This window comes from Melopsittacus undulatus, unplaced genomic scaffold (assembly GCF_012275295.1).
Source record: "Melopsittacus undulatus isolate bMelUnd1 unplaced genomic scaffold, bMelUnd1.mat.Z mat_scaffold_151_arrow_ctg1, whole genome shotgun sequence".
Lineage (NCBI taxonomy): Eukaryota > Metazoa > Chordata > Aves > Psittaciformes > Psittaculidae > Melopsittacus > Melopsittacus undulatus.
Genome location: NW_022994115.1, coordinates 1 through 69,247, shown reverse-complemented (window position 1 = coordinate 69,247; position 69,247 = coordinate 1). Strand labels below are relative to the sequence as shown.

Genomic DNA, 69,247 nt, shown 5'->3' with positions numbered 1-69,247 from the left:
GGGAAGCCCTCCTGCCTGCACCCCCCAGTGTACCCCCAACCCTGTACCCCCTCATACACCTCCCCATGAACCCCCAGGACACCGGCACCAATAAAGCTCATCCCCAGCACCAGCACCACCTGTTCTTCTCCCACCACACGAGTGGGCACCAGCGGTGCCACCACCACAACCCGTTTCCCATGGATGGGGACAAAGTGGGGCTATGGGGACACCCCTGCCATGGAGGGGCTCCTGCTGCCATGGGGACACCTCCAGGACACAGCAGAGAACACACGGGGCCAGGGGTGCTCGGGGGGACTTTATTGTAGGGAGGTACATGGAGGTCTGGGGGTGATGGAGATGATGGGGGGTGATGGGGGGCACAGGTCTGTGGGTGCCCTCCTTAGGCAGCGTATTTGCAGATGAAGGGTTTCCTCTCGCTGCAGGACTCGATGTCCCAGGACATGAAACCTGCAGGAGATGCACCATAACTGCCCCCAACTGCCCCCCAACTGCCCCCCAACCACCCCCACCTGCCCCACATCACCCCCAACTGTTCCCAACCACCAACTGACCCCAACTACCTCCCAGCTGCCCCACATCACCCCCAACCACCCTCCATCACCCTCCACCACCCCCCATCCCCCTCCATCCCCCGCATCCCCCATGATCCCTGTAGGATCTCACCAGCCGCATCCTCCAGCGCAGCACAGTGCGGCCCCGCAGCACCATCGTCCCCATCCCAGGCTGAGTAGCGCCGCCGGGACCCATCCACCCAGGACCAGGCCTGGCCCTGAGCACCACCATGGGTCAGTGACAGGGGTGGGGATGGGGACAAGGATGGGCAGGGACAGGGACAGGGATAGGAACCAGCAAGGATGGGGATGGGAGCAGGGATGGGAAGGGATGGGCAGTGACAGGGACAAGGATGGGGACAGGGATGGGCAAGGAGGGACATGGACAGGGACAGGGATAGGGTTAGGGTGGATGGATGAATGGATGGATGGATGGATGATGGATGATGGATGGATGGATGCATGGATGGATGGATGGATGGATGGATGATGGATGGATGGATGATGGATGGATGGATGGTGGATGGATGATGGATGGATGGATGCATGGATGGATGGATGATGGATGGATGGATGATGGATGGATGGATGCATGGATGGATGGATGATGGATGGATGGATGATGGATGATGGATGGATGGATGGATGATAGATGGATGGATGATGGATGGATGATGGATGGATGATGGATGGATGATGGATGGATGCATGGATGGATGATGGATGGATGCATGGATGGATGATGGATGATGGATGGATGATGGATGGATGGATGGATGGATGATGGATGGATGCATGGATGGATGGATGGATGGATGATGGATGATGGATGATGGATGATGGATGGATGGATGGATGCACTACAGACAGCACTGGGGGCATCGCAAGGGGCACTCACCCTCCGGTAGAGGCCAATCCAGACGTTGTCATCATCATCCTCCTCCTCGCGCTGTGGGCGCTGGTGCCAGCGCCGCTGCTGCCGCTGGCTCTGGCTGATGAACGCGGCCAGCGCCCGGTGCTCCTCGGGGGTGTGCAGAGAGGCCAAGTGCCCCCCCCCACGGGCAGCCTTGCACCAGGCCTGGGGGTACAGGCAGGTTGGGGGGTACCACAGCCATGGGGCACACACACACACACACATACACATACATACACACACACACATACACACACACACACACACACACACATACACACATACACACACACACACACATACACACACACATACACACACACACACACATACACATACATACACACACACACATACACACACACACACACACATACACACACACACACATACACACATACACACACACACACACATACACACACACATACACACACACACACACACACACACACACACACCCGGACCTACCTCTGCCCGGCGCCAGCTCAGCTCCTGCCCGAAGTACCCATAGCAGTGCCCCCCCAGCGACAGCCACTCACGGGGGCACGGACCCGCCTGCACCCCTGCAATGGGGGCTGGGGTCAGCACCGGGACCCCCATAGCCCTGCCCATAGCCCCGCTTAGGGGGCTGACCCTGAACCAGCCCGGTTCGAGGGGCTGGGGAAGGCAGAGCGGAGGCAGGGGGTGCTGCAGGGTGCAGGCAGGGGGTGCCGCAGGGGACAGGCAGGGGGTGCTGCAGGCTGCAGGCAGGGGGTGCTGCAGGGGGCAGACAGGGGGTGCTGCAGGCTGCAGGCAGGGTTCAGGGTGCTGCAGGGGACAGGCAGGGGGTGCTGCAGGGTGCAGGCAGGGGGTGCTGCAGGGTGCAGGCAGGGGGTGCTGCAGGGGACAGGCAGGGGGTGCTGCAGGGGACAGGCAGGGGGTGCTGCAGGGGACAGGCAGGGGGTGTTGCAGGGGACAGGCAGGGGGTGCTGCAGGGCGCAGGCAGGGGGTGCTGTAGGGGACAGGCAGGGGGTGCTGTAGGGGACAGGCAGGGGGTGTTGCAGGGGACAGGCAGGGGGTGCTGCAGGGTGCAGGCAGGGTTCGGGGTACTGGGGTCTCACCTCGCAGCCGGGGGCTCAGCACCAGGCAGCCGATCAGGCAGAGCCTCAGGAGAGCCGCGGGTCCCATCCTGACCTGCGCTGAACAGGGAGGCTGGAGCAGGCACTGCACCACTGACGGCCCCTGCACCCACCGACCCCCCGGCACCCACAGACCCCCCAGCACCCACCGACCCCCCCCAGCACCCACAGACCCATTTCCTGCCCCACTGCACCCACCCAGAACCCCCCAGCACCTGCGGGACGGATGTGGTCGGGTCAGGCTGGAGCAGCCGCAGCCGCCCCGAGGCCTTTATAGGGACGATGGGAGGGGGGGAGGGAACAAGAGATGGGACACGGGTGATGGGACATGGACTGAACCGCACAGTGTGACCTATGGGAGCGCCCACAGCACCAGTGCAAACACCCAGTGCACCCAGTGGCACCCACACAACAGCACTGGGCGCGCTGCCCAGCCGGGATCAGATAAGGAGCAGGACCCAGCGGCTCCAGACGGACACGCGTGATGGCTCCGGACACATTCCCAATGGACACGCGTCACGGATCCAGACACGAGCCCAATGCACGGGCGTCACTGACCTGGATGTGCTCCAGTCAGACCTGTGTGATGGTTCTGGACACACATCACAGCTACAGACAGCCCCTGTGTGATGGTTCTGGACACACATCACAGCTCCAGTCAGACCTGTGTGATGGTTCTGGACACACATCACAGCTCCAGTCAGACCTGTGTGATGGTTCTGGACACACATCACAGCTCCAGACAGACCTGTGTGATGGTTCTGGACACACATCACAGCTCCAACAGGCTCCCAGTGACACATGGTGGCTCCTGACATGCTCCAGCAGGTTGCTGTCCCCACCAGGACCCAGCCTGGATTCACCCATCTGCAGCTTGTGGGTCCCCAGTGCAGATGTGGGTGCAGGATGGGGCCCTGATGTGAGATGGGCTCAGCACTGGGCAGGTCTCCCCAGCCCACTCTGCAGTGACACCCACAATCCTGGCTGAGCGTTGGGAGCCCCCAGCCCCATAGGATCTGGGACACAGCTGTGGGGCTGGGGACGGTGGTGGTGAAGGTGGCCCCATGCTGGTGGGTACAGAGGGGACCTGGCTGCAGGGACACCCCTGTGACACCTCCCTCTCACCTCCACACCGTGTCCCAACACCGGGATGCTGCTCTGGCACAGGGAGCAGGCAGGGGTGTGCAGGGATGTGAATGGATATGCAGGCAGGGAGCAGGCAGGGGTGTGCAGGGATGTGAATGGATATGCAGGCAGGGTGCAGGCAGGGTGCAGTGAAGCACTGGGGGATGCTGAACCCCCCCCCCCCAGCTCCAGCCCAGCCCCAATGGACGCACCAGCCACGGTAGGATGGTGCCACTGGGGCACTGTGCCCCACTGCACACCCCACGTAACAGGCACCAGCACAACGTGTATCACCAGTCACCGGCTGCACCCTTCATCTGCTGCCCATGGGACGGTGCTGGGCACTGCAGGACCCCCACGGTGCCATGCTGGCTACAGGGGATCCATCCACATCACACCAACAACCTTTATTGGAAGGATGATCAGAGCAGAGCCCCTGGGAACCCACCAGCACCCCCAGCACCCCCTCTGGGACCCAGGCTTGTGCAGCCCCCCCCCAGCCCCATGCCCCCTGCCCAGGGCTTGGCTCCAGCATCACTTGGGCTTGTCAAAGAGCTCCGCGACGTCCAGCATGGCCTGACGGATGTGTCTGCCGAAGCGCTTGGAGTCCTGTGGGGCAGCACCGTGACCCACAGCCCCCAGTGCCACAGAGCCATGAACTGGGTTGTGTGGGAGGGACCTTAAAGCTCCTCCAGCTCCAACCCCTTCCACTGGAGCAGCTGCTCCAAGCCCCTGTGTCCAACCTGGCCTTGAGCACTACCAGGGATGGGGCAGCCACAGCTTCTCTGGGCACCCTGTGCCAGCGCCTCAGCACCCTCACAGGGAACAGCTTCTGCCTCAGAGCTCAGCTCAGTCTCCCCTCTCTTGGGCAGGTTCAAGCCATTCCCCTTGGCCTGTCCCTACATCCCTTGTCCCAAGCCCCTCTCCAGCTTTCCTGCAGCCCCTTTAGGCACTGGAGCTGCTCTCAGCTCTCCCCTTCTCTTGTCCAGGCTGCCCCAGCCCAGCTCTCAGCCTGGCTCCAGAGCAGCCCAAGTGTCTCCATCCCATTCCCATCCCATTACCATCATTCCCAGCCCCACTCTCACCGTCTCAGGACTCGAGAACTTGCTGGACACATGGAAATTGATCAGGTTTTCCCCAGCGATGATGTAGGAGACACCATATCCATCATCCGCCACCTGCGGGCAAAGGGGAAGGTGGGACCCAGTGTGTCATGGGGCTGGGGCACTGCCTGCAGCCTGTCCCTGCCCAGGGCCATGGCGGGTATGGGGCATCAGCTTCCCCTGGAACCCCACGATACCCCCATGATTCCCCCATTATCCCCCAGGACCCCCCCAGTACCCCAGCACTCGCCTGCACCCCCAGGACCCCCCCAGTACCCCCTCATTCCCAGTACTCACAGGCCCGAAGCCACCACCAGTGGAGACGTGATCAGGGAACTTGTTGAGGTCAAACATGTTGAGCTGCTGCTGTGGGGTCTGGCTGGTGGAGAGACGCCACGGCTCCGACAGCACCTGCAGCGTGGCCAGGGCACCAGTACAGACCAGTACAGCCCAGTGTGCACCCCAGTACAGCCCAGAGCAGCCACTGCACCCTAGTGACACCCTGCAATGGCAGCTGGGCACAAGTGCACGCTGTAGTGTGTGCAGCCCTTGCACATGCATGTGCTGTGACACGTGAGGGTGGTGGCTTTCACCTGCACACCCATGCAGTGTCCTGTGTGCCCATGCTGTGTCCTGTGTGCCCATGCAGTGTCCTGTGTGCCCATGCAGTGTCCTGTGTGCCCATGCTGTGTCCTGTGTGCCCATGCTGTGTCCTGGGTGCCTATGCTGTGTCCTGGGTGCCCATGCTGTGTCCTGTGTGCCCATGCTGTGTCCTGGGTGCCTATGCTGTGTCCTGTGTGCCCATGCTGTGTCCTGGGTGCCATGTGTGCCTATGTGGTGTCCCGTGTGCCCTGCATGCTGCTGTGTCCATGTGCTATCTGTGCCCATGCTGTGTCCCATGTGCTGTGTGAGCCCATGCCCACCCCATCTGCTATGTGTGTCCATGCCCATCCCATGTGCTATATGAGCCCACCCCATGTCCCCTGCCCCACGAGGCGCTGACCTGGGCGAGGAAGGGTGACTGCAGCCCCAGGTACCGTGACATCAGGTACAGGCAGAAGAGGTGTCGGTCGATGCCAGCGCCGGTCATGGCCAAGCGGTACATGAGCTGGTGCTTCTCTGCTGCCAACCGGAACAGCCGCTGCCGCTCTGCACGCTGTGGGCACCAACACACACCGGGGACACTGTGTCATGTATGGCACAGACACCGGGAAAGCCCCAGACACGGGACCCAGCCATGGGCACCTCAGGAGAGATGGGATGCCCCAAAGGACAGGGACCACCATGAGGGACACAGGTCCTCCTAAGGGATGGGGGCACCTCCAAGGAGCAGGGACATTGCCAGAGATAAGGACCTCCATGAGGGATGAGGGGTTTGGAGCACAGGGATCTGGATGTCAGTGAGGGATGGAGACCCCAATGGGGGATGTGACCTCCTGCAGAGAGGGGCACTACCCCAGGGCTGTCATTGCCCAGGAGCAGGAGCCCCACAAGGACACCCTATGGGATGTGACACATGCAGCCCCGGTGCTCACGCTCTGTGCAGGGTCAGCCATGCTGCGCACAAAGGCTGTGGATTCGGTGGTACAGGAACGCACGGTCTCGGTGCGGCCGTCGCGGAACAGCCGCGTCATGGATGCCTCGTACGTCAGGCAGAACTGGCCCTTGTCCTGCCCGACCGGCACAGAGCCTCACATTCCATCCCAACACATCCCACATCATCCCATCACACCTCATCCCAGCACATATTCCATCCCAACACATCCCACCTCATCCCACCCCATCACACCTCATCCCAACACATCATATCCCACCTCATCCCATCCCACCACACCACATCCCATCACATCCCAATGTATCCCCATGTCATCCATCCCATCACATCCCAACACATTCCATTGCATCCCCTCTCCTTCCAATGCAACTCATCCCACCCCATCCCATCCCACCTTATCCCACCTTCATCCCACCACATCCCATCCCATCCCAATCCCATTCCCATTCCCCCATTGCTCACGCGGAAGTGTGCGAGCTGGAGGCTGATCTGGATGAAGGCATCGGGGCTGGTCCTGCAGCGCTTGATGAGCCCCTTCCCGAACTCCGAGAAGTGGAACACATGGAAGTCCACGTCCTCGGCCAGCGTCCGTGCCAGGAGGTATGAGCGCTCAATGGCTGCACAGCACTGCAGGGACACGGACACAGCATCCATAGGGACACAGCATCCATAGGGACACAGCATCCATAGGGACACAGCACCCATAGGGACACGGCATCCATAGGGACACAGCACCCATAGGGACACAGCATCCATAGGGACACAGAACTTGCCCCACATCACCCACCCTGGGTACCACCATGCACTGGGACACCAGAGGGACAACACTACCTCGTGTGCTGGTGCCATGGGGCAGAGAGCACCCCCGGATGTGGGGCAGGGGTTGGGGGTTCATACACACCTCCTTTGGGATGTCCCACTGCAGGCGCTGCGGGGGGGGCAGCATCGTGTTGGGCTCCCCTTTGCAGTGCCCATCCTCCGTGTAGCCCAGCTCGAACTGGTCTGTGGCCAGCATGAACTGGGAGGGGAGAGAGGTGGGTGTGGGGCAATGGCTCCTGAGACCCCCAACACCCTCCAGACCCCCTACCCCTGATCCCCCCCCAGCACTGCCCCATTCCCCCCAATCCAACCTCCACTGCCCCAGTGTGAGCCCCCCAAGTCTTCCCAGCCCCACACCTGCCCCCCAGGAGAGGGGTCCCTGACTGGGGGTGTCCAATGCAGGTTCCCAGCCTGGGGGTACTCAGTCTATTGTACACTATAAAAGTTCCCAACTGGGGGTGCCCAATGGGGTCTCTAACCCTGGGGTGCACCACAGGGGTCCCCAACCGGATACACTCCATTGAGGGTGTCCAATGAGGGTCCCGAACTGTGTGATGCTCAAGTAGGGGCACCCAATGGAGGTCCCAAGCGCTGGGATACCCAATGAAGGTGTCCAATGGGATTCCCTATGGGGTGCCCATCACTGGGGTTCCCAAAGGGGTGTCCAATGGGATTCCCAAAGGGGTGTCTAATGGGGTTCCCTATGGGGTGTCCAATGGGGTTCCCAAAGGGGTGTCCAATGGGGTTCCCAAAGGGGTGTCCATGGGGTCCCTATGGGGTGCCCATGGGCAGCCCCATCCCCAGTGCTCCCAGTGGGGGTCCCAAAGGGGTGTCCAATGGGGTTCCCAAAGGGATGTCCAATGGGGTCCCTATGGGGTGTCCAGGAGCAGCCCCATCCCCATGGTTCCCAGTGGGGCTCCCAAAGGGGTGTCTAATGGGGTTCCCTATGGGGTGTCCAATGGGGTTCCCAAAGGGGTGTCCATGGGGTTCCCTATGGGGTGCCCACGGGCAGCCCCATCCCCAGTGTTCCCAGTGGGGCTCCCAAAGGGGTGTCCATGGGGTCCCTATGGGGTGTCCACGGGCATCCCCACCCCAGTGCTCCCAGTGGGGGTGTCCATGGGGTTCTCTATGGGGTGCCCATGTGCATCCCCATCCCAGTGCTCCCAGTGCTCCCAGTACCTCCCAGAGGTGCCCTACGATGGGTGCATCAGCCCACGAGTGCTCCGCATTGGCCCCGATCTTGCCGTTGCTGTAGACCACGAGCGTGAAGGACTTGTCGAACCAGCGGTCGCAGCAGTGCCCGTGCAGCAGGGACTTGGCGTACGCGTCCATGCAGCCCTCCCGCCGCGGGGCGGCGCCATGAGCCTCCGTGTCCAGCGACACGAAGAACGCGGCGCGTTCGATGGCGTCCAGGGAGGCTTTGTTGGGGCCGCGGCTGAAGAACCGGGTGCGAGCATCGGCCCACGGCACCCTGCGGGCGGGACACGGGCTGGGACACACTGACACCCATAGGGACAGTGTGTGCCCCACTGAGACCCATAGGGACAGCGAGTGTCCCACTGAGACCCATAGGGACAGCACATGTCCCACTGAGACCCATAGGGACAGCGTGTGCCCCACTGAGACCCATAGGGACAGCGAGTGTCCCACTGAGACCCATAGGGACAGCGTGTGCCCCACTGAGACCCATAGGGACAGCGAGTGTCCCACTGAGACCCATAGGGACAGCACGTGTCCCACTGAGACCCATAGGGACTGCGTGTGTCCCACTGAGACCCATAGAGACAGTGCGTGCCCCACTGAGACCCATAGGGACAGTGAGTGTCCCACTGAGACCCATAGGGACAGCACGTGTCCCACTGAGACCCATAGGGACTGCGTGTGTCCCACTGAGACCCATAGGGACAGTGTGTGTCCCACTGAGACCCATAGGGACAGCACGTGTCCCACTGAGACCCATAGGGACAGCACGTGTCCCACTGAGACCCATAGGGACTGCGTGTGTCCCACTGAGACCCATAGGGACAGCACGTGTCCCACACTGACCCATAGTGAGTCCCCACCCATGGGAGACCCCAGGGCCCCATCCCCTGTGCCTGCTGCTTGGCAGCACACGCACAGCACCCACTGCATGTAAAGCACCTACAGCACCCACAGCAACACAGCACAGTGTGCATGGTGTGCACAGCACCCACAGCATGTGCCACATGCACAGCACCGGCTGCATGCACAGTATCCACACACTTGCTGTACACCCCATAGCCCCACATCCCAGCCCCACACCTCTCCCCCGCGGTGAGCACCACCAGCCCCATAGCCCCACATCCAGCCCCACATCCCAGCCCCACACCTCTCCCCCGCTGTGAGCGCCGCCAGCCGCTCCTCTCCCGGCTGCGGTTCCGAGGGGTCATCCAGGATGCGCTGGAACTGGAGCTGTAGGTCACAGGGCCGCAGCAGTTGTGCCCCTTGGTACAGCCAGAGCCGGTAGAACCGCCCGCGGTGGTACACAGCCACGTGCCGGCTGTCCCCGAGGTGCAACAGCTGGTCTGTAGCGGGGACATGGACAGGGTGTGCGGTGGGACATGGGTGTCACAGGCACCCCACAGACAGGGACACCCTGACACAACCTGCAAGGGTTGGGGTCCCCCTGTGACCCCACAGTCCCATGTGCCCCATACCGGTCTCCCTGCCCGGAATGCGGGTGGTGTTGAACATTCTCTCTGACTGGGATGAGCACATGGGGACGATGCCCAGAGCCATCAGCTGTGGGGCAGAGGTGAGGGGGGCTGTGAGCTGCACCCCAACAACCCAGACCCACAGATAGATACCCCTGCACACCCAACCTGCACCCCAACAACCAGACCCACAGATACCCCTGCACACCCAACCTGCACCCCCCAACCCAGACCCACAGATACCCCCGCACACCCAACCTGCACCCCAACAACCCAGACCCACAGATACCTCTGCACCCCCAACCTGCACCCCAACAACCCAGACCCACAGATACCCCTGCACCCCCAACCTGCACCCCAACAACCCAGACCCACAGATACCCCCGCACCCCCAACCTGCACCCCAACAACCCAGACCCACAGATACCCCCGCACCCCCAACCTGCACCCCAACAACCCAGACCCACAGATACCCCCGCACCCCCAACCTGCACCCCAACAACCCAGACCCACAGATACCCCTGCACCCCCAACCTGCACCCCAACAACCCAGACCCACAGATACCCCTGCACCCCCAACCTGCACCCCAACAACCAGACCCACAGATACCCCTGCACACCCAACCTGCACCCCCCAACCCAGACCCACAGATACCCCCGCACCCCCAACCTGCACCCCAACAACCCAGACCCACAGATACCTCTGCACCCCCAACCTGCACCCCAACAACCCAGACCCACAGATACCCCTGCACCCCCAACCTGCACCCCAACAACCCAGACCCACAGATACCCCGGCACCCCCAACCTGCACCCCCCAACCCCGACCCACAGATACCCCTGCACCCCCAACCTGCATCCCCCAACCCAGACCCACAGATTCCCTGGGACCCCATAATCCAGCCCCACAGACCTCAGGGCCCTGCACCAGCCCCACAGTGCCTCCCCCTGCCCCACTCTGTTTCCCCAGCCCAGGACCCCATCAGCCCCACAGATCCCTACAGGAGGCAGCTCTCCGCGGTCCAGCTTGCGGCGGTACAGGATCATGGCATGAACAGCATTCCCTGCGCGCGCAGCCTGGATGGGGCTGGGGATGGCATACAGGAAATCCTGTGGGGCACAACACCCCATGAGGATGTGGGGCAGTCCGGGGGTCACACAGCACTGGGAACACCCAGACCCATACCATGGCGTAGTAGTTGCTGTTGACCATGATGGGGCCGCGGCCGCGCAGGTAGATGTATTCCTCCCACCAGTCACTGACCTGTGGGGATGGGGTGGGAGGAGATGGGGATGGAGGTGGGATAGAGATAACATGGGATGGAGATGGGATGGGATGGAGATGGGATAGAGATAACATGGGATGAGGATGGGATAGAGATAACATGGGATGGAGATGGGATGGAGATGGGATAGAGATAACATGGGATGGAGATGGGAGAGAGATAACATGGGATAGAGATAACATGGGATGGAGATGGGATGGAGATGGGATGGAGATAGAGATGGGATGCAGATGGAGATGGGATTGGGATGAAGTTGGAGATGGGGGACAGGACCCCCCAACCCAACAGGGCCACTTGGGATGCCCCAAATCCCCCTTCCCATGATGAGGAATGGGCAGGAGGACTTTGGGCCTGAGCTGGGGACACCATCCATGGTGCTGGATAGGGGGAACCATCACCACGTGTCAATGAGTCCATCTCACGGGGTGAAGGTCCCCCCACATCCGTCATCTGGAGCTGATGACTCACATAGTTGGTTGTCCACCAGGACTTGAGGATCAGGTACTTCTGCAGCCGTGGTGCGATTGTCTCCTTGAACTCCTTGGCCAACACCTCCATCTTGTTGTACTTCTCATCATCCATCAGTGGCCGCACTGACTCCAGGTACTGCAGAAGGGGTTTGGGTAACCCCAAACACATCCCATGCCCATCCCATGCCATCCACCCCATCTCCATCCATCCCATCCCATCCCCATCCCATTCTATCCCATGCCATCATAGACCCACCACGGACCCCCCCAACCCATCACAGATCCCACATCCCATCATAGACCCTCCATCCCCATCCCATCATAGACTCTCCCATCCCACCCTATCCCACTATCAACCCCCATCCCATCCCCATCTCATTCCATCCCTTGTCATCACAGACCCAGCATCCCACTCCAGACACCCCATCCCATTCCATCCCATCCCTCACACGGGTGATGGTGGCCTGCACAGGCGGAACAGGCAGTTTGGGCAGTGAGGTCTGGAAGCTGTAGAGCAGCGGCTTGCGGAAGGACAACACCTTCATCATCACCTGAGGGGACACGGAGCCATGGAAGGAACATGGAGTGGCCATGAAGCACACATCCCATCCCATGACATCTGCATCCCATCCCATTACATCTGCATCCCATCCCATTACATCTGCATCCCTTCCCATTACATCTGCATCCCATCCCATTACATCTGCATCCCTTCCCATTACATCTGCATCCCATCCCATTACATCTGCATCCCTTCCCATTACATCTGCATCCCTTCCCATTATATCTGCATCCCTTCCCATTACATCTGCATCCCATCCCATTACATCTGCATCCCTTCCCATCACATCTGCATCCCTTCCCATTACATCTGCATCCCTTCCCATTACATCTGCATCCCTTCCCATCACATCTGCATCCCTTCCCATTACATCTGCATCCCTTCCCATCACATCTGCATCCCTTCCCATTACATCTGCATCCCTTCCCATCACATCTGCATCCCTTCCCATTACATCTGCATCCCTTCCCATCACATCTGCATCCCTTCCCATTACATCTGCATCCCTTCCCATCACATCTGCATCCCTTCCCATCACATCTCCATCCCTTCCCATCACACCCAATCCCCACCCCATCGCACACCCACAGGCACTGACCATCCAGACGCGTGTTCTGCGGCTGACGCGGCCGTGGGGCTCGAACATCCACCCATGGTAGGTGAGGAGCAGGCGCAGGGTGCGGCGGAACAACAACACCGTACCCAGCCACACACCGGTACCGAACAGCACCGCGCTCAGCATCGTGCGCCCATTGGGGCTCAGGACAGGGCTGCAGGGACATGGCACATGGGGACCCATGTGGGGCTGAGCTGGGAGGGGGGATGCTGAGTGCACCCATGTGGGGCTGAGCTGCAGGGTGTTATGGGGGTGGGATGTATGGGGTTGGCTCCCAGGGCAATGTCATAGCCCCTGTGACCGTGTAGGGTGTTGGAGACACACACGTGGGTCCATTGTGCCCATGTGCTGGGACATGGGGGTGGGCTGCACCATGGGCTGCAGCACTGTGACATGGAGGTGGTGGCCTCATCCCATGGCTCTCTATGTCCCCTATGTCCTTGTGTGCCCATATCCCCCTTGTCCCTGGTATCCCCCATGTCCTCATGTTCCCCCTGTGTTACCCCATGCCCCCGTGTCCCCATGTCCCAGTGTCACCTCTGGGGCAGGTAGTGCTGGATGCGGGTGATGAGCCCCCGGGAAGGGTCAACCTGGCAGTAGACGGAGCCAGCAGTGGCCATGACCACGAGCGCCCAGCTGGATGGGGAGGCCGGGTACACCCCACTGAGGAAGGTGTTCTGTGGGCAGAGGACAGCAGTGAGCGGGGTGACAGTGGGGTGACAATGGGGGTGATGGGGTAATGGTGATGGGATGATGGGGATGGGGTGTCAGGATGATGGGGTGACAGGGTGTTGAGGTGACAGGGCATCAGGGGTGTCACAGTGATGGAGTGACAATGAGGGTGACGGGGTGATGGGGTGACAATGAGGGTGACGGGGTGATGGGGTGACAATGAGGGTGAGGGGGTGATGGGGTGACAATGAGGGTGAGGGGGGTGATGGAGTGACAATGAGGGTGACAATGAGGGTGACAATGAGGGTGACAATGAGGGTGACGGGGTGACAATGAGGGTGATGGGGTGACAATGAGGGTGACAATGAGGGTGACGGGGTGATGGGGTGACGGTGACTGTTGGGGTGACAACAGGTGATGGGGGTGTTGGGTGCACACCTTGGCCTGCACCAGGCGCTTCTTCCACGCGTGTGCAGCAGCGAGGCACAGCTGGCGCACAGCCTCATGGCTCAGCCGCAGGTCAACACCCTCCGGTGTGACGGTGAACTGGAACGCGACCGCCTGGTGGGCTTCCGCCATGGTGCCTGCAGCAAAGAGCACCGTGGGCACCGGGATGCACACACAGACACACACATGTGGGTCTGCACACAGCCCACCCAACACACCCCAGCCCCATGGGCACAGCCTCACTTGGGGATGGCTCTAACGGTCCCACCCCACACATCCCAACCCCATGGGCATAGCCTCACTTGTGATCCCACCCCACACATCCCAGTCCCAGACATCCCCCCCCAACACACTGCAGCCCTATGGGCATAGTCCCACACTCTCCCACCCCAGACCATGAGCCCGGCCCCACATGGGGACACCCCCAGGTCCCCCCCCGGCGCAGGCCCCACATGGGACACCCCCGGGTCCCCCCCCCCACAGGCCCCACATGGGACACCCCCGGGTCCCCCCCGGCACAGGCCATGGTTGGCTCTGGTGCCGGTGCTGTGGTCACACGGCCTTGGCCAAGGGCCCACTGAGGGAAGGGTCAGAGGCAGCAGCGACTGCGGCACATACACATGGGCAGGGAGGAACATGGACACACACAGGGACACACACACACATACAGGGACACAGGCACAGTGATACGCACAGGGACACACACACCCCCCAACACCCCTCACTTGCAGGCAGCTGCCTGGGCCCTGCCCACAGCCAAGGACAAGGCAGCGGCAGCCCCAGTGTCAGCAGCCTCACACAGCACATGGTACATGGCACACACTGTCCCCTGCATCGGGGGGTCCCCTGCACACAACTGTCCCCTGCACTGGGATGTGGCACACAGCACATGGCACACATTGTCCCCTGTAGGGGACCATGAAGCCGGGGGGCCACTGCACTGCATGGTTACACTGTACTGCGCTGCTTGCGCTGCATGGACTCCACTGAGCAGCTACAGCAGCCTGCACTGAACCACACTGCACTGAACCACACTGCACAGCTGCACCACGCTGCACAGCCACACTGCACGGCGTGCATTGCACTGCACAGAGCTACTACCTGTTAACTGGTAACCACTACTGCTCTGCACCCCACTGTGTTACACTGCACTGAACCAGATCACCCTGCCCTCAAGTGCAGTGCACTGAGCGGCACTACCCTGGCTACACTGCATGGCTCAGCACTGCAACCTGCTGCGTGCAATCATAGAATCATAGAACAGTCAGGGTTGGAAAGGACCTCAAGATCATCCAGTTCCAACCCCCCTGCCATGGGCAGGGACACCTCACACTAAACCATATCATCCTGCACTGCAGGACAGTGCAGACAGCGCAGGACAGTGCAGGACAGTGTGGCATGGCACTGCACAGCACGGCACTGCACAGCACTGCACGGCACTGCACAGCACAGCACTACACAGCACAACACTGCACAGCACAACACTGCACAGCACAGCACTGCACAGCACAGCACTGCACTGCACAGCACAGCACAGGACTGCACAACACTGCACAGCACAGCACTGCACTGCCCAGCACAGCACAGCACCGCACTACACAGCACCACACTGCACAGCACAGCACTACACTGCCCGGACCGGTACAGGGTGACCCTGCCTGGCGCTGCCCCCACGGTCCCCGCACCGCGGCGGTCCCGAGCCCCCCCTCCGCCCCCCCAAGGTCACCGGACCCGGGGGCAGTGTGGCCCCTCTCCCCCCGCACACGTCGGGTTCGGGTCCCCCCCCGGTCCGTGCCCGTGTCCGTGTCCCCCCCGGGGCACCCCCCGTGCCCGGTACCTGCTGCGGGACCCCGACAGCCCCGGCTGGCTCCGGGTAACCGGACACCGGCGGCAGCGGCACCGCCCCGGGAGCGCGCACGGGGGGACCCGCACGGGCCGAGGGGGATCCGCAGCACCGGTCAGGAACCGGCAGGGACAGCGGAGACACCGGATACCCCTTGGGAGACACCCGCACCGAGGGGGGATCCACACCTGCAGGGACCGAGACCCCAGGACAGAGACACTGACACTGGGGGGGGAACCAGTATCCCAAAGATGGAGAACCACCGGGGGCAAACCCACATTACCCGGGGGGGGACCCATATCCTGGAGGACCCCCATCCTCAAGCAGGGACCCGCACACTGCCTCCCTCAGTCATGCTGGGTACATGCACACGCACATGTGTGTGTCCCATCACCTGCTGCACACACAAGCACGCTCTGACCCCCAGTGCTGCCCCACATGTGTCAAGGGCCCAGAGGCCACGGGGAGGGTGAAGCCATGACCCCCCGTTGCTGCTGGTGGGGAAGGGGAAGAGGTGCTGGAGCTCTGTGACCGCATGGCCCTGCTGCAAGGAGCAGGCAGGGATGGGCAGGGTAGGCAAGAGCAGGCAGGGATGGGCAGGGTGCTGGGGTGGTCCCTGCTCCCTTTGGGGGTTGCAGAGGCACCTCAGGGTCCCCCTCACCAGGTCCAGAGAGCCCATGGGGCAGGTCCTGGTGCTGTGCCCATTACTGTCCCCTCCAGCCCAGTGCTACTGCATGGCCCCAGCCACAGCCCCCAGCAATGGGGTCAAGGGAGAAGGGGTCAGTGCTGCTGGGGGGCAGAGCAGCAGCCACACAGGGTGAGCAGGCACTGATCCCCACCCCCACCATCACATCCATCACCACTGTCACCACCACTGCCATCATCACCACTGTCACCACCATCACCACCGTGTTTATTGGTCCAAGTCACATTCTGCTGTCAGAGGGAGGGGAAGGAGCAGCCCCTGGTCCCACTGCAGCCCCTGCACCAGCCCCAGAGGTGTGGGGAGGGCCATGGCAGAGGGAAACAGGCTGCACGTTGGGGTCTCTGGGGGGCACGTCGTGGGTGTTCAGCACTGAGCCTTGTGCTGGAAATAGGCCTCGAAGCGGCTCTGAGCATAGTCCTGGGGGGACAGGAGGGGGTCAGAGCTCTGCCCCCCACCCCGACACCCCACACTGGGGGGGAGCCCAGGGCAGTGCTCACCAGGTACCCGAACTCGATGGTGGAGATCTTGGCCTGCAGGATGGACCAGAGCCCCCAGAAGAAGTGAGAGGCCAAAACGAACCTGCAGGAGAGCAGCGTCACCCCTGCCCCACACACCCCACGGAGCAGTCCTGCCCCACACACCCCACGGAGCAGTCCTGCCCCACACACCCCACGGAGCAGGGGGCAGGGTTGGGGCTGATGGGGGGTCCTGTGCCCTCACGCACCGCTGGATCTCGGTGAGCATCTCCTGCTCAATGCATGCCTGCTCCTCAGGTGCTGCATCCCTGCGGTAGCCTGGGGCCTCCGAGAGGTAGTGACGGATGAAGTGCAGCTGTGGGATGGAAGTGTGGGGGCATTGAATGAGGAAAGCACAGATCATGGGATCAGATGGGTTGGAAAACACCTTCATGCTCATCCAGTCCAACCCCAGCACTGCCAAGGCCACCCCTGCGCCATGGCACTGAGGCCTCATCTCCATGGTGTGAACCCTTGCAGGGCCGGTGCCTGCAGCCCTGCCCTGGGCAGCCTGTTCCAATGCCTGAGCACCCTCTGGGGCAGGAATTGTTCCTCAGCTCCATCTAAACCTGCCCTGGTGCAGCTTGAGGCCGGTTCCTCTTGTCCCATCCCTTGTTCCTTGGGAGCAGAGCCCAGCCCCTCCTGGCTCCATCCTCCTGCAGGCACTTGGAGGAGCCATCAGGTCCCCCCTGAGCCTTCTCTTCTCCATCTGAACCCCACAGCTCCCTCAGCCCTTCCCCATCTCTTGTGCTCCAGGCCCTGCTCCAGCTCCATTGCCCTTTCCAGCTGCTCTTCCCCAGTCCTGGAGCACTGCAGGGGTTGGTGTGACCCAGGTGCAGTCTCCCTCACTGAACCCCATCCCATTGGCTCACTCCATTGCTCTGGGATGCAGCCGGTGCCCCCCAGCTCTACCTGCTGCTCCCGGCTGGGGTAGTTCTCCGGGGTAGCCTTGAAGAAGGGCCACGAATGGTGTGTGTAGTCATAGGTCCACTCACAGAAGTGGTTCCCGATGTCGAAGCCCCTGTGGGAGAGTCCAGATGAGCTGAGTCCCAGTCCCAGCCCAGCAGACTGGGAACACCGAGGACATGGGAGCCCCAACACACCGGTAGTTGTAGCTGCTGTACTCGAAGTCAATGAGCATCAGCTTGTCGGAGGAGGAGGCCTCACGCCCAGCCAGCAGCAGGACATTCCCTGTGGGGACATGGGGGTCTGGGGGTGTCCCACCAGGAATGCTGGAGCTGGGGGAGCCACAGCCACTCACCCTCCTGCACGTCATTGTGGCAGAAGACCACGGGTGAAGGGGTGGACTCCAGCAGATCCCTGTGGATGGGAATGGGACACCTCAGACAGCCACAAGGACATGGGGGTCACCAGTGCCACTGCCGCATGTGGGTGGACAGAGCTATGGACACAGCTGGGATCCAGGCTTCAGGAGCACAGAACCATGGGATGGTTTGTGTTGAAGGGACCTCAAAGCTCCTCCAGCTCCAACCCCTGCCATGGCAGGGACCCCTTCCCATGGAGCAGCTGCTTCTGCCTCATATCTACCATGGCAGAGACCCTGCCCCAGGGATGTGGGGACCCTTCCAAGAGCTGTCCCATGGTGACATCCACCAAGGACATGGGATGAACAGACCAGGTGCAGAGCAGCCGAGTCCCCCATGGCTCCTGTGAGGAGCTCAGCAAGGAGACAGGATCAGTGCAGTGCTGCTCACCGGAGGCTCCTCATCTCTGCCTCCAGGTTGTACATCCTGAGCTGCTTCAGCTTCCTCAGCTGCTCTGCCTGGGGGAAGCTGAGCTCCGAGATCTGCCTCAGGTACCTGCAGGTGGGAGATGAGTGCGGTGGTTGGATGGACACCCCTGGGTGCTGCCTCCCACCACATCCCGTGTCCCTGGATCCCACCGGATTCCAGGTGTCCAGGAGCCGCCCTCACCGCTCCATGGTCCCGAAGAGCCACTTGGGCTCCTTGTTGAAGGGCATCACCATGCCATGGAACCGGGACATCTTCACCGCGATCTCCCCGGAGATGTTGGGATCCCGCAGGTCCTCGGTGCGCAGGCGCCGGCTCTGGGGGTGGTGGGGGGGGTTGGAGCCTTGGGGTGACCGGGGGGGGGGGTCGGCAGGGGGGAGGCTCCCCCCGTCCCTACCGGGATGTACTGCTCCAGACGCCCCTCTGGGAACACCCCCAAGAGCCGCGGCCCCAGCGCCCGCTCTGCCAGCACCGCGAACATCACACTCTGCAGCACCAGCGAGTCCAAGCCCTGCACAGGGGGACAGGAGGTACCACAGGGGATGGGGGTACCTCAGGGTATGGGGTGATGGAGGGTACTGGGAGTGCCTGAGGGGTGTTGGGGATGGTGGGGACTGATGGGGGAGACTGAGGGATAGTTTGGGTGTGGGCGGGACTGGGGGTACCAGGAAGTGATGGGGGTACTGGGGGAGCTGGGGGGTACTGAGGGGTGAGTGTGGGTACAATTGGGGGGTGTCAGAGGTGCTGGGGGTGATGGGGGGGACTGAGGGATGCTGGGGTTGCTGTAAGGAGGTTACCGGGGGTGCAGGGGGAGCAGGGTGTGGGTGCTGACCTGCAGGATGGCCCCATAGACGCGCAGCAGGACCTGCCGTGGCTCGTCCCCCACGCTCAGCACTCGCTCCGGCAGCCAGCACTTGTACAGCAGGTTGCTGAGCCCCCCACTGCGGCCCCACATCAGCATGGACACCGCAGCGGTGGGGCCATGGGGGGCAGCGGGGCAGGGGACTGGGACACGGGGGGGGGGGCAACTGGGGGCACTGGGACACCAGCCGGGGGCAAGTGGGGAACACTGGGACGGTGGTAACGGAGGCAACAGGGGGACAGTGGGAGAGAGACTGCAACACCCGGGGCTGGGCAAATGGGAGACACTGGGGGACACTGGGAGGGTGACTGGGCTACCGGTCAGGAACAGCTGGGGCACACTGAGAGGAGGACAGAGACACCGGCTGGGGGGATAACTGGGGATACTGGGAATGGGCCTGGCACACCAGTTAGAGGGCAACTGGGAGCCACTGGGAGGGAGCCAGGGTCTGCTGGGGCAGCGAATGGGAGGCAGTGGGAGGGGGGCTGGGACACCAGTATGGGGCAAGGGGAAGGCACTGGGAGCGGGGCCCGGGCAGGCCCGTACCTCACAGGCTCGATGCCGAACTCGTCAGGCGCGATGAGCTTCCAGGAACCGGCCAGGAACTCCCGGCACCAGGCGAAGGCTCTCAGGCGGGTGGCGGCGGGCACGGACCCGGCACCGTCCCCGGCCCCAGCACCGGAACCAGGCACCGGTACCGGTACGGGCCCGGCCGCGGACGAGGGCTCGGGAACGGCCCCATCTCGGACGGGCACCTCCCGTCCCGCAGCCATGGCCGCCGCTACCGCCCGGCCCGGAGAGGGGCGGAGCTGAGCGCCTGCCTGGCCAATGGGAAAGCGCGTCGGGCGGTGACGTGCATAGCGCAGCCAATGAGCTGTCTCGGGGGTGGAGCTGCAGCGGGATTGGTGAGCGGCGGGGTCTGTTCCAGCCCAAGGCATTCCTTGATGCTGGATCCTCAGTCCCAATGCTGGGATCCTCAATCCCGATGCTGGGATCCTCAGTCCCGGTGCTGGGATCCTCAATCCCGGTGCTGGGATCCTCAGTCCCGATGCAGGGATCCTCAATCCCGATGCTGGGATCCTCAATCCCGGTGCTGGGATCCTCAATCCCACTGCTGGGATCCTCAATCCCACTGCTGGGATCCTCAATCCCGATGCTGGGATCCTCAGTCCCGATGCTGGGATCCTCAATCCCGGTGCTGGGATCCTCAGTCCCGGTGCTGGGATCCTCAATCCCCATGCAGGGATCCTCAATCCCGCTGCAGGGATGGACACGCTGGGCAGGCGCTGGGAGCGGGGCAGGCTCAGCGCTGTGGGTGCTTCCAGCCCAGTAAAACTGTGCTTGACTCCGGCAGTAACGTTTGTGTCACCCATGGCACGAGCCGAGGCCGAGACACCCAACTCCTGGGTGCTGAGAGACACCCAGTGCCACCCAGTGCCACCCAGTGCCACCCAGAGCCACCCAGTGCCACCCAGTCGGGTGCCTGGAGCGGGATGGGTGCAGGAGGAGCTGGTGATCATGGAATGGTTTGTGTTGGAAGGGACCTTAAAGCTTCTCCAGCTCCAACCCCTGCCCCAGGCAGGGACCCCTTCCACTGGAGCAGCTGCTCCAAGCCCCTGTGTCCAACCTGGCCTTGAGCACTGCCAGGGATGGGGCAGCCACAGCTTCTCTGGGCACCCTGTGCCAGCGCCTCAGCACCCTCACAGGGAACAGCTTCTGCCTTAGATCCAACCTGAACTTCCCCTGTGTGAAATGTGAATTCACTCCTCTAAACAAGGTAACAAGGTCTTATTGAGGGACAAAGTCAATAAAGCAAAAGCGAACAGCACTGGGTGCATGACCATAGTGCAAATGATCAGTATTTGCTACAGGTTTATATACGTCCACAATTCCATCAGTCACATGCATGTTCATAATCACTGTGTATAGGCAGTGAACATGATAACGAAGTCCAGTGATTTATTATCATAAGTCTCCTCCTCTTGGCATCTGTGCACAGCTCCAGGTTGGGCAGAGAAGGACTTGGGGGTGTTGGTCAATGAGAAAATGAGCATGAGCTGGCTGCAGTGTGTGCTCCCAGCCCAGAAAGCAGCCGTATCCTGGGATGGGTTGGCACTGGAACAGGTTGCCCAGGGAGGTTGTGAATGCTCCATCCCTGGCAGTGTTCAAGGCCAGGTTGGATGAAGCCTTGGGTGATATGGTTTAGTGTGAGGTGTCCCTGCCCATGGCAGGGGGGTTGGAACTGGATGATCTTGAGGTCCTTTCCAACCCTGACTGTTCTATGGTTCTATGACTGATTGGGTGCTGGGCTGCCAGGGCGCCAGGGGTTCCGCCGGGGACCCCCAGTCTTGGGTGGCGGCTGGGGCTGGAACCGGGGTCTGAGTTCCATGGGATGGATGAGGAGAGGTGGGAGGATCCGCGGTGCCTGGGGAAGGCTGTCCTGGCTCGGGGCCCTGTTCTCTGTCCTCTCCTTGTCCTTGAGCACAGGCTGCTGTCTGTCCTGCCGGCAGCTGCTGTCACCCTGCAGGCGGCTGGTGTCACCCTTCAGCTCCGTTGCATTGTCACCATCCTGCTGGGAAGGAGAAGGGGGCTGGCTAAAGCACGGGGCAGGATTCAGCATCCCCAAGCAGCCCTCCTGGGGAAACTGAGGCACGAATCACCCCATCCCAAGCACTCAGCATCACCCTCCCAGCCACAGCTGCCCCTCCAGATCCCTTCCCTCTTCATCCCTACCTTGCTGAGGATGATGGGGGGCAGCCTGTGCGGGCGTGGGGTGCTGGGTGGGACAGGCTGGAACACAGTGTTCTGGTTGAGCTGCCGGGCATAGGACAGGCACCGGAATTGCGCACTGGAAATCTGCCTGGGCAGGGGAGAAAAGGGCTGGGTGAGCTGGGAAACCGCCGTGGGATCTACTGCCAGTGGGAACTACTGCCTTGGGCACCCAGAGCACCATAGGAACCAGGGCTGCTGGCAAGGATAAAGTGGCAAGGGGCAAGTGATGAGTCTGAAGCCATCACTGTCCCCATCACACTCACGTCTCAATGCCAGCCGCACTGTCAGCCTCTCTCGGCGGTGCCTTCTCCTGGAGCTGCTTCAGGCTTCTCTTCCTCTGCTCCTGCAGCTGCTGCCACTGCTGCTCCTGCACCGTCCAGCGGCTCAGCACCTCCTGCTCCTGCTGCAGGGAGGAAGAGGACATGGTAGTGCCATGCAATGGGGGTGGCTTGTCCCCGGGGACAGATCCAGCTTCATGGGCAAGTGGCCACGGGCTCTCAGTGCCAGCAGGACACCTGCAGCACGGCTTCCATTCCCCTCCATGCTGCTGGCTCATACCAAGCCATACTTGTGGCCAAGCCCCCCATGCCACCCTCTCCGTACCTGCCTCCTCGGCCTCTCCTCCTTGCCCTCTTTCTGCCTCGACAGCAGAGAGTCCATCTGCTCCTGCAGCTTCTCAAAGCGCTGCAGGAGGTTCCCCTGCTGCTCGCTGGTGGCTCTGCACGTGGGGCACTCTGCCTGCCTCTCTGCCTGCTCCTGCTCTGCTCTGCTCATCGCTGCCCGCAGCTCTTCCACCTGCACGAAGGGGAGGAGGAAGCACCTCTGAGATGGGATGGATGCAGCCAACAGCCCTGGGTGCCGTGGGGGCTGCGTGGCCACAGCCAGGCAGGGGATGTGCTGGGAGCTCCCCCTGCTCCTCACCTGCTCCTGCAGCTGCTGGGATGTGGTGACCAACCGCTCCAGTGTGGCCCTGGTCACCTCCCGCTGCTCTGCCTGCTCCTCCAGCTCCTGCTTCAGCTTCTGGCACATGGACTTGAGCTAGGAACAGTGTGGGGCAGAGTCAGAGCATGGCACCAGTGTCTTCCCAGACCAGGGGCTCTTCATCTCTCCCCTCCCTGCCCAAAGCCCCAAGCATCCCCACGTGTCTTCCAGGGACTGCCACCCGCTCACCTGCCCCTGCTCCTGCTCTAAGTCACTTGCTCGGCCCTGCAGGGAGGACACCTGACCACGGAGGTCCTCAAGCATGGTGACCATGTTCTCCTGGCCTACAAGAACATGTGCCAAGGGGACACACTGTCAGTGGGGGGGGTCTCACCCTCAGGGCCAGGCTCTGAGGACAATGAACCCCAGATCCAGGCTCTGCAGCATCCCAGCAGACCCCAGAGCTCCCACCTTGCTCCTGCTGCTGCAGCAGCTCAGACTGCAGCTTCTCCAGCTCAGCGCGGTCTGACTTGCTGGCTTCCAGCTGATCCTCCCTCTGCCTTAGGTGATCATAGGCACTGTGAAGAGCCTCGAGCTCTGACTCCTCGGAAGCCACGGACCAGGTGGAGTATCTGCTGGAGGCTGAGGATTCCTCCCACGGGGACACCTCCATGGTGCTGAGGTTCACACTGGAGCGCGGGGCTGTCGGCTGTGTCCCTGCTCCCTGGGGGTCTGCCCAGGAAACCTTTCTTTTGGGATGCATCCATGTGCTGCCGGGCTGGCCGGGAAGAGGCCAAGACTTTGTCCGTGGAGTCTTGGCCTTGGCGACAGCAGCTCCAGGCCATTCCTGTGTGCTGCCGGCCTGGATGGCAGCGGGACAAGACATTCTCTGTCCAGCCCTGTCCTCACGGTCAGCAGCTCCAGCCGTTCTCTGAGGGATGCTGGCTTGAACATTGCGCCTTGCAGACCTCCTTGTGGAGCTGGAGCACTGAGTGGTAGGGGCTGCACGTTGTGTCCCTGGTTCCTTGAGGCTCAGCTCTGAGCTCACGCCGTGCAGGGTGTCCGTGTCCGAAGTGGAGTGCTCGGTGGAGGCACACTGGGCTCTGGTGTCCTCCTGGGAAGAGGCAGCAAAGGGGAGCAGGTTTGTGGACAGAGGTGCAGCAGCAAGGGCAGAGCCAGGGATCCCTGCACTGTCCCCAGCTCTGTCCTCAGCCGCCCCGAGCTGAGCTCTCACACCTCCTGCTTGGGATCCCCTTCCCACTCCTCCCTTACTGGTGGCACCCAGGGCTGAGGATGATGGACGCAGGGTGATGGACGCAGGGTGATGGATGCAGGGTGATGGATGCAGGGTGATGGGCGCAGGGTGATGGATGCAGGGTGATGGATGCAGGGTGATGGACGCAGGATGATGGACGCAGGGTGATGGACGCAGGGTGATGGATGCAGGGTGATGGGCGCAAGGGTGATGGCCGCAGGGTGATGGATGCAGGGTGATGGATGCAGGGTGATGGACGCAGGGTGATGGCCGCAGGGTGATGGCCGCAGGGTGATGGATGCAGGGTGATGGATGCAGGGTGATGGCTGCAGGGTGATGGATGCAGGGTGATGGCTGCAGGGTGATGGATGCAGGTGATGGAGGCAGGGTGATGGATGCAGGGTGATGGACGCAGGGTGATGGACGCAGGGTGATGGCTGCAGGGTGATGGATGCAGGGTGATGGATGCAGGATGATGGACGCAGGGTGATGGAGGCAGGGTGATGGACGCAGGGTGATGGAGGCAGGGTGATGGAGGCAGGGTGATGGCCGCAGGGTGATGGCCGCAGGGTGATGGAGGCAGGGTGATGGACGCAGGGTGATGGCCGCAGGGTGATGGATGCAGGGTGATGGAGGCAGGGTGATGGATGCAGGGTGATGGATGCAGGGTGATGGATGCAGGGTGATGGACGCCGGGTGATGGACGCAGGGTGATGGACGCAGGGTGATGGATGCAGGGTGATGGACGCAGGGTGATGGATGCAGGGTGATGGATGCAGGGTGATGGACACAGGGTGATGGAGGCAGGGTGATGGCCGCAGGGTGATGGACGCAGGGTGATGGACGCAGGGTGATGGATGCAGGGTGATGGACGCAGGGTGATGGATGCAGGGTGATGGATGCAGGGTGATGGACACAGGGTGATGGATGCAGGGTGATGGATACAGGGTGATGGCCGCAGGGTGATGGCCGCAGGGTGATGGCCGCAGGGTGATGGATGCAGGGTGATGGATGCAGGGTGATGGCCGCAGGGTGATGGCCGCAGGGTGATGGACGCAGGGTGATGGACGCAGGGTGATGGATGCAGGGTGATGGATGCAGGGTGATGGCCGCAGGGTGATGGCCGCAGGGTGATGGATGCAGGGTGATGGATGCAGGGTGATGGCCGCAGGGTGATGGACTCAGGGTGATGGACTCAGGGTGATGGAGGCAGGGTGATGGCCGCAGGGTGATGGCCGCAGGGTGATGGACTCAGGGTGATGGACTCAGGGTGATGGCCGCAGGGTGATGGACGCAAGGGCAGCAGGGACCCCATCAGCAGCTCAGCAAGTCAAGCCCCTTCCCGACTGCCTTGCTCATGCTGGGACACAGTCACATCCTAGGAGAGGAGGGCAGTGGGGTTGAGCCCTAGGAGATGGTCCCTGCACACCAGGTCCTGGGTCCCCAGCCCTGCCCCTTGGCACCCCCAGGCAAAGCCTGTGCCTGAGCAGGTCAGTGCCATGCAGGGTGAGGCTCCTCTCCAGTCCCCCCCAGGTCTGGGTTTAGCCCTGGGCTGAGCCAAGGAGACTGGAAGAGATGAAGCCCCTGAGGTCCTTACGGTGCCTCTCTGGTGCCTGAGGTGTGCACAGGGTTCCCAGCAGCAGTGGGGAAGGGAGGGATGGAGAGGATGCTGTGACCACAGCTCCAGGGCTCCTGTGGAGCCTGGGGCCTTGGGAGAGCCCCTACCTCAGAGCTGCTCTCTATGGCTTCCAGCTTCACAACCTGCCCCACACTGACAGCCTCGGTGTCAATTCGGGAGCTGCTGTCGGTGCCTTGCAGCGGGGCTGGCCTGGGCTGCCACTCGCCTGGCTCCGGGGACTGCTGCCCCACATGCTGGGCCCAGTCTGGGACAGGCAGGTCCCCAAGGCCCAGGAACCCCAGCACAGCCCTCAGCAGGCTGTGCAGCTCCCTGATCTTCACATGTCCTCCATCGGATGGGCTGACTGCAGTGTCCAGCAGCTGAGACAGGGTGAGTGGTGCCATGGCTGCCAATGGGAGTGTGCCCTGTGGGCAGCACACAGCAGGCAGCCGGTGGCCTCCCTCCTGCCGCACTGAGGCCCCCCTGCCCCTGCCTGCCTTTTATTGGCCACGCCCACCGCTCCTCGATGCCCATTGGCTGAGCCCATTGTCCTGCTCACAGAGGCTCTGGCCGTGGGTCATGGGTCAGTCATTGTCCCTGTGGCTGGTGCAGGATGGTGCAGAGCACACAGCACTTCCCAGCAGGGCAGAGGAGGGAGATCCGGACCCAGGACAGCAGCTGGTGGTGGGAGAACCGGCAGGCAGGGCAGATACATCAGCCCCGATCCCAACAGTTAAACTGAGCCAGGTTTGGGTCTTGTCTAAGGTTAGACAGGTACATAGGAGCAGCAGGAGACTGTCCCCAAGGCTGGACTGTCATGAGTGGCAGGGCATGTGGGACAGTGTGGCCAAGGATCTGATCCACTGGGCCCCTCCAGTGCTTTGGAAGCATTGGAAGTGGAAGGCAGCTGTATGGAGTCCCCAGCAGCAGCTGTAGAACTGCTGAAGGGGACAGTGAATGATTTGAGCCTGGTGGGCCCAGATACTTTAGGTCATCAGTCCAGAGATGCAACACAGAGATTGAGTCATGATCGAGGGGTGGACTTAAGAGTGATGGTGTATTGGAAATGTGGGATCTGGGCATGACGTGAATGGTATGGAATAAGGGGTGGAGAATGTCATGGGTTCAGTCATGTTTCTCCTTCTTGTATCTGGTGCAGTGCTGTGTTCTGTGTTATGGGTTGGGAACAGTGCTGATGGTGAGTATGTTTTGGGGGTGTTTTTGGTCAAGGCTTTTTCTGAGTTTTGGGGGACTTGGTTTAACCCACAACACCAGGCCATGCCCTGTTGCCAGGCAACCGTTCCTGCAGTTCCAGAGCATCACTCGTGTCCCAGGCACACGGGACACGCACGAAGCCTCTGTTCCCTTTCCTTGGAATCACTGTTCCGTTTCCCTCTGCAGCCTTTGGCTTTCCTTGCAGCTCTCCTCCTCTGTGCAAACACGAAGCCTGGAGTGACAAGCTTTGATTTACACCTCTGAGATTGCACGAGGTGACTCCTGCTTTATGCTACCACCCTATATATATAGAATGGACATAATGTCCATCCTATATTGCTTAGCCAAATCATACCGTACAAATACAAAAGCTGTCCTTTTCCAAACCCCTTTCCTTATGGATAGACCTCGGATTCAAACACCATATGCCTGCTCTGGGCTTACCCTTCCCCTTGTGATGCAGCCTTACCCCTTAACACTCTCCTTTCCACCCAAGTAGATGTCCTCATGGAGCTGAGTCCAACCCAAAAGGACCAGTGACACTTCCTCTGTGGTTTGGTTTTCTGCTGTATGGCGTGTCGGCAGATAGGGCCTGGCGGCCGGAAGATATCCTGCTGTACAGAAAGATAAGACCCCTCTCCAGGTAGGCAATAGCATTTAGGTGATGATACCAGTTTCATGATGCAAGCAGATGGAAATGACATTGTAAACCTAGGCTATATAACACCATGTTCTCGCTCAATAAACGCCATTTGCCGTCCACCGCATTGGTGTCTGTGAGCATTAGGTGTCTGTGAGCCCAAGGGGGGGCTGTTCCTGAACCAGGTCCTCACACCTCTCGAAGGCAGCATTGGTCAGCCTGGAGAAGAGAAGGCTGCGTGGAGACCTCAGAGCAGCTTCCAGTATCTGAAGGGGGCCTACAGGGATGCTGGAGAGGGACTATGTAGTGATAGGACAAGGGGTAACAGGTTGAAACTGAAACAGCAGAGGTTTAGACTGGATATAAGGAAGAAATTCTTTACTGTGAGTGTGCTGAGGCACTGGAATGGGTTGCACAGGGAGGTTGTGAATGCTCCATCCCTGGCAGTGTTCAAGGCCAGGTTAGATGAAGCCTTGGGTGATATGGTTTAGTGTGAGGTGTCCCTGCCCATGGCAGGGGGGTTGGAACTGGATGATCTTAAGGTCCTTTCCAACCCTAACTGTTCTATGATTCTATGATTGTATTTAACACATCTATTTTTACAATCTCCCTCTTTATCCCCATCTCCCTCTCCATCCCTATCATCTCCACCATCCCCCTTCCCATCTCCCTCCTCATCTCCGTCCCCATCACAATCTCCCTCCCCATTCCCATTCCTTATCCCTATCCCGATCCCATTCCCCCCGGCCCCACCCCGTCCCTCCCTCTCCCGGGTGTGTCCGGGGGGCGGTGTCTGCTCGGGTACCACCGTTGTGCTCTGTGGGGCCGTTTCCTTGTGCTGTGCTCCATCCGGTACCGTTGCTCCGTGCCCCGCTGCGGCAGGAGCGCTCCTTCAATGCGTGAGTACCGGGGTGCGGGGGGACCCGGTGCCTCTGAGCCAGCGGAGCGCTTGGAACCCGTGTCGTTGTGAGCACCGAGTTCTGCCTCGGCTGGGCTGGGGTTTAAATGGAGTGCGGGTGCTGAGCATCTGCTTAACTCTTGTTTGCAGCCTTAACCTGGTGGTGATGAAGCACCGCCGAGGTGCGGCTCTCATCCGTTCAAACCGGCTCCGCCTGTAGGAGCCATTGCTCAGGCGCTTAGAAGGTGTTAGTGAAGCGTGAGAGCTGATGGGGTAACCTGGTGATTTACAAGGGAGAAGCAAAACTGTATCCCGGGGTGGGTGTTGGATGCGGAGTTGCTTGGTTAGAGCCGTAGTAACCCGACCTGTGATGTGGTGTTTAACTGGGAAGCCTGGGGGCTGAGAGGCTGGGGAAGGAGGGTACTGGGGTATCTGGTTACTGTGGAGGGGTGGTGGGAGCAGTAAGAAGGTGGAGAACACTGAAACCTGAGAAGGACATGGAAAACTTGATTGGTTTGTGCTGCAGCTGCGTTTTCCTCAGAGCAACGTGTTGCTTCTCTTTGGGGTTAAGTGGTTTAACACGAGCTGGATAATGTGCCAGAACTCGATCTGTTTTCCCTGTTTAAAACCCTGTGGTGATGGTGAATTAAACCTTCTGAGTTTCCTCTGGTGAATGAGGAGAAACCCAAAGCTGATCCTGTTGTGGATCAGCTCCGTGTCTAACACTGTGACCGACACTGCAGGCTGGGCTCCCAAAGCAGATGTGTTCCCAGCCCTGGATCTCAGCCGCAGCATCCCTCTGGCTGCAGCTGAGCTGGTGGTCCCTATTCAGCCCAGCTGCTTCTTACGGGTGTCCTGCTGGCTCCCCATGTGTGGAGGGTTTCTCAGGTCTGCTGTGTGTGTGCAGGCTTCTAACCCACGCTGGTTGTAGCAGGCTTACCAATGACTTTACATCAGACACCAACTTAAGAAGCAGCTTTTGGGTTATTCATGTGGCCTGTTTGGGAGGCTCTTGAGTTGCTGGTGATGTGTCTCCAGAGCCATAGGTACCTGGGAACCTTGCCTGCATCTTCGTGAGCCCATCATCAAGCCAGGCAGCCCCAGCTGAAAGAGAACTTGGGACACTGCTGTTCCTGGAGTCAGTGTCAGCCCTTCTTGGGTACTTCATCCTTCAGTACCGTGACATCCCTGGGGTGTATTTCTGCTGTTTGGATGTCTGTCACCTCTGCTTTAATGGGCTGTTGCAGGCCAGCTTGCTTGTGTTACAGGTCAGTGCATGGAAACTCAGTTCCCATCTGAACCCAAGCCAATGCCTTTTGCATTCCTTCTACCTTGAAGTACCAGCTCAGCTGTAGGAGCACCTGAATTTGAATGGTGAATGTTTCCCAGTGGTGCAGATGTGGTTCAGAGCACTGGATGTTTTCACATCTGCAGGAGCTCCAGCTCACAGTAACATGATGCTCAGCAGAGTTTTGCATGTGGGTGTGCATAGGGTGTGCTCAGAGTGGACATGCAGAATGTAGGGCTCAAGTCTAACCCATTGCAGGAAGGGTAAGGTTATATGTTTTTATGGGAAGAGTTTGTGTCCTTGTAGTTCTGTCTCTTGAGGCTGTGGAAAGGATCCCAACAAAGGAGGAAGTTAGTGCTGCATGATTGTCTGAATGGGATGACTGGTGTGGTTGCTCCCATTGCTGTGGGATACATGAAATGTGTTGTGAAAACAGGCCCCAGACGTAAGTGATGCCCAGGCTTGGTAGGGAGTCAGGAAAGCTGTTCAGTGTGGTTATCTTAGCTGTCAGCTGCCATAAGCAATAGTGATGACAGAGTTCATTTGAGCCTGCAAACACTCTTGCTTTTCCAGCAAGGTCTTTAAGGCTGTAGCCAAGCTGAGTTCCAGCATGTCTTGGGGCTTGCTGTGGTTACAACTTTACCCCATTTGGTAGCCAAATGACAATGAGTTGTTGCCCTTCCCATGTGCCTGTGGTGGCTTTGGAGGCTTTTTGGCAGTAAGGATACTTGTAAGAGCCCAGACACAAATACTAGGAAGAAGAGGCAGTGAAGTCAAGCAGATGTGTGTGTGTGTGAATCCAGTTTCCTCTGCAAGAAGTTGCCCTTAGGGAGGTCAGGACTTGAGGAGTGTGGATAATGGTGCAATCCCATCTGAAGTCCTTTGTACTGCTTTGCCTTGGAGCTCACTCGTGTAAGTGAAGGTAAATTGCAGCCATCTCAGCTGCAGATGCCGGGTGTGATTTGGGGCTTGAGTCCCTGTGGTTGCTGCTGTTTGTTTAAGCCTTTTGAACCATATTTGGGGAGTTAAAGGATCTTTTCCTCTAATGTGAATGGAAAAAGCTTTCCTTTGAGCTGGTAAACCTGTTTTCTACCCCACCACAAAGCATGTGTAAGCATATTTATTGCTCTCCCAGCTCCTCTCTCTGAAACTGTCCTGGCAGCTCTGAGCTGAATGAGGCTTAGCAGCACTTGTGCTGCAGGTGTCAGACTAGACTTGGGTCTTAAAGAGAGTTCACACTGTCAGACAAGGAGAGCTGTGTTGGGGTGAGCTGTGCATCTCCCTCTGCACAGTGGTTTTCAGGCTGACGTTTGAAGATGAGCCATAGCAGCAAACCCACATCTACAGCTGGTGGATGTTGACCCCAGTGAGTAGAGACAGGTTTTAAGAGCAAAGGAGACTTGAGCCTGTCTCCAGCCTCAGCCAGCTGAGCTGTGCATGCCATGGCTTGGAAGGGAACAGGGACACTGCGGTTGCTGCTCATCCTGCTGCTCCAGAGCCCACTCTGCTCCCGAAGCACAGAAGCAGCAGTGATGCTTCCAGGTTGACTTCATCAGCTCCTTGAGTGTTCAAAGACCTGGTGCTGCTTTGATGTGGATTTAGCATCACCCCTATCCTCTGGGTGACAGCTACCAAAGGACTGTGCTGCCTCTTGAAGCGCTGTTGATCTTGGCTGTGATCTGGTTCAATGTGGAGACAGCCCTGCACAGAAAATGCCCTATTGAGCAGTGAAAAGCTAGTATTATAGAGAAATAATTATCTTTAATACAACAGTTTTACTGTCTCTGATAGTTACACAGTCTCGGATAACTCTCTTTAATGAGGCATGACAAGCTGTGTTCAACAAGGCAAGACACCATTAACTTCTTACCTCTTCCTTGTCATCTTGTTGCACTGAGTTATTGTATTTCTAGCCTGAGTGGCTGTGGATATGTAAGATGTCACTTCTCATGAAGCAAATACTGAGCATCATCCCTGGTGCTCTCATGGTCAGCTTGGTGGCCTATAGACCTTCTCACTGCAGCATCATGCTCTTGGCCCCCTGAGCTGAGCCAGATAGGTTGAGTTTAGATACTTCTGGCTCCTCAAACAGCCAGGTTGGTCCAGGGGTCTCTTGTTTATGGGTGAGTGAAATGCAAGTGGCCTTTTGAAGGGCATCAGGGAGGACAGATTTACTTTGTGTTGATGGAAGTTACTGCTTCATCAGGGATTGTAGTGATAGGACAAGGGATGATGGGTTCAAACTGAAACAGGGAAAGTTCAGGTTGGAGATAAGGACGAAGCTGTTCCCTGTGAGGGTGCTGAGGCGCTGGCACAGGGTGCCCAGAGAAGCTGTGGCTGCCCCATCCCTGGCAGTGCTCAAGGCCAGGTTGGACAGAGCCTTGGGTGATACGGTCTAGTGTGAAGGGTGTCCCTGTCCATGCAGGGGATTGGAACTGGATGATCTGAATTACATCAGTTCCTGGCTCTTAAAGGGCATTTTTTTGTTTCCTTAGAAGCTCTTTGCTTCTCTGCAGTTTAAGTCACTTTAAGACTAAGGAGTAAGAATGTAAATCTGCAGGAGAGCTGGATATCAAGTTGTGTGTAAACTTGTGCTGGCCCTAACAGCAGTGTTAGTGATCTAAAGTGGGCCAGAGGTGGTGAGTGTGCCCTGTTCCTCCCGTGGGCAGTAAGGAAGCTGGTGTCTATAGACGTGCATCTCCTTACCCTGCTGGAGAGCAGGTAGAACGTGTGGCTCTGATGTCCTTGCTTTTATCTGTGTCCCTGTCTTCATATCCACAAGTTGCCCTGGGAAGTGTCCTCATATGCAGTGAAAAAAGTCCCTTGGGTTGTACATTTGAAAGCAGAGGCTGATTACATGAAGCTGGGTGGAGATGAAAGACTAGCTGTGATGAGGTGGGATGGGGTATGTGTGTTCTGGCTTCTGGTTGCTTCAGCTACAGGGCTTCAAATTGTGAACACTTAGTTATGGTAAAACCTAATCGTGTGTTTTGGCTCCTGTAGTCTGTGTCCTCTTCAGCACTCACTGCAGTGGTTTGCCTGCGTTTGGGCAGAGCTGGGTGTACAGCAGGATTTGGTGATTGATGCTCACAATAGGTACTCCTGGGTGGTTTCTCTAACAGGGTTGTACATTGCCTATTGATTCATGCTCAAGTGTTCTGCTGCTTTCAGGCTTCTGGTTTCCCTCGATGGCACCACCAAGCAGCAGCTTTGCTCTCATCCCTGTCAGGATGTTAGAGAGAATGCACTCAATCATTTTTGACCATATCCCTCCCAAACCATCACAGCTCCTTATTTTTAACTGTGGATCCTGTTCAAGCTGACAGTGTGTATGTGAACTGATTGTGACAGCTTTAAGCTGCTGTTAGTGACAATGAGAGTGATTCCAGCAGCAGAGGCAAGGATGGGGCGCTGCATCCTGTGTCCACATGAGATTTGGAGGCAGCATACTTGGGGCAGCAGCTGTAATGATGATGTCTGTAGCTCTGCATGTAGCTGTTGGTAACCTTAGCACAATGCAAGACAGTGCCACTGAATGCTCTTTACTTCTGGGGTATTTTTGTTCTTCTAATGAGTAAATCTCATGTAGTGTAAAAGCCTCTTCCCCATCTGCTTGTTCCAGAGCATTGGTACCTGTGAGTTTAAAGGGAGAAGAATTGGCCTGGTAGCTGGTGCTTTCTAAGACAGGCTCCTGGCTGCAGTGATAGCAAACCAGTCAAAAGTGACTTCTGCATCAGATATGGAACTTAGTATTATTCCATCAGCAGCTCCCATTTGTGGATGTAGAAACTGTTTGAGGCCAAGGAGAGCATCAGAGCTCTGTGTCAAATTAACTAGGACCTTCTGAGATGCTTCTGCAGTGCTCAGTGCATGGAGAGCCTGGGAGGTAGAATCATAGCATGATTTGTGTTAGAAGGGACCTTCAAAGCTAACCTAGTCCAATCCTCCTGCAGTGAGCAGGGACTTCTTCAGCTTGGCCACATTTCTCCAAGCCGTGTCCAACCTTGACTTTCCAAGGAAGGAAGAGTTGCATCCAGTGTCTTTCTTAGGGCATGTCTTTGGTGGTACTGAAGCCACAGGGGTAGCCAGTGGGCATGCAAAGTGCTGTGTAATGAGGTAAGGTTTTAATATTGGCTGGCATGGAGCCATGTCAGCTCACAGGGGGTTTGGGGATTGGCATTGGTACCTTCATGCTGGAGATGTGTGCAGAGCGCTGCTTCCTTCAGGGTCTTCTGGTCCTGTCATCTGCAAGAGGAGATGTCTTTATGGCCCTGCTGTGACCCAAAAGCTTAACTAACTCATGGGCATTAACCATTTCAGTGTCAGTACCATCATTCATTTACCTGGAAGAATTACTAGGGCTGGTAGATAGTGATGATCCCTCCCTGGCTTCCCTTGGGTCACTTCCCATGGCATGATCCTGCTGCTGAAGGATGCCAGAATCAAACACCTACCTCCCAAACACCTCTGCTGTGCATCCTTCTGACCTGTGTGTGGGGGCACAACTCTCTGGTTAGTTGGGAGCCAGGTCACTTGGATTTGCTCAGCTTTAGGCTGGGGAATGCTGAGGGTTCCAGAGTTCCCTGACTGCTTTTCCATTGCAGGTTGGCACAGCTGCACTTGGGTATCGGGTCAGCTCTGCTCTCCAGTTCTGTTTACAGTAAAACAGTTTAAGGAACCAAAGGCAGGGAGGTGTCTGTGGAGGATATGGTGAGACTTTAATTTGGAGTTGGATTCGACCATGTATATGTAAAACTGTTTTCTCTTGTACTGGCAACCTTCTAGGCCCTCTGAATATCATAGAAGTCCAGAGGGGTTTGGGTTGGAAGGGACCTTAAAGCTCCTCCAGCTCCAACCCCTGCCACGGGCAGGGACCCCTTCCACTGGAGCAGCTGCTCCAAGCCCCTGTGTCCAACCTGGCCTTGAGCACTGCCAGGGATGGGGCAGCCACAGCTTCTCTGGGCACCCTGTGCCAGCGCCTCAGCACCCTCACAGGGAACAGCTTCTGCCTTACCTCAAACCTGAACTTCCCCTGTTTCAGTCTGAACCCATCACCCCTTGTCCTGTCACTACAGTCCCTGATGCAGAGTCCCTCTCCAGCATCCTTGTAGGCCCCTTCAGACACTGGAAGCTGCTCCGAGATCTCCAGGCAGCTTCTCCAGGCTGAACAGCCCCATTTAGTCATTAAAGAAATGCTCTGCTCCCAAGGACACTTCAAGAGAGTAGCTGGTGCTCCCTAGAAGTGAAACTCTGCCTAGCTCCTCTAGAAAATCTTGGGTTTACTGTGGGTAACAGAATGGAGAGGGTTTGGTCCCCTCCAGGCTGTCTCCCAGACAGGGTCAGGTCTTGTTCTTGAATCCAGTTAACCACTTTGGTGTCCCCTGACCCAGCTCGGGCACAGCCCAGTCTGTGTTGATGTAAGGTAGCTGGGTATTGCTACCTGTCTGAAGGATCTCTATCTATTGTAGGGTTTATGGGGTGTAGAGACGTGGGCATATAAGTTGGGCTTGAAGTACAGTCAGGGCAGCTTGGCACCATAGAGCTACCAGTCAGTGTTGGTGATGAAAAGAGCCTGTCAGTCTCCTCAGTTTGGTTCTCCCTGTATAATAACTTGGGAATTCAACCCAATTCCCTGTGAATGAGTGCAAACACTGTAAGTTGATGGTGTATTTGTTTATATTCTCTTTCCTTAAGTATTTGGAGTTGACCAAATTGCCCCTTACCATCATATACAGCTTTTTGGACATCAATGCATCTTGGAGGGAAGCAGATCCACACAGGGCCATTGCTTGGCTGACTGCTGTGCTGCTGGTGCTCCAGGACACTGATCTCTTTGTCTTCTCCTCCAGGTTTTATGGTACACCCAAGCAAGCAATAGGCTCCCTCTTCATCCACTCTGCCAACGTCTTTCTGTCGGATCTCACTGAAGAGGACCCTTGTTCTCTGTAAGTATATGAGGTGCTTGAATTCACATCCTGTATCTGGAAAAGGAAGAAGCAAGCCTGTTGGGAAATGTCATAGATGGTAGAAACTGATCAATTTGAAGGACTAAGTGGGGATAAAGCATCTTCAGCTTGTTGTCAGGGTATGTGTTGTCTAATGGTCTTTGCAGTGTGATGGAGATGAAGTGATGCTTTTGTGATCATCAGAAGTGTCAGGAAATGTATTGGCAAAAAATACAGTAAATAATGCAGTGTGGTCTTGAGGGATTGCCACTGAGCACAGCCAGCTTGTACCCATGTATCCAAGAAGCCTCCAGCATCATGGACTGGATCAGCACCAGTGGGGTCAGAGAAGGGCAATGGAGCTGGAGCAGGGCCTGGAGCACAAGAGATGGGGAAGGGCTGAGGGAGCTGTGGGGTTCAGATGGAGAAGAGAAGGCTCAGGGGGGACCTGATGGCTCCCTCCAAGTGCCTGCAGGAGGATGGAGCCAGGAGGGGCTGGGCTCTGCTCCCAAGGAACAAGGGATGGGACAAGAGGAACCGGCCTCAAGCTGCACCAGGGCAGGTTTAGATGGAGCTGAGGAACAATTCCTGCCCCACAGGGTGCTCAGGCATTGGAACAGGCTGCCCAGGGCAGGGCTGCAGGCACCGGCCCTGCAAGGGTTCACACACTTGTGTAGGCAAGGCTCTCAGTGCCATGGGGCAGGGGTGGCCTTGGCAGTGCTGGGTTTATGGTTGGACTGGGTGAGCTTGAAGCTCTTTTCCAGCCTGTTTGGTTCTATGATTCTCTGTCAGATGTCCCATTTGTTGGCACCCCAGACTGTAATTTGCCTGGTCTCAGGGCAGTGGTGAGGATGCTTTCATAGCCATGTGGGTGAAGGTCCAATGTATGGATGTGGTTTTTGGATATTCAGTTGCACTTATAGTCCTCTCTGGGGGCTTTCTAAGCCAGTGTTTGCACTTAATATAGAAGTGCCACCTTTATGTCAGACCAGCCACTTCACAGCTACAGAGTTAGTGTTAGAATTAACTTTATCCTGTTCTGATGAACTCCTTAAGGCTTCAGAGTCCTGCTGAACACCTCCTGGCCTACCTCCCTTTTATGTATTAGAGTGCTGCACATTGATACATTTCTTGAAACAGAGATAAGTTTGGGGCTAAATATGGCCTCTGAAATGATTGTTTGTTGTTGTTTTAAACGTACCCTGTTAAAATAAACCTGTTCATACTTGTGAAGTGCCCTTTGGGTTTCAATGTGTGTGTTAAGTTTCCCTGTGCTGCCTGGCTTATCACCATGAACAGCCCTGTCTGGGCTTTGAGGCTCCCACACTATGTGTCCTGCCCAGTGTAAACCATCAGAGCCTTGTGTTTGTATCAGAAGACTCTGATTTCAGCTGCTTGTAATAAGCTATTCAGAGACTTTGGGTGTAGGAAAAGTTAATGCTGTGATTTCAAAAGCAGGTTGGTGTTTTCAGTGTCTATATTGAGAGGTGGGATCAAGTTCCGGATAAGGAAGTGTTGGTTCCTGTAGCTCTGTGCTTGGTGTTGTCTTCATGCTGTAGAGATCTGGCCTCATCTGACAGCAGATATTCAGTAATGGAAAACTGGCCAGAAAACATCAGTCTGATGCTTTTTTCCTCTGGAGTTCATTAAAATACCAAGTCCTGGATTAGAGCTTGGACCCTGCAATCTGCACAAGGTTCCTGCAGGTCTCCTGCTGCTGGTGCTCTGTCCAGTGAGGCTTAAGCATCCAAAGCTGCAGAGCAGCCCATTGAGCCCATATCCCCTGGTAGGGATGGGTTCAGCTCCTGGATCTGCAGTGGGACCCTGAACTGGAGGCTTTTGGGTACCCCAGGGTGCCAGGAAGCTGAGTCAGGACCCATCACCTCTCCATCTGTGTCTCTGCTCATAGGAGCCTCTTGCAGCTGCTCCCTAAAATGGACTTTAATCCCCTCCTCCTGCACATCTGGCAGAGCAGCTGTGGTGTCCAAGAAACCTCCATTTCCCTGTATGAAATTCCAGGAATGTTTGGTTCTGTTTCCATGAAACTTGGGATTTCATCCCAGTAAGGACAAATGATGCTGCAAATGGAAAGCCTCCTTTTCTGGGGTCACTCTTAAGCAAGGCTCGCCCAGGAAGCATTTAATGCTGTACAAATAAATGAGTGAAGCCAGAGACTTGATGGAGCCTGATCCCTTTATTGCTAAATGGCTTTGAGCTAAGGAATTGCTGGTAAGGCAGTAGGAAAACCCAGTAAAAGAGCAAGGAAATGAGCTTGGGCTATTAAGTGAGGATTTCTTTTAATCTTGGTGTGTTTTTAATGGATCCCCATACTGGAAAAAGAACATTTTTGAATAAGAGCACAACTGAAACGTGAATTATCCTCTCCTGCCTTCTTTTCCTTAGCTACCTTATTAACTTCATCCTTGATGCCACACTGGGGATGCTGCTGATCTGGCTTGGTATGAAGGTTGTCTCCTGGATCGTGCAGCATAAGAAGTACACGTACCTGGTCTTTGGAGAATATGGTAGGTGTCATAACCATAACTGCTGCCAGCTGTGAATAGGGAGAAGAAAATGGGAGGAATACAGTCTGGGGATAAAACATGTGTTATCTCTTCTGCAGGGAGCTCATGGAGTGTGGCAGTGATCAGTGTATTAAATGCTGGCACATCACTAGGGCACAGGTACCTCTGCCGCTGCCTTGCCAAGCACACCTGAGCATAGCAGGTTGGTGATTAAATCCTTGGGTGGATAATAAAGCCCAGGGCATGCACATGATACATTAAGGTGTTTGGGGGTGGTGTTGGTGACTCCTGTGGGGTTCTTGCAGGGTTTGTTTCCTAGCCTCTTAGCTCAAAGCAGGGAGGAGTTCTTGCATTAGCCTTGAGCTGTTGTAGGTATCAACAGTAGGACCCAACCTGGCCCCAGACCCGAGTTCTCAAATGACTTGTGGGGTTGGGGGTGTGAGGGTTGTCAGATAATAACTGTTACTAATTATTATTATTATATAATATTATTAGATATTATTATATTATATATAAATTATATATTATTAATATAAAATTATTAATAAAAATAATATTAATGCATGCTAGGGTCTTGCTTCTCCTTCAATTCCTGCCTTGAGCCGAAGCTCCAGCAAAGCCTTTCTCAGCCAGCCCCACTAGAGGGTAGCACTGCTCTTCAGACAGAGCACAACCAGCTTCAAGGGGAGCAGAGCTGCTCTGAGGCTGCAGGGAAGGGGAATTAACCCTTTGTCATGATCATGGAATGGTTGGAAGGGACCTTAAAGATCATCTCGTTCCAACCCAATATGTTTGTTATATGCTTTATATTTTTCCTTGTCGTTATATTGGATATAATGAAATATAACTTCAGCCTTACTCTGGAAAATACACCCTATTCATACCAATCGCATTCCTGCCTTTAAGATGTTAATCCTTAAGTCTATTCCAAAGGTAGTCTTATTTCTTTGTAGTTTCAGTAGCTGGTCTGATAACAGCTGGTGGAACCTGGACCAAATGAGGGTTATCATATAGACCCTATTAGCTTGTGAGCTCTCATTCAGGCTCACGTTCAGCATGTGTAAATGGGTCATGGCACAGAATGGAGGGGGTGGTTGGGTTTGTGATCAGCAGAAGCATCTGCTGGGTAGATGACAACAGATGGGTTGAAATGATGGGACATGAGAGGAAGGAAGAAGGCTTAAAGGCAGCAGTGATCTCCAAAGCAGGTTCAGCATCCTGACAGCATCTGTCTGGTGGGGACTACCTAGTTTTCCTTAGTGGCATATTTCCCAGAGTGCTAACATAACACATATGAGACAGCAGAGGAATACAGTTATTCTTGGTTCAGGGATGGCACTTTTTCCCTTTGAAGCAGCAAGGGCTCAAAGCCCAACCACAGCCATCCCAGGGCACAGCCTCATGTGCCACGTCTGCAGTTGAGCAGGAGCAAGCATTCAAGTGTACTGACAGCTTGCTTTAACCTTGCAGAGCTGTCACTGGCTCCTTGCAAGGCCTGGCTTAGACTACAGGAACAGTTCACTCCTCTGAGCACTTCTTGCTCTCATTAATAGTAATAAGTTACTGCTGTTGCTTGAATTTAGCTCTTGAATTGGGGATTCAATATCCCATCCACTGAGCACTGCTCTTGGCACAGGTCTCTGGCCAGAGTGACCACAGTGGAAAAGTTAGGTAGGAGTCAAGTGGCATGTCTGGTGCTATCCTGCTGTAGCCTAGGGAAGGAAAACACTGCTGTCCTCAGCTCGGGTGGTAAGCAGCTTCCAAACCAGTATGGAAGATGCCAGTAAACTCCGTGCAGTTTGATACAGGCTCCAGCAATAGGATTCATTTTCTGGTCTAATTGCTGTACCACAGTTCATGTTGCTTCCCTCGATTCTCCTGAGGCCCAGGAACATCTCTTGCAGTCCTGCAGAGGAGAAAAGGCAGAAGAGAAGGAGCAAACCCTGTTGTGGACAGTGCTGAGTGCCATTGCTCCAGCTATCAGGAAAGACTAGTTGTGTCTTTGGCCAGTATAACCAGTACCCATCTAGGGTGTGTGTTGGGGTGTGGAAATTTGTTGCAGCTGCTTCCTTTCTGACCCTCCAGCTCTTGGTTCCATCCCAAACCACTGCAGTTATCCTTTGGTTTGGGATCCAGAGGTTCCTTCTGCTCTGCTGCTGGTAAACCCATCTCTACCACCTCAGGTGGTTCTTCCCTGTGTGACCGCAATAGCTTCATTAATGGACAAGCAAAGGGAAGGGAAAGCACCTAAATCTGTGCTGCTGTTTTAAGCTTCCAACCATCCAGAGCTGTTCGGAAAGATCAATTACTTCCATATGTCCAAAACCAGGAGACAGCCATTCTGGGATCAGCCTCTCAGCCAAGACTGCTGCAGCCAGGAATGCCTGGCTTTAGCTAGTGGAGAGTCAAAGGCTCCTATATGTGTTCCTCCATCTTTGCCCAACAGCTTTTGATTACTCTTTGGACTGCCTCTAAGTACAGGAAACAGCATTTAAGTGGCTGCTGTCTCTTCTGAAGATGCTTGGCTCCAAAGATCAAAGGCTGGAGAGCTGGGTTCAAGCAGAGGATGATGGTTGCCTTACACATACTTAAGGTTAACACACTCCACAAATGCTCTGTGCACTGCTGCTGTAGCAGGGTAGCAGCAGACCATGTCTATAGGTGCTCTCCCTATAGGGGACTTCTGCATGGAAGAGAACTGAAGTTGCAAAGGACTTGGGAGGTGAGTACTCAGGGTATTGGAGGTGCTGCTGGGCTTATATGGACTGAGCAGGGGAGATGCTGGCTGGAGTCAGAGCATGCAAATGAAGCCTGGGTCAGCTTTGTGCCCTGCCCTCTTCTTCCTCCCCTATCCCAGAGGAGCAACCAGACTCCCAGGGGGAAATCTATGGATACCTGCAGTGTCCTGGGATTTTAGTTGTGTCTAATAACTCTATAAATCATTACTTAAATACTTCAGTGTTTCTAAGGTAAGCAGATGCTGTGAATTTGCATTAAGAGGTGGTTTCTGCAGTGTAAGATGCTCTAGGGGAGCATGAAGAAACAAGGGGAGGAAAAAGAGGGTGTTCTTGCTTGAAAACATCTCTCTGGATGTTAACTTGTGCATGACTCTGGCTGTGGTCACTGATTAGACTGAGCTTGATGCTCTGTGCTCATCCACTGTCTGGAAATGGAAAGATATGTTGCTTGGAGGCCCTTAGAGTCTGTTTAGTGCCCTGTTGAACTCTTCTGGTCAAGCTCAGTTACAGCAGACAATGCTGTGTGCCAGCTGCTGAGTTGAACTGAGGATCCGTGTAGGCTGCATTTGGCTCTGTTGTGATGTTATGGAAATGTTGTACAAGAGCTATTCCCACATCCTGGAGCAGCCAAGGGAGCTGCCTGCTGGTGCTGGAGGAAATACAGCTGAAAATAGCCCTAACCTGAGGGGTGTCCTGTCCTCAGCTGCTTGGCCTTTCTGCCCCAGGACCAGGGGGAAGAGGACTGAGGATCCATCCTCATACAGTCAAGTGTGTGGTCAGGTCCCTTGCTCCAAGCAGGGCTGCAAACCTTTGAACCTGCTGGATTGGGATGACAGCAGCAGTGTTTATCCCATGACAACAGCTGTGTCTGCAAGGACCAAAGGGACCAGAGCAGTGACACAGCAAACTGGGACTGATTCCAGCTGTGCAATCACTGTAGTTCAGATGTAGAACATGCCAGAGGGGGTCTGGGGTGTCTGCTGGACCCACCTGACTGCTCTGGTGCATCACATCCCAACCTCTGTAAACCTGTTCTTGGTCTCTCAGTGAGCACTTCTGTGCAATGCAGATGCTATTTCTTACCCTCCTCTGTACCTGGTGCTGATAATTACACCCCTTGGGTTTGGAGGCAGCATTTTGGTGTAGCTTAAGAGGTGTTCATTGGCTTTTCTATCCCCACCGCGCCATTCAGCACAGCTTTCAGTGCTCTCAAATACTTGTTTTTCTCACACCCACCCCAAACCCTCCTCTTTGGCTGTAGTTGAGCTCTTTTCCTACCTGCTCAGTGCACACACAGTCCCCAAATGACTCTAAATAAAGCTGTTTGGCAGCAGCATGTGAGCTATGCTGACAGCTTGGTACGTTAGACAGGGTGGATTAAAACTAATCCTGTTGTGTGGTAACAACTCACATACCTAGAGCAGAGCTTCCATTGCTGTCTGAGCAGCTGGGCCCCCACACAAAACAGGAATACCCAAGACATGTGTTTGGATGAGGTTCTGGTCACTGGTGGTCCTAAGTATGCACCAAGGAGGTTTTTATGATGGTGGGGAGCAGCAGCAGTGCTGCTTGAAGAGCAAAGGCTAAATGTAGGGTGTGCATCCTTTGGGGTGAAGGAGGATGTTTCTATCAGGGTGGCTATAAGGTTTATTAAGGTGGTGAAGTCAGTTCATATAGTTGACATATCTTGAGTTACCTTCCTTATTGGGCTGGGGACAAGAAACTGGAAGTGTTCAAAGGGAGCATGATGGATGTGATCTGCTAAGAGGTGTGATGTGGAGGCTGCAGAGTTCCTCTGGACCAGTTCCCCACTCTTCTATGAGGAAAGGGAAGCTCTGGACACACAAAAGGAGAGCTGCTTGGGGGTTTTGTTTGGTGTGGTTCAGCCTCTAGGTAGCAGATTGGGTTTTGCTGCCTGGCAGTGTTATGTGGCACTGCCAGTCTTGGTGGTGCTCATCTGGATTTAAGTAATGGAAGCACTGCATGCAAGGTGAATCCTCTCCCATCCATGGAGCAGGGCACCGCTGGACAGCACTGCATCTGTTAAAGACATTGAGTTGCATCTGAGGATGCTTCTGACCATCTTGCTCTAGGAAGTCCAGGGACTGCACCAAAGGCTCTCTCTTCCACAGTGAGATGCCAGTAGGTCATGATTTGTGTGTTACTGGCATTAGTCAGAGTTAGATGGATTAGGGGTGAGTTAGACTTGGATGGTGGCCACTCTGGTGTGGATCAGTGGTCCCTTAAACCTGCCAAGGTAAGGAGCAGCCACCTGAGATCCTTGGTGAAGAGGAAATGAGCCACTGATTTATATCTATTATATATACACATGTATACATATATATATGTCCCATGGGACATGCTGCTGTTTCATTTTCATCTTTGTCCTGAGTTACATTGGTACAGAGCAGCCTCCTGTCCTTGGGAGACCAAGATGCAATGAAAAGTAACTGTGAAGGCATCCACTGATCATCCTGTCAAGGGGTGGAAGTGGAGTCCCATCTAATTCTGTGCTCCAGGATGGATCCGCTGTCTACCCCGGGCATGTAAGAAGTGCTGATGCTCCTGTATCTGTGGAGGGAATTGACAGCATCTTCTTTACATGATGCAGAAAAGACCAGAGGCAAAACTACTCATATTTGAAGCTCTGTGTTGTGATGGAGGCACCTTTGGTAGGGTGGATGTGGTGGGTAGGAAGAGGTGCAGATCTGTCCTGCCTGATAGTTCAGGTTTGCTGTACCACTTGCATGTACCCTGTAGGCTTAGCCGGTGAAGCTGGCCTCACTGGGACACAGAACTGGGTTTCTTTAGATGGGTATTGCAGTTGTGCAATCAAACCTGCTCTCTAGCAAAGGGAGAAAGTTTTCCATTTCCAAGCATTGTTCAAGAGAACTCACACTATTTGATGGCTTGTTTGTTAAATGAAAGTGAAGGGAGAAGTTCTGGGGTGAGGAGCTGTTAACCCTGAGACACAGGCAAGTCCTAGGGTGGTTTAAGAAGCAGGTTGTCTTTTCTAGTGTCTGTATCAGCCTGGTTAGCCACAACCTGGCTGGGGCTGTCTAGTGCACGGTGTGCAGAACCAAGAACCATATTGTACTGTTTGTGATGATGGCAGAGGGGCTGGAACTAGATGATCTTATGGTGCTTTCCCACCCAAACCATTCTATGAATGGCAGTGACCTCCTACCACCAAAACAGTGTGAGGGGTGCAGGTATTTGGGAGAGATCTCAAACTTGCTGCTGCTTTCCGGGCACAAGGAGATGACAGAGGGAAGTGATTCACAAGTGCCATTGTGACTACAGTGCAGAACAGCCAACTTGCAAAGGGTGCTGTGGCTGTTTGCCTGTCTCCCTATGGGGGACAGAGCACAGCTGACAACACAGAGCAGAAGGGGAAGAGTTCAGATGCAGGAAGGACACGATGGATGTGTTTGTTTTCTCCTGGTTTGTTTGTACTTGGGTCTGTGGTGGGTGATGCAGGAGCAATGGTCAGTTTGGGATACAGGGCAGCAAGCAGCTCTGTACCTAACCTGTGGCAAAGGCAGCGAGGTACCGAGTCTGTCCAGGCTGTCCATGCTTGAGCAGGATCAAACCTCTTTGATATGGCTTTGAGCTGCCTGTAACACTGCTCCTGTCTCCTCCTCAGACCACCCAATGAGCTGTTGCCTGCCAAGGAGCACATGTGTGCTCCTGAAATCCTCTATGAGCTCTGTTTGTGCTCACACATAACCTTCCTGCCTCCCTCTGTGCCTGCTGGGCCGGAGCTCTCTGCTTGCTATCCTCAGGCTCAGCAGCCTCTCTGCACCCTTGGCCCTCCCAGTTCTTCCCTTTGCTTCCCTCTCAATCATGGCTTGAGCAATGCAAACGCTGGGATGCAGGGTTATCCTTGGCACAGAGGCACTAGCTGGATGTGCTGCTTCTTAGCTGTAGCTTTGCAATGAGGCAGATGTTTTGGTACGTTGCTAACAAGTGGTGGAATAAGGGAAAATATACATATGCCCTTGCTGGGAAGCAGATTCCCCTGGAGCTGGGCTTGGCTGGATACCGGCTCTTTGTAAGCCCTGGTATGACCTGCTGGTCTCTATGGCCAGAGCTTATGCAAACCTCTGGTGTTGTCTTCCCCTGCCGCATCTCAACAGTACTGTGCTGAGTGGGGCAGAGCTCCCAGCCCCTGCCATCCCACAGCATCATGGTGGGTTGGGTTTCCTTGCACTGATGTAGCCCCAATTATAGCCAAATTCCTGCCAAATTCCATCCCAATCAGTGTTGCCAGGGGTTATCTTCATATTCAAGAGGAAATGCTGCAGCTTTCCTAAGCCAGACACTGTAGTGTGGATTTGCAGACCTGAGATCTTCTGATGAGCCTGGGAAGATGATAACCAGCTGGCTGGGTACTCACAGAGGGCTGAAGCAAGCACATGTAATAGATATGACACCATTATTGTTGTTAGCAATACAAGTATGCTTTTACTTGTTACTTGGTGAGTATCCCATTGGAAACATTCATATTTAATTAGCATTGATTCTTTTTGAGTGAGTTGCTCTAAAACCCCCAGTGATGGAGCCCCTGCCTCTTGCCCAGACAGTATCACATAACCAGCCATTCACTTCGTCAGCAAGAACATTCATTCTGCTTAGGATGGAAACATTATGCTTCTTGTATTGGAAATGGTGACCAAAGGCCTTCAGACTGCTGCTGGTAACTGGGTGGGTAAGGCATGGCAGGGAGCAGACTGCAAGTGATGTCTTTAATAGGGAGAAGGGTGCAGGACACTGACTGGTCCTTGTATAGAGGAGGGTCAGTCCAGGAGTATCTTCTCTTTGGGGGTTGTTTTGGGATTAGTTTTAATTTGGGAAGGATTGAGCCTGCTATTCTGGTCAGAATAATCTGGGAATTTGTGAGCTACTTCTACAAGGCCAGTGGGGGAAAGTTGGAAGGGTCCATGGCTATGGACTTTAACTGGTTTGCAGAGGTCAGAAGAAGTGAGGTCTCTGATACCTTGACAGACGGATGCCAGAGAAGGGGCAAACCACATGACTGATGCCCCAAAGCAACACATGCTTGTACGGAACAGTTTGAGTGGGATGCTGTCTGGGTTTTCAAGCTTTCCCTGTACACAGGATTTTAGTGGTCTGTGCTATGAGGAGATGGGATGTTTACCCATTGCACAAGCAGAGCTGCATCCCTTCAAATCCCTGTATCCATCTAGCTCCAAGTAGCTCCACAGCATGGGGAGGATACTGGCAATGCCCATCAGTTGCTGAAGGAGAGAGGAAACGTGCATCTCCAAGGCTGCATCTTTCCCTTCAAGTGGATGAGAGCATGTCGGTTACCCAAACCAGACTGACAGAACTTGATCCTTATTGTTCCTAGGAATGACTTCTGTATTAAGCACTTGTGATGTTACTGAGCCCTAGAGAACCCAAGTACTGGTGTTGCTGGATAAACACAGGGTATTTCAGGTGTTTAGGCAGAGCCAGAGCTGTATCTCTCCCCTTCTACAGAAGCTGCCTGCCTTGTAAGACACTTGTAGGACTTCGGCTCCAACAAAGCCATTGATCTAGGAACGATGGGGGATGCAGGAGGGGATGCAAGGCAAGAAAGTTCTTAGTGGTGGATTTCAGAGGCAGGTTGGTGTAATGGAGAGTGGGGCAGGAGGCAGATAAATACAGGTAGTGTTAGCATCTGCTGGGTACATAGGGCTATTTGAACCATGTCTGAAAACTGTCATTTGCATGTCCTTCAGATTAACCAGAGGTTTGCTTAATTCCTATCTTCATTTCAGAATCAGCCCTAAAAGGAGTTGGAAAACTTGAGCTTAGATCTTGGTATGTTTTGATCTTTACTGGAATAATGACTTGGAGACCCAACAGGGACACCAAACCTTTCTACCCCAGCCATGTGCTCCTACAACTATAGGTGGGAAATCTCTCCACTAGTGTCAAGGTTGCAGCAAGACAAGTACTCAACACCAAAAGCTGCAGTATGGAAACACTTCCCTGTCTCTGATCAGCCCAGGCATTAACCCCAAGGCAGCTCTTCTGCAAGGGCATCTCCTCCTGCCTTCTCTCTCAGATTTGATGTGCTGTTTTCACAGGTGACCCCCCCCAAGCTGCTGCCTGGATTGGCCAGTGTGTCCTCTACCTGCTGATTATGGTGTTTGAGAAGACTGTGATTAGCCTTGTCCTGCTTATCCCTGGTTGGACAAAGGTAAACCTCAGCTCCTGTGGCTTGTTTCTTGTCAGCTTGGCCTCATTAGTGGTCTCCATCATCAGTCTTCACCACTTACAACCTGTTGACATCCCTCTGTCATCATTAGCTATCACTTAGGCTTGGGGAAACATGGCTTTCATAGCACTTTGGCTTTGGGCACATTCTCTTGCTGCTCTACAGCTGGAGGAATAAGATGCTGCTTTGATTTCATTTTCCATCCTTGGAAGGATAAAAGGGGCTGGGCTGGCAGCTGAACTACTGCAGTTCTGCCAGAGGATTTCAACATGATCCCTTCAAGTCAGTTCGTGTTGGTGTTTCATGATCCCATGCCTAAAGTAGGGGACCCTTAGGGATTAAGTTGGAAAGAACTAGCCATGTAGTATGCTGTCCTCCTCAACTGCTTCTCTATGGCAGATCATGCGATGGCAATTGTGTTGGTCACAAGTTTCTGTTTTAAAAGCTAAAAATAATAACCTGTGGCACTTGTAGCCACATCCATGGTGGCAGTAGGTGTGATGGGTATAAAAGCCAATTTTGGGAGTCAATAGGTAACTCCAGTTTTAAGTGCATTTACACATAGTGCTCACAGCTGATGTGGCTTGACTTAGTTGCAGCAATCTGGCAGCACTTACCTGTTCCTGTTCAGGGCTTGTCCTTCAAACCCAGTAGCTGCAGTGCTCAGACTTGGATGTGAACATGTTCAGCAGCACACACTGCTAGATCCAGAGATGCTGCTGGATTCCTCTCCATGCTTATCACATGTGGCTGGTGTCCTTAGTTTGCAGCAAGGCTCCAAGGAGCCAAGGAAAGTCCCACTAGTAGTTGTTATGGGTAGTTATGCTGAAAGACCAGGAGTACTTCTTGCTCTGTACAAAATCATGTGTTTGGCAGCTGGGCTAAGGGAATAACCCATGTTATCTTTCAAAGAGCTGGGGTAAAGCAAAGGCAGAGCCCTGTGTAGGACACTGCTGGTGTAAGAAGGCAACCAGTCTGCAGCAAAGAGCTGTTCAAGTAATGCTTCTAAATGGTTCCTCCTCTGCAGCTTCAGCAGATCCTCCTGGGTTACATCCCAAACCCTCAGCTGGAGCTCATCCTGGTCATGCTCATGGTGCCTTTTATAGTCAATGTAAGTGATGATGCTGCAAGCGCTGGTTGGGGTGGGTTGGAAGTCATGGTCCATCCCCATGGGGAGCTTGGGGTTAGCCTGGAGTGGCTGGGGCAGGGTGGAGTGGGAACAAGTGTATGTGTTGTCACAGATATACAGATCTGGCACTGCTGCTTGCCATGGTCTCTTCCCAGTTCATGTTCCCTTGTCCAGGCTGCTGGGTGGCTGCCTTTATCTCTTTGAAGAAAGCTGTGGCTCCTTAGTTGAGGGCTACAGGCATGGGGATACCCCAAACCCCTTTATGTTCCTATAGGATGGCTTGTCAGTGGTGATCTATGGCAGCCTGTCACTAGCTGTTTGGCTAGGCTTCAGATTGTGTTACAGCAAGGCAAAGTGTTCGGGTTGCCTAAAACCAGCTCAGCAAAACCTCTTGAAAGCTCAGCTTTCTCCTGGATCCCCTCATTCTGGGTAGTCCTTGACCTGCTGCTCTGCTCCTGTTAAGAAGGGGAGTGAGAAGAAGGCATTAAGATTCAGATGCTCCATGGGCAAGGAGTGAGTTGAGCTCTGTTTCAACTCATACCATGGGCAGTGTAACGAATGCAGCACTGGCAAAGTTGGGTTTATCTGCCTCTGCTGCCACCTCAGGCTTCATGTCCTTGCCTGAAAGCAACCTCTGGTTGTCAAAGAACTGACCAGGGGCTGGTGCAGGCAGAGCACATGAACCATGGATGGAGCTTAGTTCAGTGTTGATCTCTTAGTGGAAACTTGGCCTGTTGTGGTCTCTTTTTGTTTGGGTCTTCAACATCTGTGGAAACAATATATGGGATGAGACCTTCTGAATTTGACTTATCCAACCCCCATGGGCACTTTCGATGCAGGGTTTAGTTAGATATTAAATTAGGCTGATGAAGGCTGGACATCTGGAGACACCAAAAGGAGAAGAAATAGTTGTGGTTGAATCACTTTGTATTTTGGTCTCTTAATCTACTAATGTAATTTGTTTCTCCCCAAGGCCATTATGTTCTGGGTTGTGGACAGCTTGATCGTGAAGAAATACAAGCAGAAGGACACCGTAGACATCAATGGATCCATAGAAACTCCTCATGCTAGCAGGACTGAGGGATCTCAGGTAAGACCAAAGTGTTTGAGACCCAACTGCAAGCTTGTGATATGGTCTGTGTGCTTTACTACAACATAACATCATGTTGCCTAGACCTAGGATGATGCTTCATGAATGTGGGTGCTGACCCTGCTAAGTCACACTGACTTCCCGTGCTTGCAGCTCAGGTCAATAGAGGGCTGTTTCCTGGGAGGATGTTGTCCTGTGAGCAATACCCCAGCCTGTGAAGCATTGCTGAAATATTAGAATCATATATAATAGAATGGTTTGGGTTAGAAAGGACCTTAAGATCATCCAGTTCCAGCCCCCCTGCCATGGGCAGGGATGCCTCACACTAGACTGTGTTGCCCATATTGCCCTGAATGATGACAGTATCTTGTGGGGGATGCTTTTGCACTAACCTGGCTGGGGTTGTTGGATTGGCACCTGAAGCTGGTGCATATCTACACGGTTGCTCTCAACTTTCTGTGTTTTAATAGTAATTAATCTTGGCTTCGAGCTTGCTTTCCCTGGTATTGATAGAACCCATTTATTTTGAGGCTAAGGTCTAGCTGGGAATCCCTGTTTTGTCAGCATTTGGTACTTCTTCAGCCAGGTGATGGCCCCTTAGCTGTAGGAAGCTGTATTTTGTGTAGCTTGAGCTTAAGTTATGGTTGGAAGGAATTCTCCAGCCCCAGGAGATGTTCGTGTCAATGACGCACAGTGTGAGCAGGTGGTGTTTGTGCTTCTCATTGACTTCTGGGCAGAGATCACAACCTGAGTCACTGGCTTGAATTCCCTTCCTTGCCCTGGCACCCAGACCTGGTTTCCCAGTGCTCTGTGTACAGCTGTTGGTACCCTGCAACTCACTGCTATAAGAGCTTCTGGCATCACAGGCTGGCTCCAGGAGCAGCTTCTGCTGAGGGATTTAGGATGTACAGAAGTATCTTTCGCTCTCTGATAGCTTTTTGATAGAGTAACTCAGCTTTTGTGCTGGGCCAGATGCTCTGTTACTGGTGACACTAAAACACACACAGAGGTGTTGGTGTTTAAGGGTGTGCTTGGCAGTCTGCACCATGGACTGTGTCTGTGGGGCACAGTGGGGAAGCATCCGCTGCTCCTTAGGATGCAGTGTCAGAGGAGGCAGGGAGGGCAGGCAGATGTGAGCAGCTGCTGAGACAAGTGAATCACTCCTCCTGGCCTCGCCTCCAGATAAACAGTGGTAGCTTGGCAAGGTCACTAGAAACATGCAGCTTCCCAGGTGGTGTGTGGGGTGGGAAATCCTTTCTCTCCTCTCTCCAAAGCAATGACAGTGGCCTGAGCTGGGCAGTGTCTGTGTGACTCGATGGTTATGCATTGAAGCCAAGAACTCATACCTAAGACGTGAAAGATGGATTAATGTGGGGTGTGAACTTGTCCCTGGTTACGGCACAGTCTGGGTTGTGACTGATGCTTGAGAGTGGTACTTACTTAGAAGAGCTAGCTTGGAGATGTGCTTGAAACATAAAGCTGATGGTAAAGATCTTACTCACTGGATGTGCTGGTGCATTTCTGAAGGTTTAAGATCAGCTAAAATTACAGCAGATCAGAAGAAGGAGGTGACATCTCTGGGTGAGACACCAACCTCCTTTCCAGCCTTTTGAACCTAAACTCACAGCATCTAGTCTCATAGATGGTGTTGCAGTTACTGGTCCTCTGTGGACATGAAGCTGCTCCACTGAAGACAGGGGACAAGAGTTTTGTGGCCTCTAGCTCAGTTTTGCAGAGTCTGAAGGGAAGATATACATTAATCTCCAGAAGGTAGGAAAGTCTCTTCTGGCAGCTCAACCCCTGCAGTCTGACTCCTGCTCTCAAAGGCTTCTTCCATCTTCCAAGCACTTGAATCCTTTTCTCAGACCATGTTTTGCTTAGATCTTCAATGTGCAGCTCATCTGTCCATCTTGAAATCCTCCAAGCCATCACTGCAGTGGATCTACTCCAGTAATGGAGCTACTAAGGGGACCAGTTCCTACCTGGAGCAGCCTATGAGGACTGCCTCCTTCTTGCTCATACACATTCCTGTGCCTCTGGCCCAACAAATAGTTTGGGCAGAGAAGGAAGCTAATGAGGGAATACAGAAGTTGGTGACCTGCTTTTCCAACTCTGTTTCTTGGTGTTGGGCTTTGAGGTGTAGCTCCTGCTGTATATGTCTACTTCTTAGGCTATGAATTAATGGCGATGTTGGCTGGCTGAGCCCTACAGTTGGATTGACTGTATTTTAGTCTTGAAAGCAGAAAACGAGGGTTTTGTGGGCTAATGCCCTGTTCAAGTGGGGGAATTTCTCCTCTCCCTGCTGCCCACTAGAGGAGGAAGGGGAGGCTATGATGGTGTCTGTACAGAGCAGAGCTGGCTGAGGCTGATGTGCCCTGCAGTTTATCAGTGTCCATCAGAGCTGTCTGGCAGCAGGCGCCAGCAGCTCCCATCATGCTGCCTTCTTGGATTTCAACCCTCTGCCTATCTTGCCAATAGAGATTGTCATTGGTTTCACTGGAGCTAGCAGTTTGTGTTGGGAAGAGGAGGGGAAGAGGAAGGAGAATAGGAAGAGAAGGCTGAAGTTAACCTGTTAAAACCCCACACTCAATGTTCTCTATAAGGATAGTGGGAAAACAGCTTTGTCCTTGGCTTGGTAGAGGAAAGAAACCCAGCAACCAGCAGCCTTGACTTACTGCTCCTTGGCTGCACTGTAGACAAAAGAACTGTCAGCCTCTTGTGGCCTTTAAGGCTTGTCTGGTGAGCCACAGATTTGATGATGGGCTCTTGCTTATATGGGAGCAAATGCTGAACATTACACTGAAACCCTGAAAGGGACAAACCTCCCTTTTTATGGGTGGAAGGTTTTCACCCTTCCTTCAAAGCCAGTCTTAACCTTTCAGTTGTTTCAGACTTGAGCCCTGCCTTGGTAGATGTTCACATAGTCTCTTTATTTTCCTCCCCTCTCATGGGACAGAGAAAGATCCCTCAAGGGTGTCCATCTGAATCCAATGCCCTTCAGGCTGGGGAAGTGCATTCATCTGTGTGGCCCTTAGTTCTCCTTTGTGTGTGTCCTGCTCTTGACCCGAGTCTCTTTCCCTTGCCCTGTGCCAGTGAAGTTTAGATCTTATCAGAGATGTCTTTGTTTCCTCTGCTCAGGAAAACAAGTTTCATAATGTTTGTTTGATCTGTTTTGAGCTGGTTTTGGTGCTTTGGTTGGTGTTTTCCCAAGGGGGGGGATGAGTTTCTGCTCCTTTACTGGAGGATTTCATTATCGGAGACAAGCCTTAAGCAAAACTTGGTCTAGTAACAGTGGTACTTGTAAGACCCACTGGGGTGAAACCAGAGGCTAGTTATAAGGTTGGGAGGGAAGCTAATACACTGCGTGAGGACCTGCCTTTGGTCAGTATGGAGTTCAGGACCTAACCTCATCCCCTTTGTAGGAGCTGTAACTTCTGGCATTCACAAGGCTGAAGATGCTCATGAATGCCAATAGCTGTGTTGCTTGCCTTTAAATACTGAAAAACACTACAAGAGTGAGTTTGACTTACTGGTTATCTGAGCTGATTTTTAAGTATCTCCAACTCAGGGTGAACTCAGGTGCCTGCTGCTTATGGGGAAGCTGAATGAAGGTGTGCATAGAGGTGCCTCTGGAGGGAAACCATCCCACTTGTCAGTCTTACTGACTCATGGCATCTCATGTAAGCTCTGATGCAGGAGGTGATGGGATGGTTCTTACATCTCCACCAGGCTGGTGGGACTTAACACAGTGGGGCCCTGGAGCTGCTTTGTTTTACAGCTCCCATGTCTGTCAGTCTCTTCCTCCACCACTGAGCTTGGTTACCTGCAAGGTCTGCATAGATGGAGCACCAAAGGAGCAGGCAGGGGTTGGCAGTGCATGGGCAGCCCTGTTTCACTACCATGACCCGTGTTGTTTTGCAAGCTGCTGGGCTCCTGCAGGGAGGAATGCATGAGGTATTTGAGGACTGCTGAGTGAGACAGTAGCTCCTTGTCCCATGGCCCATTCCCTGCTGTGATCCTGACCTGGATGCATCTGCAGGGAAATTGCCTTGTCCAAGTTCTGCTGAAGCCTCTCAAACTGGGGCTGGGGTTGAGAACAGTATCTGAGGGTATGTCCTGTGACTGTCATAGTGATGAAACTGCCTTGGGGGATTGTAGGAAGGTTACATGGGCGGCTGTAGGCTCAAGCAGCTTCCTACAGGCTGTATGGTGGGCAGGTAGCAGCCTGAAGGGGTCTGGATGTGTGATGCTCTGTCATCTACACTTTGCTGTGAGAGGATTAAAGCTGCTGCTGAAACCCACCAAAATTACCCCAAATCAGGCCCCAAAACTCATCTCTTGCAGCCTGTGAGTTCAGTGAGTTTATAAACTATTATAAGTTATAATGCTGTGTGACTAGCTGCCCATGTTTTCAGGTTCCACAGCATCACAATATTAACATGATAAACAGGAAATCTCTACTTGGGAAAGATGGAAACTTTCCAGTGTGTGTCTTGAACCAGAAAAGAATTCCTTGAGGCCAATGGCAAAGGGCAAGGATCTGATCCATTGCTGTCCTTCGAGCATCTTCTGTGCTGCTGTGAGGATAACATCAGATGGAGGGGCTGGAGTGTGCACATGAATTTTCCCCTGTGGCTCTTCTGCTCCTTTGAAGCCATTGACTCATTGGAGTTTGTTTGTCCTGTTTAGTCATTTTGTTCCTGTGGTAACTGGTTTCATGGGTTAGGGTTAGGGTGCCTGAGTGCTAACAAGTGGGGGCCACTGAATTCACAGCTATGCATGGAGATAGTCACAGGTAAAACTAATCAGTCCCCTGTGCTTCTGGTTTTGGGAAGGGATAGTGGGCCTGGGACTGGTTGAGCTGTTAGGCCAGCCTGCATGGGGATGTGCTGGGGTGAAAGCCCATGCAGCATCTTTGCCTTGTGTCTCTGAGCTGGAAGGCTGCTGTGAGCCAGGCACAGGGAGGATTCACGGTGCATGGGTTTGGAGCAAAGTGGTACCTGCCCCTTGTACCTGCATCTGCCATGACCTAATGATGCTGTTTGGGTTCTGTGGGGGGGAGAGGGCTGCTGGCATTGCTTAGCTAGAGAAATAGAACTGGAGACTGCTGGGCATGACACCACCTGCAGCTTAAGGGCTGAGTGCACTGGATCTGTGCTTTGAGGCAGCTACTGACAGGGGTAATGGCAGTAAGAGCTTCTGTTGCCCAAATCTGGGTGTTTAAGGTAAGAGGGGTAGGATGGGGTTGAGCAACCAACAGCCCGTCCAGCCATAACCATTACCCATGTGAACCTGTCCCTCCAGCCTGCTGACTGGAACTGGGCTTCAGCTCTTCTGCAGTCAGTGCAGCTGTACCCCAAGTAAAATCCAGCCTCTTTCCTCTTCCAGATGGTGTGGCTGGAGGATGTCCCACATGTGGCTCTGCATTACGCAAAGGCTCCAGGCCGGTGACAGCCAGTTAGCCCCAATGAGCTTGTTGAAGGTGAGTGTAGGTGCTCCTGGAGGCCATGGGCAGCCTCTTGATGACACAGGAAAGCTGTAGCCTTCCTTACCTGGAAGGTGTCAGTGCTGTGTTGTGGTTCCCACAATTCAGACTGTGCCAGCTAGAAATAAGATGCTCCAGGTAGGACATCACTCCTGATCTTGCTGGCCATGGCTGCAGTGAACCCTATAGCTCTGCTTGCTCTGCTGGCTGAGCTATGGAGACAGCCACCAGCTGGGGGCCTGGAAAAACATCTGCATTTGGTACAGCTTATTATAAAACATATGGCCTGGTTTTTATGTACATCTCTACTGAGGATGCAGCCTGGCCTGAACATGCACATCTGAGTCCTGTCCCATGGTAAACAGAGCTTTTAGCTGTCTCTAAGGTCCCTTCTAACCCTAACTATTCTACGATCATCCTGGTGTCTGCACCCAATCTGTTGCTGGGGATATGGCCAAGATGACCTTCAGCACTCAGCTGTATGCCAGAGAGGATTAGATCTTGCAGCATCCACCTCTAGGGATGCTTGACCCCTTCAGCAAGCAGTATCAAGAAGAGCTGAGAGCTTTCACTCCATCACTGTCTCTCTGTTCTCTCTTGCAGGTTTTACTCTCTCCAGACATGGATTTTGATCAGTCTGAAAGCAACCAGGATGTTTCAGTATGAACCAGAAGATGAAGCAGCCCAGCTATCAAGTGGTTCTGACAACACTGAGACAAGGTGGAGGGAAGGAAACAGCACTGTGATCCTTGAGCTGGCCAAGGGAATGCTGGTTGATCCTTATGGATCTGCAGAGATCCATTTGCCTGCTTCAGCTATACCTATCTGCAGTTGTCTCTTTGGGATGGTATCTACGCATCCTCTACAGGTTTGAGTAGCATCTGCTTTACCTGTGTGATCCTGACCCACATGCATGTAGGCAGGTTGGGGTTAGGGCTATGGACATGTACTTCCCCTGGCTGGGGTGCAGGTTTTTGTCAGGGCTAGGGTCTGAAATCAGGGGGTTGTCTGCTTTTTCAATAGGCAAGGCAAAAGGGATGTCCTGTATACCTTAACTGTGGCCCTTCTATATGCACAGTGCTCAGAATAATTGGTTTGCAATATGTATTTAAATGTCTCAGATTGGAATGGTTCTTTCAGTGGATCTGATGCTTGTTACTGTTTTATAAGGGAATGCAGTAAATATTGGACCAAAAACCTTCAGGAATGAAATGCCTTCATGTGCTTCGTGTTGTGCAAAACCCTCACGCTGATGAAGGGGATCTGCTGGAACCTTTCCTCACCGGTTCCTCACAGGACAGGTTATCTTCCCACAGCAGGACTATCCCAGTAAAACTGGGGAAGAGCTGAGGCCACAGTGCCCAGTTTCTGTCCAGGGGTTGTATCAGTGCAAAGACCTGATGCTTCAGCGTGTGCTGGATTCCAGACTGGGCCAGACTACAGTATGTGAAGAGTGCAGATTCAGGCACAGCAATGTCCTGGTTCTAAAATGGAAGGTGACATGGTCTTCATCTTAGCCCTTACCTAAGGCTGGCTGGGAAGGTTCACAACAGGCAATAGCAGGGTAAGTACGACATGGGGGAAGGTTGTCCCTCTGTTGCATGGCCAGTGTTGTTTCAGGAGTCCTGTACCCTTGTCTGGAATGGTGGTATGCAATCGTTCCCATTGCCAAGTGATTGCTCAGCCCTCATTCCTCAGCCATCTGAGCAGCTTGCAATGCAAGGGTTTGCAGTCTTTAACCATATCACTGGGAAACTATGTGCTCTGTGACACAGCTGGAGAGGAGAACAGGCATGTGCCTGTATGTGTAGTCATTGCTGTGCGCCTCCTTAGAGCTCCCTTGCTGTCACAAAGGGTATGCGGACTGATCCTGACATGTTCAGAGAGAGGACAGTGTTGTGATGCTCACTTTATAGTTGGGAAAGCTGAAATTCGCAGTCCAGGACCTGTGTCTTTGCTCTTACTGCTCTTGGGGCAGCAGGAGCACAGACTCTGGCTTCTTGTACCCTAAACTGCTGTGTTTATGGGCTGGATCACTCTTCTCTATGGGGTTAAATTGTCAGTTTAATGTGTGACTAGAACCTTAGGGTCCATTCATGGACGTGCTTGTTGCTGCCTATCAAGTGTGGAGAGGCTGAAGAGCATCCTTGACCTTTAATTTTCCACTGTAATTACTTTGGTTCCCAACCTGTTGTGGACTTGTGAGTGAGTCTTTCAGCCACCCAGTACCATGAGCTTGTCCAGCAGCATAAAACATACATAACCTTAGCTTCGAAGCTCATTTTATCCTCTCCAAATGAAAGCTTCACTGCAGTGTTCACTGTAAAATGTTTATTGCAAAATGGATAACTGGAGCCTAAAATGAGACTTTGAGTATATTGCTCCAGGTGCTTCACATGGTTGGGAAGCTGGACTTGATCATTGTTCTCCTGAAAGAAATATGTTTCCTTGGCTGGCATAGGAGGAAGAGGAGTAATGATGCACCTGAAGCATTAGCAATATGTGTATATGTATATATACATATCTATATACAGGAGAGATGAGACGAGAGGAGACCTTAAGCCAATCAATCCCCTTAGCAACACACTTGAACAGTTAAATGTGGGAGGTAAGTGAGGTTTCAAATATAGTGAAGACAGTATGAGGAAGGCTGCCTGTAAGTTCACCACCACTACTGGCTGCTCCCTGTTCTAGTGATATGGGAGGCTGGTTGGAAATGGGCTGGTGATCTCTCTGTCCACTCTTGTCTTGTCTGGAGAAGTGAACTTCACACATGTTCTTTCCCATCTCGTTTCTGGCCCATGTGCATGCTGCAGAGCATTAACCTCTTGTGTTATTGCATGCCTTCAGTTCTCTCTTGTAGGAGAGCTATTTCTCAATATAGCTGGGCCTAAAGCAAGAGGTTTTCATGCTCTGTTCCAAAGCTCAAGCTTTGGCCTGAGTTTTGCACTGACTGAGCTCTCTACAAGCATCTTCCAGCAATTACATCTGGCTGGTTGCTTTTAGCTAGTTCCCTTTCTGCTGCAGTACATGGTGTGAATAAGCAACCATGCTTGCTGCCTGCTCTGCTGCCATAGGGCTAGCGGTACAAAAGGAACTGGAAAATCACCAGCCCAACCCCAGCAACACTATGATTAAATATAAAACATTAAATATGAAAAGAGTCAAGATTGAACCCATTTCTGTAGCTCTCTGGCACCTCTGTATCCTAACACATGGATATCATTTAGTTCATGGGGATGCTTCCACACCCACCCTCTTTCAGTTCTGGAAAGGCAGAGTATCCATGAGCTCAATTTGGCCCTGCCATCTAAATGTCTTTGTGGTTGTCAAAGTCCTCTTTGGCCAAGTTCTCTATTAAGGAGACTCCCTTGTGGCTGATCTATAGCATTACTCAGTGATGCCTCACTTTGAAGCAGACCACAGCCTTGCAGTTTGGGGTTGGAGGTTTGCACCACCTGCAGTGGGGGTGGTTGGCGGACCCTTCTGTAACCTCCTTCCTGCTGTGCACAGATTCCTGCGGCAGAAGGGAGGAGAAGGAGCCAGGGGAAACTGGGATGAAAGTCATTTTACAACTTGGAGTAAATAAAGACTTCCTCCCTGATTAGAAAAGCAGCTACAAATGTCTGGTCTTAAGTTCAAGATGCTGTTTGTAGGGTCAGAAGCTGTCCTGAGTGCTGGTTCATCATCATTTAGAGACCTTAAATCTCTGCTAAGCAGAAGGGATGCTCTGCTTTGGAAGCTCACAGTGGCATTTGTTTCTCTGAGGGAATCAAGATTCAGGCCATCACTAAACCTGCAATGTTACACAAATGATGCTTCATGGAATGGGAGGCTGCACCGCTCCTGTTGCTGCTGGGCACTGAGACAGTAATGAACCACATGAAGGTTTTCAGCACTGTTTTAAGGGGCTGCAGGGGTTCAGGGAGCATCATGCTTAGTGGTAAATGCAGAGCTCATCCTAATAACCAAGAAAGCAATACTGTCTTGTGGCCTGTTGAGTTATAAGGTTTTGGTTCTTTGTTACCTCTTTGATGCTAATGGGGCATTACAGATGAGTATCCAGCCACCTCTCCTGTCTCTCTCTCTCCCTTCCCCAGGACCACGGTTGGAGGAGATGCTCCAAGTCACACAGCATAAAGGGAGGACACCCATGGATGTCTCCCTAGATAGGCACTGTGCTGTATGATCTGTGCCTCTGTGTGACTTACCAGCCCCTGGGGTATTGCACAGATCCCTGCATGGGTTAGTTTTAAGGCCAGCAGCTCTCTGCATTGCTTGACAGCAGTGCTCAACCACTTCTCCCTTCATTCCTATTGGGAGAGCACTCATCATGCTTTTACCATCTCCTCTGCCCTTTCCCCCACAACCTCCTTGTCTTCAGGAACTTGATGACCAACATCCATCTGGCATGAAAGAGAGACAGCTGATTTCCAAGGGCAAAAGCCTTCGTTTCTTTGGCACCAAAAGTAAAGAAGTATTGATAAGTTGCCTAGCTCTAGAGGTGTCAGAAGGGACCCACTGTCACACACGCTGCTGCAATGCATGGCTCTGGTCCGTCTTAAAGGCTGTTGCTTGTCCCAAAGCTGGTCCCTGTGTCAAAAGGATGAGAAGCCAAATAGTCTTTATAGCTCCCATCGATCAGTTTGTCTGCATTGTTCTTGGCAAACCAGCACTCAACTTCCTGCTGGCCATTGTAGATCCTCCTCTGCTTCCACACCACAGGAACGAGCCGGCCCTTCACCTTCAGGGTGTTTGTAGGGTTTGGCTGCAATGCTTCAGTGTGGTTCTGACCACCCTGCTGATGACTTGTGTTTAGAGATTCCTGGAGCAGTTTAACTTCATGGTTCAAGAACTGACCTGAAAGGCAAGATAAAACAGAGTCCATGATCGGCTGTTTTGTCCCATGTTCTGAGGGTTCTTCCTGTATGAGGTTCTAAAGAGCTGCTCTGCAATAGAAAGATGAATTTAAGTCCTGCACTTCTAAATCCTACAAACACAGAGATTAGAATAAAACCCTACTTCCTTTTTCACTCATCAAGACACATTCACTGAGCTTAAGAGCTTTTTGAGCTGCTAGTAGTAAGTTCCCTTCTGTGGACCATGGTTACTAGAGGATAACAGCTCCTACAATGCCAATCAGGAAGAAGAAGGAAGATCTAGGCCTGAAGCCCCAAAGTTTTCTTGGGGACAAGCTCTTTTAGGCCAAACTAAGTGTGGATTTAGAGGTTTGTGCATGCAAGTGGCCTGAATCCAAACCCCACTCCTGAAGGATCATCTGCTCAATCTGGGGGTACATGAATAGACTATAGCTTCAGTCTTAGGGTTCTGCACCTGTACATGGCCATAAACAACTCTGCTTCTTGTTGGCAGAAAGAAACTAACCATCTAGTCATTCTCTGAGCCTACCTAAATCCTGGTTGCCCTCAAACTGCGGGGATGGCTCTTCTTTCCCTTCATGCTTGAAAGAAAGGGGCCACAAAAGGTACCAGTTTTCTCAATCAGGCTATTCTGAATCAGGGATACTGTTAAAGAACCTCTTACTGGGGCCTTATTCAGGGTTCTTGTGGAATATTTGGTTTCTACCTCTGTATGGGGACCATCAAACACATGTATTCTAATGACACCTGTATTAAGCACCCACAAAAAGACTGGAAATGTGAAAACCAGGTAGAATCACAGAGCTAGGATAGTAGGACATGGCTCACACAGCAAAAGAGGGGAGAAGAGTTTGGGATACTACCAATAGAGATGTTTGAGAGCGGATGCAAAAGTCTCAGCTGGGAACTTAATCCCCACCTGCATTGTTCATTCCTCTGTCCTTTAAGACTGTTTGGAAGGATCAGTTGTGTCTGGTTTACAGCTCTGAACCCAGTAACCTGTTACCTACCCAGTAGCCCATGGGAATCAGAAGAGAGGCCTTTACTGTTGGAGATGTAGAAGCCCAGGTGGTTCCTCTGATACGGGGCTGGCTTCTTGTAACGGTGGATGAGGATGACGAAGCTGATGGTGTCTCGTATGGTCACAGTGACGTTGGAGTTGGCAGAGATGGACACCTCGAGGCTGCTGCTTCGCACTACAGCACTCCGACCACAGGACAGGAGAAGCCTTTCCCCATCATCCAGGATGATTCTTTTGGGTGTGATCTCCAGGTAAGACCTCTCTGGCTTATTGTTGAGGATAGTGATGGTGCTGAAGTAAGTCCGATGCTTCTTGTGGCCGTTGGGTGGTGCAGGAGCTCCAATTAATTGCCCATTCACAGTTACACCTTGTAGGAAAACAATCAGAAGTGAAAGCTGAAATCAGGAACAGGTCTATTTGTCTCAAGGATACAGACCTTGCAACTGAGAACATGAAGATTCACCACCTCATGCTCAGTTATTTCACCCAAAACAGTATAATCAGTCTATCATAAACTGATTACTTCCTACAGAGCACCTAAGTTTACCCAAGCTCAGAAATGCTGTCAGGTTCTCTCAGCACCATTAATCCTGACACTGTGTACACAGTGCTACAGGATAGAATCAGCTGCTTCACAGCACAGTCACTCCCTAAGTGCCAACCTTAGATCCAACTATGATCAAGATAAGGATGTGCAGGGTTTTGAGCCACATAAGACAAATACTTATCTTCCTGATAAGTGCCTATGGTTAGATTCTCTATCATTTTAATGACTTTTGTGACTAGCTGTCTATAAGACAGTGTCTCACTTCCCACAGGCCTCTGAACAGCTACTAGACACTAAACAAAGGAGGAGGCTTGTTGCTAACCGAAGCCATGAGCAGTGAGATGAAGTATGTCCATATCCCATCATTGCTGGGGGGGGATATCTCTCGTTTCTATCTTCATAGACTCAACTTGCTCATGCTACAGAGTTATTTTCCTCAAGCTTATTCTGCTTTTGAGCCACAGAATGACTGAAGTGGTAGAGCAGAGTCTAGGAAAGAAGTTTGCCAGGAGCTGGATCTCATTCCCTAAGGCATGAATGCAGAAGTATGGAGGCTAGACCACCACCAAGCAGAACAGAGCTCTTCTGACTTGATTGTGGGGTTATTTATCTCCTTTGTAACACAAATCTGTGCATTGTCTCTGGTTCTGACACCCCTTCCTCCCACAGTTTCCCTGCTTCAGGACATAATCTGCTTATTAGCTGCCCTGCTTAGCATTCCAGATCAGATCAGACCACTTTGGGCCCCTAAGGATCAGACTAGCTTGGGCAAAGCAGATCCTGAATAGTGTGGGTTTTCTGAAGGCTGTTCATTTGAGCCTGTTTGGATACTTCACTCTGTCCTGAAGCAAAAAGTATTGCAAGCAAAGAGCTAAGTTCCAACAAGAGAGCAATTTTGGTGATTCAAATCTTATATTTGCCTGTTGTGACTTTGGAACTAGAGAGCTGATAAAGATGCACCATCAAAGTCAGGCAATGTCTCCACACCAGAAAGCTGATCCTCTGTGTACTCTCTCACATGGAGGTGGCTTGTGCAAACGCTACATGCAGGATGCAAAATGCCTGTGGTTGGTTATCCAGCTGTTGTAGGGCTGGTCAAGTGCAACCCCCAGCCCATACTGGGTTCAATGGTCCCAGGAGGTATTGAGCTCTCCAGTCTAGCTGAAGAGGTGCAATGGTTCTCATGCACTCAAGTGCATCTCTTGGCTGTTTATGTGTAGTTGCAGTTCCCTTGATTTCAGTCAATGAAGACCTGAACTAGGAAAAGTTTGGATACATATAAAAGACAGCTCTTTCTGTGATTAGATATACTGTGTTGGCAAACACTTCTGTAGGTGAACTGTGTATGTAACAGTGACCAGGTCTCCTCCTTGCTCAGGATAAGTCGGAGGTCAGTAAGTGCAAGTGAACAGTTTACCTCCCTTTCCAATCCAGGTGATTAGAACCAGGTGTGCATCATTTTTCCACTGCCTGCCCAGAAAAACCATCTTTTTCTAATGTCTTGTCCCTTTCTTGCCTATGAAGCACCTTGGTGCTCAGTCTGGTTGCCAGAGAGCTGGCCTGACCACTTCAGTCAGTGTCACTGCCTGACACTCCACAAGTACAATCATAGGAAGGGTTGGAAAGGACCTTCAGATCATCCAGTTCCAACCCTCAAGGAGCTGCTTGACTTGGCTGCTTACCAGATTCCTTATGGTCAGAAACCAGCCGGAGGATGTCCCCTGGTTCTCCATCGATATTGAAGCAGACAGAGAACTTGCTGGAGGGGAAGTCAATGACAAAGTGAGGGTCTCCATCAGCTGAGAAGACATGGGAAAAAAAGAGACAAATATAAGAGACTTACACAAAACTGCAATGTCCAAAAACACAAGAAAACTGCTTTGAAAAGTATCTGTTTTTGCTAAGACCTCCTAGTTTGTTGTTGTTAGAGGCTTGGATGGAGTTTGCCAGGAAATGCCAAGTTTTGCTTTGTTTTTCACAAAGATCTGTTCTATTTTGGCTTGTTTTTCTCACAGAAGAGGCTGGGTTTTCAATGGGAACTCAAACCCCAGAGCAGTCCCTTTGAAAATCAGGATGTTTTCTTCCTGGAATATAATTTCAGTGGGAGTTATCATGCTGAGTTGTGTACCACTCCATACTGTGTCAGCAGGCTACAGCCCCCACAGCACACAGAAATGTGTCTTCTCACCAAGGACTGACACATGGACACACCTCACACTGAACCTTCCTGGTCCTCAGTACCACAGAATCATATAGAACAGTTTGGGTTGGAAAGGACCTTAAGATCATCCAGTTCCAACCCCCCTGCCATGGGCAGGGACACCTCACACTAAACCATATCACCCAAGGCTTCATCCAACCTGGCCTTGAACACTTGCCAGGGATGGAGCATTCACAACCTCCCTGGCAACCCATTCCAGTGCCTCAGCACCCTCACAGTAAAGACTTTCTTCCTTATATCCAATCTAAACCTCTGCTGTTTAAGTTTCAACCCATTACCCCTTGTCCTATCACTACAGTCCCTAATGAACAGTCCCTCCCCAGCATCCCTGTAGGCCCCTTCAGATACTGGAAGCTGCTCTGAGGTCTCCACGCAGCTTCTCTTCTCCAGGCTGAACAGCCCCACTTTCTCAGCCTGTCTCCATACAGGAGGTGCTCCAGTCCCTGATCATCCTCGTGGCCTCCTCTGGACTTGTTCCAACAGTTCCATGTCCTTTTTATGTTGAGGACACCAGAAATGGACACAATGCTCCAAGTCATCAGAGCAGAGCAGAGGGGCAGGATCACCTCCTCCAACCTGCTGATCACACTCCTCTCCATGCAGTCCAGGATATCAGATTAGGGCAGTCAACAGCAGATACTAAACAGTCCCACAGTCTTCATTTTCCAACAATCCTTGATTTATCAACTACCAGACAGGTATCATTAGTAATAAGACAAGCCCAAAGTTTAGTTTTTAAAGTAAATTTGACCTCATCCAGTGAAATTCAAGTCAAAACTCTTGAGCTAGGCTTATTCTTCAGTGTTTAATGGTTTCTGACTAGTTCTAGTACAGAAAGAACAAGCTTCCTGTTCTCCCCTAAACTCTACATCAAACATGAGTATCAAGTGTTGTAAGACCATCTACCTTGCCGTGTTTGCTCCCACTTCTCATTACAGATCCTCTGTGTATTTTGGTTTTGTTTCCATTTTCCTCCCTACTCTGCAGCTCTCCAGTAAGTAGGACTGTGGCTGACCCATTGGGATGATTATACCACAGTGGCATGCAACTGAGACTTCCATAAGTCAACCACGATTATTAAAAGGCATGAAAAAATGGCACTGACCTGAGGTTTTGGAGATTTTAATCCTCTGTTTCTCTTGCTGTCTCTGTATACCTAGAAGTGGGGAAGGAAGGTTGTTACAATCCCTTATTGAGCACCAGAAAGGAGCCATAGTATAATAATGTTGCCAGATTTATTCAGCAGAGATCATGGGCATATTCTTGCAGCTACTTTAAGCTTCCTTTAGAATACCAGTTTAATTCAACAGATTCTACAGAGCAGTAAAAGTGCTTCAAGGGGTTGAATCATCTTCCTGAAAGGTTTGCTTAAGGTTACCCAGCCCATAATTAGCAAAATCAATATGAAGATCTCACCCTTCTGCTTATCACCCATTGGCTTCATTTATTGGCTACATCATCCCTCTTGCCCAAGTCAGCAATGAGCCTAGCCTATGTGAAAAGGTTTCTTACCAGCACATGGTTATTTCCTCTCATACCTGGTGGTGCTTTGTGTCCCTGCAAACTCTGCACCCTTTCCCCGATGCCATCAGTAGAAGGCTGATAAACTCCTCTGGAGCTAGTTCCGGATGGAGCCCAGCCTCCCTCATCTTCAGAACAGTGAAGGGAGTAACAAAGTTGTAAGTCAGGCCATTGACTTGGCTTTCTCCATCAAATAGTCTTTTTCCTGACTGTCATCACTCTTCAACCGGAGTTAAGCAGCTCCTTGATGGTGAGGTAACTCCATGCCCTCTCAATGTAATTCACATCCCCTTTGTCATCTTCCAAGCCGGGGATACCTCTGATATCATTCCTGCTTGGCAGGTCAATAGCCACATCCTTCTTGAGGAGGATGTACTTCTTGGAGTTGCTCGCAGTCACCTCCACATGGAGACTGTCCGAGGTGCGGTTGATGAGCTTGCCAGCTATGATGATTTCAGAGCCATTAAAGTAGTTAGGGAAGAAGTTCTGGGTGACTTGCTCCACGTTGTCTTCAGGGTAGTCAACACGGATATCAGACAGTAGAGGAGTTCCTATTTCATCATAGAAACCTTAACGAAAGGCAAATATCTCACCATTAGTACTGCTCATCCACGGTAGCACACACTCATTACACTTGGCCACAGCCAGACTGTCTAATACAGTCCAGGCCTGATAGTACTTCATCACTGGGGCCAGTGAGAGCTTACTAGCACTTGACTTGAGACTATAGTAAGTTCTCAACAGAGTCTGTGACCTCCAGAGTTTCTAAGTACTCTGCCAGTTGAGTTACAACATCACATGAAGCTAGCCTGGTAAGCACCTATAGATTCCACTGCAAAGAGATAGTCCACTGAAGTTAAAACTGTAAAAGTACTGGCAGGTACTGTAGTTATTCACTGACGGAGTCCACCACATGATCCGGAGAGAAACTAATCTATGCCCCATCAAGATTCTGTATCACAGGAAGAGCTCTGGATAAAACCATTTGAAATGGTCAACGTAGGACAGGCAGGAGTACAGTTTTCTGAGGGCCAATGCAGAAGGAATCTCACTATGCCCCATCAATGAGGACATTTCCATGGAATGGAGGAATTCTAACTACTAAATGCAATCAGCCTGGAGAAGAGAGCTCACTGCTACTGTCTTCATAGTCATGGAATGGTTGGGTTGGATAGGACCTTAAGATCATCTAGTTCCAACACTGCTATCCCCCCCCCCCCAATTTTCTGTTGGAGCAAGACATGGCTTCCATGGAACTAGAGAGCTTAACCCTACAATGCCTTGTTAACCTGACTATATTCTGTGAATACCTCACACTGGGAAGCCAAAAAGCCTTTACAAGGGGTCAAGGCCCAAGTTTACAGTACTGTGTTTGCCCTACAGCAATGTGCTTTTGAAGGATCTTCCCAAGCTGCTCCAAGAATCCCTATTTTCCATTTAAATGCCAGACTCTCAACTTGGCAAGTCATTTGAGCCTAATTTAGTGAATAAACAAAGATTTGGCCTCAGCCCTTGTTTAGATCAAGCTGCATTTATTTCTCACATCTGCTTAAGCAGATTATCTGGAAGCTAAAGTCACACGTTCTGCTTTATTCTCTCTCCAAGGAATCCCAAAGCCTGAATTGGTTGACTTTCTTCAAAAAGTCTTCTGAGCATTCAGTGTCTTTGATGCAGAGACATCATCCTGTTTTAAACATGAGTGAACTAAACCTGAGAACACTGTGAAATAGCACCTGGGTTGTAACAAATGGTGCAGTGAGATATACAACCTGTCTTATAGTACAATGCAAGGAATTGTCCATCCCTGGCAGTGTTCAAGGCCAGGTTGGATGAAGCCTTGGGTGACATGGTTTCGTGTGAGGTGTCCATGCCCATGGCAGGGGGTTGGAACTGGATGATCTTAGGGTCCCTTTCCAACCCTGACTATTCTATGATTCTGTAAGTGTCTGTGTACAAATACAACCCACTGACTACAAACTCAGAAGTTACATTGGCATCCATGTAGATTTTCCCTCCAACAGTGATTTGAACTGATCTCCAGCAAGTGACTGTATGAATTTGGCACCAGATGCCAAATGGGTTTTCCATCACTTGATAAACAGTGAGCTGTTTATCAGAGAGACGTGTTTCAACAAGTGTTTGTAGTGCTGGGTTCCTGCAGCCCAATCAATCAGTGCATCCTTCATTTGCCAGGGAATGCCACTTGCTACCCAAGATATATGAGCAAATGACATGGGCAGAGGGCAGATGGATCTAAAAATCCAGTTTAAAGGAAGATACTCCTTTTCACACATAGCCATCACAGAAGGAAAAGCTCTGGTGGAAGGTGCATGGTCTCATTGCTCCAAATGAATTAGAAACTAGCTAGTGCCCAATGACCGTCTATTTTTGGTTGCTGAGGTCCAAACCATTAGCATTTGGGAGTGAAAGCCAAACATCTTTCCCTGGATACTGACACACTGCCTGGCATTTTAGGCAGAGCTGTGGTTCAGATGTGCTTTCGTTGATCTCACCAGGATCTCCCATTGGACTACAGCTCCCCAGTCACGGAAGAGAAGCATGATGCCTGGTCCGACTGAATGATGAGGGTTACAGGAAACCTGCTAGGAGTTTGGGTCCCAAAGAATGAGTGAATGATGAATAATCACTGGGTAGTTTTCAAGGTTGAATAGTTTGAAATTTGGACAAAAGGTGACAGTTTTCAAAAACACAGAAATCTTTTTCTATCCCAAACTGGGATCTTCGTTCCTGAGCCCTTCAATACCATTTGTGTTGTCAATGTGAAATGAGCAATGCATCCTTTCCTCCATGCATCTACCTGCAAGAGGTGGCACTCATGCCTCTCATCAATCCAGGTTTACATGCTCTAAACAACACTCTGAATTAGAGGAACAAATGCCTTGGTGTGAGGCCTGAGAAGCTCCAGCACAGCCAAGGGGTCTGCTAGGAAGGAGACAATTTCTGGGTAGGCATCCTCGGTATTTGCACATACTCTGCCTCTCTAACCAGAGCTGAGCCTCAGGGAACTCCCAGCTATTGTATTGTCTCCTTAGAGGATTCCCTTCCCAACCCCTTGCTCAGAGTTCCCACTATAAGCAGATACAAGCACAGAGAAAGCAGAACAAACCCTTTGAGTGTGGTGGCTGCATCCTCATCCTCCTGGAAATGCCTCGTCATGCCGCAGTTCTCCAGTGCCATCCTCTCCAGCAGCTTGTGGTCCACATCATTGCCAATACCGATGGTGAAGAGGCAGAACTTATCCCGGATGGCATCCTTGGTGTTGCTGAGGATCTTTAATGACTGTGTTCCCCAACAGTGGGCCTCCCATCCGTCAGGAAGATGATCAGAGAGACACTCCTGGCATCAATGTCATTCTGAGCAATGTAATCGTTCAGCAGCTTTGCACCAGTCTGGAGAGCACCATCAATATTAGTCCCTGGGAAGGCACAAAATGATTAGGTCATTTCTCCTTCTAAGAATGGTACAAATAATTTCCCTAAGCTCCCTTTAATACAGCAACACACTTGTGAGGTGGACCAATGCCAACAGTATGAAGTTCTATGATCCTATGATCTCTATTCATCAGTATGTTCCTTTTTGTCTACATGACGTTGCACCAGCTCTTTAATTCAGTTCATTCTCAACACCAATTGGGGATAGCTGTTTATTGTCTTATGAACTGCAGCTGATCATATGAATTTGCTGTATCCTTGA

General features: G+C 53.4%; 4 protein-coding genes and 1 pseudogene across 4 annotated transcripts; 1 reads left to right on the top strand and 4 right to left on the bottom strand.

Annotated features, from left to right (window-relative positions):
• Positions 1-382: 382 nt before the first annotated feature.
• Positions 383-2,082, bottom strand: LOC117438346 (dromaiocalcin-1-like). The gene is made up of 4 exons (XM_034073891.1): positions 1,939-2,082; positions 1,447-1,632; positions 667-766; positions 383-450 (listed from the first exon to the last, which is right to left on the bottom strand). The coding sequence occupies exons 1-4, from the start codon at positions 2,080-2,082 to the stop codon at positions 383-385; spliced, it is 498 nt and encodes a 165-aa protein (XP_033929782.1).
• A 2,121-nt stretch (positions 2,083-4,203) lies between these two features.
• Positions 4,204-15,846, bottom strand: LOC117438349 (carnitine O-palmitoyltransferase 1, muscle isoform-like). The gene is made up of 18 exons (XM_034073895.1): positions 15,756-15,846; positions 13,910-14,055; positions 13,337-13,476; positions 12,782-12,953; positions 12,071-12,172; positions 11,620-11,757; positions 11,052-11,129; positions 10,868-10,975; positions 9,869-9,953; positions 9,541-9,736; positions 8,370-8,661; positions 7,273-7,389; positions 6,834-6,998; positions 6,352-6,486; positions 5,820-5,972; positions 5,114-5,227; positions 4,799-4,891; positions 4,204-4,322 (listed from the first exon to the last, which is right to left on the bottom strand). The coding sequence occupies exons 2-18, from the start codon at positions 14,048-14,050 to the stop codon at positions 4,248-4,250; spliced, it is 2,304 nt and encodes a 767-aa protein (XP_033929786.1). The 5' UTR covers positions 14,051-14,055; positions 15,756-15,846; the 3' UTR covers positions 4,204-4,247.
• Positions 15,847-16,653: 807 nt separating this feature from the next.
• On the bottom strand, positions 16,654-20,383 carry LOC115946959 (choline/ethanolamine kinase-like). The gene is made up of 11 exons (XM_034073896.1): positions 20,142-20,383; positions 19,566-19,674; positions 19,131-19,244; positions 18,917-19,050; positions 18,698-18,802; positions 18,244-18,302; positions 18,086-18,173; positions 17,895-18,003; positions 17,192-17,298; positions 16,965-17,046; positions 16,654-16,884 (listed from the first exon to the last, which is right to left on the bottom strand). The coding sequence occupies exons 1-11, from the start codon at positions 20,366-20,368 to the stop codon at positions 16,831-16,833; spliced, it is 1,188 nt and encodes a 395-aa protein (XP_033929787.1). The 5' UTR covers positions 20,369-20,383; the 3' UTR covers positions 16,654-16,830.
• Positions 20,384-28,911: 8,528 nt separating this feature from the next.
• LOC117438345 (store-operated calcium entry regulator STIMATE-like) lies at positions 28,912-56,096 on the top strand. The gene is given in 10 exon segments (XM_034073890.1): positions 28,912-28,982; positions 29,065-29,096; positions 34,864-34,912; positions 36,052-36,147; positions 38,551-38,672; positions 47,509-47,621; positions 48,667-48,750; positions 49,742-49,858; positions 55,947-55,998; positions 56,001-56,096. Coding segments are annotated over 10 exon segments (825 nt in total). The 3' UTR covers positions 56,090-56,096.
• A 1,563-nt stretch (positions 56,097-57,659) lies between these two features.
• LOC117438344 (inter-alpha-trypsin inhibitor heavy chain H5-like) lies at positions 57,660-68,833 on the bottom strand (annotated as a pseudogene).
• Between the last annotated feature and the right edge of the window lie 414 nt (positions 68,834-69,247).

Bases quoted from the DNA above. Each gene is read 5' to 3' on its own strand.
- LOC117438349 (XM_034073895.1), bottom strand. From the start codon at position 14,050: ATGGCGGAAGCCCACCAGGCGGTCGCGTTCCAGTTCACCGTCACACCG. The intron at 9,954-10,867 runs GTAGGGATCTGT...TCTGCCCCACAG, and splicing joins ACCGCGGAGAGCTGCCTCCT to CTGATGGCTCTGGGCATCGT. The intron at 4,892-5,113 runs GTGAGTACTGGG...CTTTGCCCGCAG, and splicing joins CTGGTGGTGGCTTCGGGCCT to GTGGCGGATGATGGATATGG.
- LOC117438346 (XM_034073891.1), bottom strand. From the start codon at position 2,082: ATGGGCAGGGCTATGGGGGTCCCGGTGCTGACCCCAGCCCCCATTGCA. The intron at 767-1,446 runs GCCCCTTGCGAT...GCTCAGGGCCAG, and splicing joins GCCTCTACCGGAGGGTGAGT to GCCTGGTCCTGGGTGGATGG. The intron at 451-666 runs GTGAGATCCTAC...CATCTCCTGCAG, and splicing joins TGCGCTGGAGGATGCGGCTG to GTTTCATGTCCTGGGACATC.
- LOC115946959 (XM_034073896.1), bottom strand. From the start codon at position 20,368: ATGGCTGCGGGACGGGAGGTGCCCGTCCGAGATGGGGCCGTTCCCGAG. The intron at 19,245-19,565 runs GTCAGCACCCAC...CCCCCTGTGCAG, and splicing joins TCTATGGGGCCATCCTGCAG to GGCTTGGACTCGCTGGTGCT. The intron at 16,885-16,964 runs GTGAGCACTGCC...CTGTCCCCCCAG, and splicing joins CCATCGAGTTCGGGTACCTG to GACTATGCTCAGAGCCGCTT.